Raw genomic sequence first — 72,089 nt, 5'->3', positions numbered from 1 at the left:
GAGGAGGGGCCCGGAAACCATGTGTGCCTCCCAGAAGTAAGTTTTAGTACAGAAATCCATCCGCACAACCAGCAGAACTTTTCTCATGGTGATCCAGACAGAACCAGTGTGAAGATCAGGCCTGCTTCCTTAAGAGACAGCATGACCATCTGAAAATGGATCAGCCATATGATGCGGTATGCCACTGCTGGGTGTACCTGAAGGAAGCAAAGTTAGCACAACAGATACTTGCTGTTTATTGTGGCAGTGTCCACAATAGCCACCTTAGACAAGTACCTAAGTGAATAGATGAATAGTTGCTCAGTGCCAGTAGATAGACGAATAAAGACCTCCTGGGAACAGTATTCAGTCAAAAAGGTAGCATCATGTTATTTGCAGGAGAATTAGTAGAACTAGAAATCCTCAGGCTAAGCAAAATAAGCCAGGAGCAGAAAGAGGAGTATTATACATTCTCTCTCATATGTAGAACCTAGAATTTAAAAAGACAGTTTGATAGTAGGAGAGGAACTTCTGAGAAGGTAAATAGATGGAGAGAGGGACAAAGATGAGGGGTGGTAAGAAGGGGAATCAGCAGCACAATCAAAAGCAAAATAGCTGCATATATAGGCATGTCATGGTGAAACGCACTGATACATTAATATGTATCAATAATTTTAAGTTTTTAAAAATATTTTAATATATTTTCTTTTATTATTTTTTATTTTATGTGTATGCGTGTATTGCCTGCATTTAGGTAAGTGTACTCGTGTTGTGCAAACCCGCGGAGGACAGAAGAGGCCGTCAGATCCCCAGGAACTGGAGTTAAGGACAGTTGTTAGCTGCCATGTGGGTGCTGGGATTTGAACCCGGGTCTTCTGTAAGAACAGCCGGTGTTCTTAACTGCTGAGGCATCTCTCTGGCCCAATAATTTTAATTGTTAAGGAAAAGAATCATTACAAAGAAACTATCACTCAATGAAGCATTCTGAACTGTTCATGTGATACCCAGAATGCAGTCTTAATAGCAATGTTACAAAGGGGGATACTCTATTTGTTTTGCTTTTTTGGAGACCATGTCTCACTCTGGAGCCCAGGCTGGCCTGAGACTCACTGTGTAGACCAGACTGCCCTTGAAGTAATCCTCCTGCCTCAGCCTTCTAGGTACTGGGGTTACAGGTATGACCAACTAAGTATGACTTTAGAGATTCTGTCTTTAAAACAGATTTTTAAACACTGTCCCAACAACAGATGAATATTCTTTCAAAGCTTTGTTGAAACTAAATGATACAGTGGAACACTTTGCTACTCTGCAAAGAACAGAAGCACCATTTAGAATGGAGACAAGGAATCTTAGGAATTCAGAGATGTGCCAGTTTGTACCAAACCAATAGCACTACTGACTGCAATGTACCCTCTCCAGTCTTCCCTCCTGCTTGCCTACAGAGACCCACAGCATCTGGGTACCAAGGCAGCAACTGGCCTTCTCTTTGGCTGTCCTTGCACAGTGAGGTGGGCCTCCCTCACTTCTGCCAAATCAGTTATCATTTGGCCATCTGGCACCAGGTTGTGATTTGCTGACTTCTTTCTTGCACTTTCTTGTGAGTGCATTTTTCCCCTTTTGGGTCCTTGAGGAGGGCATATGTCTTCTGAAGCAATGAGCTGACTTCCTTAAAGTTTTAATATGCATTTCCACCTTTAATGTTAGTTTCATGTTTAAGAATCATCACCGTTTCATCATGAATTCTTGTCTTCTACATCTCTGTTTTCTTGTGAGGAATTACTAACTTTTATATAAAGCCTAATAGGTCCTTTTTGCATTATAGATAGGAACTTGAAGTATGTAAATTTTATTATAAATATTTTTCCAGATTGTCACTTTTAAAAACATTATTGCATTTATTTACTTTGTGTACGTGTGTGTATTCACATTTGCATCAAGGTGCAGTCATGGAAGTCAGATGACAGCTTCCGAGAGTTGTTCTCTCCATCCACCATTAGAGCCCTGGGGATAGAACAAGTGTATTCAAGCGTAGCAGCAAACTCCTTTAACTGCTGTGCCATCTCACTGGCTCTACTTAAGACTTCTGAAATTTTTTTTGCACATGAAAATGGCTAGTTTGGGTATATTTTACATTATTAAAATATTATTAATTTTTTTCAAAAATAAAGCACATTTCTCACATGTGAACAATTCCATAGCAAGAGCATTGATGTCTCCAATAAAACAGAAAATGCCTTTTCAAAACACAAAGGAAATTGTGTTGGGTGACAAAGATAAAGAGAAGAAATTCTAAATATGCAAAGTGGAATGAAGGGTGGCTATAACCATTACAGCCACAAAATTGAGCAAAACAGCATGGTGATGCCTCCGATGTGGCTCCCCATCAGAAGAGAACAGATGCATCCTCGGGCTCTGCCAACCTGTGTTCATAACACCATCCTAAGACCACTTTCCTGACAGAGTTCTTCCAGGGCAATTGTTTTCACAGCTGTGGTATCAGGACCATGGTCTGAACTGCCTGTTGCTATAACCATTACAGCCACAAAATTGAGCAAAACAGCATGGTGATGCCTCCCATGTGGCTCCCCATCAGAAGAGAACAGATGCATCCTTGGGCTCTGCCAACCTGTGTTCATAACACCATCCTAAGACCTCTTTCCTGACAGAGTTCTTCCAGGGGAATTGTTTTCACAGCTGTGGTATCAGGACCATGGTCTGAACTGCCTGTCGCGTGGCACTAACTGGTCAAGCCTACATTCACTGTGCTTCCCTCGGCCTCAGATGACGTCAAGTCTGTGCTCTGGGTTCTAAGGAACTGTACAGTGACTCTAGGGATAAACTTGCCACTTGTCTGAAAGACTGAGATAGTTATAATAATATTTTATTTCAGATTCCTGCTTCCAGACAAGACTGAATAAACACTGGACTGTTGCTGGCACTGAAAATAATATGGAACAATAACTTTGGTAGTCAATAAAGTGACATTGTGCTGAGATGACAGGCATATTCTACCATACCATTGATGATGTGCTTTGTGCAAGTCAGCAAAGTACGCTGCCAACTGAGCCACATCCCGAGCTCCAAACAGTTTTCTTATATCAATGCAAATACTACACATTTCTTCATCCCTCCCAGTGTTTGTGTCTCTCATTTTCTATTCTATTATTTTAGCTCATCAATGTACGCTTGTGGTAGATACTGTGCAGTCTAGTCATGTTTGTGTTCCATCTGGAAAGTTCTGCTAGTTGGAACAAATGGGTCTCTGTACATATTTAAATATGTTCAGTATTTGGGTTTAAAACTACCATCTCAGATACTAGATCTATTCAAGTTATTCCATCTACATTTTATCTTCTTTTTTCTATATTTACTAAATTTGACTATTTTCTATGATTGTATTTCATATTTACTATTAGCTATACTTTATGGAGGCTATCCTAGGATTACAACATATGCCTTTGATTTATCTTGGCCTACCTTTGTTAAGCCCAATTATCTTTCAGAATGATTTTTAAAACAAGGAAATTTATAGCTTTGTGTTCATCTTCAGCTTTTTGAATTTGAAGTTCTTTATTCGTTGGTGTGGATAAAAGTCCTCTCTAGTTCATTCTCCTCTTCCCTGAGAAACTCCCTTCAACATTTTTATATCACAGGTCTTGACAATAATTTCTCTGCTTTTAATGAAAACCTATTTACCTTTTAGAAAGGTTTTTCACTGATATAAAATTCAAAACTCAAAACGGTTTTCCACCATTTTAAAGTCACCACTTCTTTGTTTTATCTCTTAAATAGTTTCTGTTGAGAAGTCTTCTATAACCTTCTTTTCCCTTTCCATGATGTTCATTTCTCTGGTCTCACCTTTACTGTTTCTGTAGGATGTGATTTATTTATTTTTACTTGTCTTTCTTGTATTTCACTGTGGCTCTTACATCAAGAGTTTTGTATCTTTCATTATTTTTGGCAGACTCTGGCCATTTCCTCTTCAGATATTTCTTGTCCTGTGTCTCTGCTTCTTGCTCTGGGATTCCAGTGACATATGTATTAAGCTGCCTGAGGTCCTTCTAGTGTCCTTGGTATCCGCTGCTGTCCCCACCCCTACGCCATTTCTTTCTATCTAGTTTTGGAGTTTTCAAATTTTACAATCATGTTCCTGAGTCTTATCTTAGGTGCATTGACTCTATTGAGCCTGGCCAAGTAGTTCTTATTTCACTCCATGTTTTTATTTCTATTTATTTTTATTTCTATTTTATTCTCTTATAATACTGCCAGCTCTTTTTCAGACTCTTGACCTATTCCAATACATCCTTTAACACATTAAGCATAGTTGTGTTAGGGTTGGCAAGATGGCTCAGCAGGTAAAGGCACTTGCTACTAAGCCTGATGACCTGAGCTGGATCCTTAGGACCCAGACTGTACCTTCCTGCCCTGAAGGTCCCAGAACCGCTTTGCTTCCCACTTTTGCCCTTCCCCCATGTCAGAATACTGTCCCTCAGTCCCTGGTACTTCCTGGCTGGAGGGAGGGAGAGTTGTGTGATTTAGTCTTTCTAAGCTGTGTGGGTAAGATCATGTGCCTGGGCTACATGTAGGGAGGGACTTTCCTCAGTACCTGCTTCTCTTCCATGTGCAGCAAAACTCCCCTGGCATGCAGGGGAGTGTTTGTTCCTTCTCTTGTGGTGGAGATCTCTAATAGCTTTGTAGCATTTTGTAGGACTCCTGCCCATTGTTTTGCCATGGGTGTGCTGGGCAGCATTAGTTGTCAACTTGGCATTCCTGGTTAGAGGGGACATCAGTTGAGGGATTTCATACATTGGACTGGCCTGTGGCCATGTCTGTGGGGCATTTTCTTGATTGTTGAGTGATATAGGAGGGTCTAGTCCACTGTGGGAAGTGCCACCCCTGGGCAGGTGGTACTGTATTGTGTAAGAAAGCAGGTTGAGCACGGGACAGGAGAGCAAACCAGAAAATAGTGCTCCTCCATAGTCTGTGCTTCAGGTCCTGCCTCCAAGTTCCAGCGCTGAGTTCCTACCTTGGCTTCCTCCAGTGATGAACTGTGACCTGGGAGTTGTAAGATAAAATAAATCCTTTCTTCCCCTAGTTGGTTTTGGTCAGTATTTTTATCATAGCAATAGAAAGAAGACTAGAGCAATGGATGTTGGGTATTTCTTTACATTTTCTTCTATACTAAGAGTCTTTCCTGGAGTCGTGGTGACAGAGCTCCTGTTCTGTCCCACTGATGGCTTTTGTCCACTGGGAGAGGAACCTGAGTAGTGGTAGGCTTCTTGGTCTCCTTCTGGGCTGTCAGATCCCTTTGTGATACCCTTACTACCTAAGGAAACTCTCTGGAGGATACAAACTTTCTTCACATGTAGGTTCCCCAGCTATCTGCATGGCAACCATGCTAGTCAGTGCTTGCTTGACTTTATCACTTCATTTTTCTGGTCTCCTCCTGCCTCCCTGTATGACTGACCTTCATTTGCTTGCTGTCTGTCCTGGAGGTCCAGGCCCAGTAGCTCATCTCTGGGTGACCTGCCTTTCTTCTTGGTTTGCTTGGTTGTTCTACAACTGCAGTGCCCTGGTGAGCTGTTGGAGTGTTGTGATTTTTATTATTTTTCTTCCTTTTTGCTTTTAATGCAGGATCAATACTCACCTAGATTTTCTTTCTCCTCTTCTCCTTCTCACTCTCCTTTTGTAGTGCCAGGACCTGAGCCCAGTGCCCTACCTGCCAGGCAGCACTCTACTACCAAACTGTATCTCCAACATTCTTTATGTCTTCAAAAATACTTTTTCCATTGATTCTTTGAGAATTTCATATAATGTATTTGCTATCATAGTCAGAACCCTGCCCCTATCTCCACCTACTACTCCCCACTGTGTGTCCTCTATTATTATTTTCTTACCTTTTTAAAGTTTTATTGGGTATACCCCCCCCAAATGCTCTTGGGTGTGTGTCCATCCCTTGGCATCTGGTCAACTTACCAGACCTCCCACACCCTTAAAAAATTTGACTCCCCCATTCCCGGCAGCTACCAGTCGCCAGCGGACCCTCAGCTAGGGCTGGAGCTTCTTGCCCACCTCCTCCGACCATACTGGGTGTTTGTCTGCCTTGGGCTTACACAACAGGCCTTGTGCATGCTGCCACAACCTCTGTGGGGTGTCTTTGAGACAATGTCTCACTAATTTGCCCAGCAGGCCTGTGCTTGCAGGTCCTCCTGCCTCAGCCTCCTGAATGACTAGGACTAAAGGCTTGCATCACCAGGCTGCATCTTTCTAAATTTCTACATTCAAGATTGAATTTTATTTTGGCTTTTTAAAAGCAACTTATCCTTGGTTAAAAAACCTGGTAATGATGGTATTGAACCATAACTCTGTTGCTTCATCTTAAATAATTTTGGAATGCACTGATAGAAGCTTTTAAACTGAGTATTTTTCATTTTATAAATACAGAAATTCACACAGAAACTTATATTGTTTAGTCCAATGAAATGAGCATTTCTGGAAAAGTACATGGTCTTTCTGTGAAAACCTGTTTTTTTATGATCCAGAGAATAATCTATGATCACCATAATTTCAGTTTTAAATGAGTGAGACTATTAATATAGTAAGCCAAAGTAAAAGTGAAAACAGTAAGTGATAGACATAGATAGATGGGTGGACAGATAGTGATAGATAGATAAGCATCATCTAATTGGGTGCTCAAAACATCCAGTAGAAATTGACAGGGGGAGCCTCTTTACAGCAGTCAGCTGGATTCCCAGTAGAGAGAGTCTCAGCAGAGGGCAGATCGGAGTGTCCTTCCAGATTAGGCCTCCAAGTAAAAGAACAAAAAATAGCAGAAAGCTCGCGTCTTCAAATCAGGGGCTCATAAACACCCAGCAGAAACTTCCTGAGAAAGCCCCTAAGGTAGCCAGCTGAAGTTCCCTACTGAGAGTCCTGAACAGAGCAGAGTGCCCTCTTCAGTGAGACTCCCAAGTAAAAGAACAATAGCAACAGATAGAGTGAAGTCATCTCAAACGGGGGTGGGGGTGTCACTGCATCCAGCAGAATACCCTGGGGAAGTTGAGGCAGTCAGCTGAAGTTCCAATTGAGTTTCCTCTCCATGGCTGAGCTTCGCAAGGCTCAACTTCCTGTAGCTGAACTTCCCATGTCCAAACTTCTGGCTTCTTTCCCACTGGAGACACTTTGTATCATGGGATAAACAATACTGACATCTGTTGGAAATGGTTGACCTTCTCTGTGTTCTCAAGGGCATTTTCTTGTTCTCTTCCCTCCTGTCACAGAGTTAGGGACACCAACCCACCCTAGACAAGAGGTCTTGGCAGATACTTGATGTAACGTGTTTGGGTCTGAAGTGGGGAAAGTGGGGAAATGTGGCAAACCCACTTCTGGAGCCAGCTTCTCAGTGAGTTTAAACAGCCCATGAGAATTTACCAATATAATGTGCACTATAAAGCCTTGAGAATAATACTTACTGAGTGCATTTCTTTATTCTCATTGCTTACTTGGGAAAAAGGAAAAACAATGATCTTTATGGCCGATATGAGAGGCTTTAGGACAGAGAGGTTTTAGAATAGAAAGAAAATGACTAAGGTCTCCCAGAATACCTGCAATTAATGAGCAAGTAATAAAGTGAGGCTTTGAACTCATGTGGGAAAGGAGAAGCTCACAGCAAGCCTAGGATAGCTGTGTGATATTTCCTTTCCAGGAACTCCTGGGAAAGAACGGAAGCTCAGCCCATGTCCTCTTCTAAGTTCACTAGTAGGAAGATAATATGCAGAGTACTCAGATTTGAAATATATTTAGCAAGTATATTTGATGCCTTAGGTAGCTCAGTGTATGGCCAGGAATTCATAGTCATACACATGCAAAATGCCATGTAAACTGTTTCATTCATGAAGTATAAGTAGATTTCAGTAATGAAGAATGACTCTGTAACTAGCTGTGTCTCTATGTGTTGCTTAGAACACCATATTTAATTCAAATAAAACAGTGACCTAGTGACCTGGGTGCCTCTACCTTTCCAGAGGACAGTGACATGTTGCCTATTTAGAGATCACTCACATCCTTTATAATTATCAGGAAGGCCAGTATTCCTGAGAGAGGTTTGATAATCTAAACTATTAATTTTTATCTTGACATACACACATACACACACATATATATATTCTACTCTGCTTGGTGTGTGGTTGCAGTCCAAATAAAGTATCATTGAATTAAAATTCAGAACTTATGTCATTTTATTCCATAGATTTTAAAAAATACACATTCCTCTGTGCTATTTTGAAAAATTACCGTGTACTCATGATTCCATCATATATGGTAGAAATCTCAGGAAAACAAAAATATCTGTGTATGTTTACACACACAAGAGGAGCTGAGTGTTAGCAGAATATGGAGGTCAGAGCACATCATATAAATAACAGTAAAATGTCTATATGCAAGGTGTTGATGTTGACTGCTATGGAGTCTCAAGAACAGATCAAACAGAGACCCATTGGTGCTGAGTCTGTCCCAAAGAGCTTGAACGTAGAAAAGGGGAGCTCACCTGTGGCAACCGGAGCCAAAGTAGACCGCCATGCTCTCCTTGGAATTGACTGCTGGTGCACTGCAAGCACAGTGATGCTTTCTACTTTCTTGCTAACTGAGCGGGCTTCAGAGCACTCAAAAACAATAACCAACCGATATTTTGATAGCTCTGGGAAACAGTTTTCCTCTAAGTCACGAACCTTTTCGGTTGTTAGAGGAATCATGTTTTGACCCTGTTGCCTTTGACTGGTGTCTTATCCGAAAAAAAGAAACAGGCTTGTGTGGGTTGGATGAGAATGTTCCCCATAGGCTCCGAGTACTTAGACACTTGGTCTCCAGTTTGTGATTTTGATGCCAGGAGGGTCATGGAGTATTTAGAAGAGGCGTGGCCACGCTGGAGGAAGCACACCCCACTGGGGGAGGCTTTGAACTTTGAGAGTTCAAAGCCAAGTTCTGCTTTCAGTTTGTCTCTCTCTGCTTCCTGTGCCCGCCCGAAGATGAGCACGCCCAGCTTTCTGTCCCACTTGTCTCCTACCACACCTCCCTGGCACGATGGACTCTTTTCCCTCTTGAACTGTAAGCCAATAAACTCTTCTATAGGTTGCCTTGGTCATGGTGTTTTATCATGACAACAGAGAAGTTACCAATACCAGGCCACTTTATATTTTTTAACCTTAGGGATTATTTTTTGCTCATAGACTTTATATCAATCAGCTTAATAGAGAAAACAATTACTGAAAAACACTGTGATTCTATAGAAAATGAAGATAATTTGTAACATGAAGATAAGTCACTGTGTGCTCATTAGTTTCTCTATCTCAACTAAGTTCCTTAACTTCTCTCAGTCTTCTTTAATCTACAAAATTGGAAGAAAATGCTGATTTGCTCATACTGTGGGGACCTGGTGTGTATCAGGTGAAAGGATTCAACAGCCTTGGTACCTGGATCAGGTGTGCACATGTCTGATCAGGTGTGCAATAGATGCTGTGGCTGCAATGTCCATTCACATTCATTAGTTTATATATTATTCCTAGATTATTTTTCCCAGTTAGATCATGCTTTCTCTTAGAATAAACATGGAAAAAGAATTTTTTGTCACATAGCAACATGGTAGTTGATACTATCTAAAACAGTTGGAAGAGACTGAAGAAGTTTTAGATTTGCTAGTAAAAAGTGTTAATTCCTAGTATTCTCTCCCATGTGGAATCATATAGGAATACTCCTAGTACTCTCTCCCTATATGTGGAATCATGTAGGAATACCCATTTACAAATTCCTTGGAGCTCAACACCTGTCATATAACATAGTACTTTTTAGGATCATTGATAATATAGCCTCTTTGTATGAGCTTACTAAGATATTGAAATAATTTTTGTTTTAATTTTGAAATAGAAAGAGAATATTAGATGCTAGAATGATTTAACTGTGGATTCACCAAACAGCAAGATAAAACTTGGGTCCTCTGACTTGAGAGGCTCTCATTCAAAGAGTGAAGGCTTCACTGTAAAGGACAGTCCTTCAGAGCAAGGGGCACAAATAGATGCGTACATTTCGCTGTGAGAAACCCCTTGCAGGTTGTCAGCAACTGTGAAGAACAAATTAAAATCACTGCTGTTTTCATGATTACAAATTACTGTTAATGTATTCCAGGACACTGTTCCTAATTTTTTCCCAAAAAATGAGGATCTGAATGAAAAATATGACAATGTAGTCTGAGCAATTAGCTCTTAAAATGAGCTAGTAAAGATTGGTTATTCTAGTTGCAGAAAAAGCCCCTGTGAATTCCAAACTACAGAAACTAAATGACCTCACACGTCTGTTCAATTCACTTTATTACCATGTATTCATTCATTCATCCATGTTTTCATTCAGCAAATGACATTCGTACTGTGCAGCAATTACTGTGGTAAGTGATGATGGTGCCCTGGTGATGACTTACATAGCCTGATTCCCTAGCTTGATGGGAGTCACAGGGAAACCATTATCTACCAGGTAATCACACTTGTGGGGTCAGTTTCAAAGGACATAGAGTTGTGTGTCAAGGAAAAATCACACTGAGAAGCTAGAGTTCTGTGAGATTAAGGAGAGTTAAAGGAGAAAGGGTTTGTATTGACTAAGTAGATGAAGATAAAGATGCAGAAATTGTTTTCCAGATGGAAATAAAAAAGCTTTGTAGATGAAAGCAAAGCACTGAAATGAACACCTGATGGAGCGCCAGGCTAGACTCAAGAAAGAAAAAAGGACGTAGGCCAGGCATCGTGGCACATCCTGTAATCCCAGGATTTGGAAGAATGAGTCAGGAGAATCCTGAGTTCAAAGTCAGATTCCATGTGTATAAGTAAATAAACAAGTGAGATTAGTGACAAAATGAATTACCCAAAGTGAGGTATGTTTTTGATGTTCATTTTCACCCAAGACTGGGAGATTTGTTGTCTTAATCCTGGACTGACTTCAGAAGCATCATCCTTTTGCTTGGATTCTCCCTGGTTCCCTACCTTTAAACCCTCCTTTAGGGCAAGGATCTAGAAAAGGCATTCCATGTTTCCACAGAACAATGGAAGCTGCATAGAAATGTATCCTCAAAGTATATGAGATGATCAAAGAGAGAATAAATATCTTAGTAGGGGCAGCCTTCCTCCAGTGCCTGGTTGACATGGTTAAAAAGACACCTCAAATTGTTAGAAGTCTGAAAGCCTTGCCCAGCTCTGGTGCTCTCTGTAGGGTTAAATGAGGTCTTCTTCAGTGAGATTGGTTTCCAGCCGACACCCCGTGTTCAGTCCTGCTTCCTCTTTTTATTCTTCGGGACATAAGTCTCTAACACAGGATCTGTAGAACCTTGCCAAATTCGATCTGCAGTCTCAACTTCCAGGTTCCAGAACTGTGAGGTATACATACTTATTGCTTATGCCACTTAGTCTATGGTTCTTAGCCACAGGACCCCACCCTGACTTACTCTAACTCAGTGCCTGCTTCCTAGGAAACCCAGCTTGCAACAAGATCTCTTCACAACACCACTGATTCTGCCATCCAGGTGTAGCCTTGAATTCAAAGGAAAAAAATAATGGAACTATTGGAACAAAGGAATTCCATGCATGAAGGTCCCAGTATGCTTAAGTGCTTTCTGAGTTGGAACCAGGGCTTTTTATTTAGAAAGCATCTTCTCAGCCCAAATTACTCTGAGGAGATAACTGCCTGGTGAGCACAGAGCTATTTATCATATTCATGACTTGGGGGGTAGTGTGCGCATCCCCAAGTTTCTGGCAGTTGGAAATGGAGAGGCTGTCACTTGCAGTGTTTGGTGTCCCTGGTGGTGCTGAGTCACTTGAAATTCCCAACACCTGCTTTGTCTCCCCTAAGGCCTCTCAGTATTAGACCGCAAGGTGTTGCAGAGCTGAGACAGGCGATAAGAAGAGTCTACTGAGCCAGGAAAACAACAAATAACTTTGCAGAAACTGCTAGAAATGTAACACTTCCCATCAAAGCCTTGTCTGCTCTGAGCAGAACCAAAGTCTTTCACTCTGAATTACTTGGGAATAGTAAACTGTTAATGGGAGTACAAAAGGATCTTAATCTGCCTTTTAAAAAGAACTTTACATTTATCTCTGTGTACAAGAGACACACAGAGAGAAACGCACAGAGAGAGAACTCATGTCAAGGTGTGTGTGTGTGTAGAGGTCAGAGGACAACTTGTGAGAGTTGGTCTCTCTTCCACCATGTGTATCTCAGGGACCAAACTCAGATCACCAATCTTGGTGGTATGTGGACCTACTGAGCCTGGAATCTTGCCTCCTAATCACCCGCCCCCTCCGGTGAGATTTCAGAGGCAGATTTACACAAGGACCAGCACCACCAAAAGATACTGTTTAATCATTAGAGCCAGGCTGGTCTCACACTGTGTGTAATAAAGCTGTCTGGTAGGTGCAGGTTAAGTCCACCCAGTTGAGGCTGCAAGCTGAACCAGGTTCTGTTTCCACCTTCAGCCCAATCCTGGGTTTTGGATCATCTGTGCTCTAATTAGAAACAAAGAGGAAAATAAGAGAAATTGGTGGAAATAATTGCTGCAAGACTTCTTTAAACAAGATTCATTCTATGCCCTTTGGAGCCTGCACTTGTCTTCAACGTTTTTGTGAGTTAGGATTTCCTGTTTTCCGCAGGCAGAGTGCACTGGTCCTTACATTGTGCCTTCCTAAGCTTTGACCTTACTATACATTTCAGGCTTTTAATAATTATTTACTAGGCTCCTAGCCACTGCAGAGTATGTTTTGTGGAGTCAGGGATCATACCTTGATAATCTGTCAAATGAATCTAATATTGTCAAATAGTAGATACATATCCAAATACCTGAAGCCACACCTGGAATGGCTCTGTGACTCCAGGCTCAGATTTCAGACCTGCTAGTTCTCCACTGCTCTGCTTCCTCCACAGTCCCAGCGCCTGCCTGGACCTGCCTGGACCTGCCACACTCTCAAGCTTTCAGCCCACTGCTCCCTGTGTGGGAAAAGCCTCCCACCACTGTGAGCTTGGCAGTCTTCATCTGAGTCACACAGTTTCCTGTGCTTTCCTGCCCTCTTTCATTGCTCTGTGTCTCACAGGCGTCACTCCTTGTCTGTTGGGGACCTCGTGTTTTCCTGACATCGGTTCTTTGAAGGAAGATTCAAGTTTTTCCCCCTCCCCTGCCCCAAGGGCACCTGAACCAGAACGTGGTTCCCTGCATCTGTCCCCACTGAATTCATTGTCTTCTGTACCCTGCGTGCAGCAAACTTAAGAACCATGTTAAGCCTTGTGCCAGTTACAGTCCCCTGGATTTCCTGAACTTTTGCCCATGCTCAACGCTGTTCCCTGGCTCAAGGCTCTCCAACTTTTCCGAGTAGAGGGCATCTTTTCTCCTCTCAGCCCCTGTCCTGTAGTTTCAGGCACTGAGGATCTCCCTTTAAATAGACACTCTCAATGAACCCTGACGGAAGAGGCTTGTTCTATGTACTTTTTCTTTCCTTAAGCAGACACACTGATGGGCCTATTTTGTGCCAACTTTGAAAACAAAAATACAAGATTTTGTCCTTGGCATAGTGACTGACATAGTATAAGATTTTCAGAAATACTATGAAAAGAGCCCATGGAAGAAGAATTAATGATTTTAAATTAGTGGGTTGTCATCATCCTCTTACTTCAGGGCTGCTTTGGGGCCCATGTTTACATGGTCAACTGATTTCAACAGTTATCACAGCAGTTCAGGGAAAAGAAAGCCTTTTTAATAAAACAAAAGTCATTTAACATCAACTCATACAATACAGACCAAAACAAAAAACACTCAAAGTAGACCATTGACCTAAATATGAAACACAAAGCTGTGAACTTCTAGAAGAAATCTATTTGGGAGTGACAAAGACTTCCTGGGTTTATAATGTCTTTTATATGAAAGTATAAGTCAGAGGGTCTAGGGAGATGGCTCCGTAGATAAAATGCTACACAAGCTATACCCATCTAAAACACAGGCATGATGTGCCACATCTCTAAGACTCCCCCACCCCTGCTTGTAGGAGCAGAGACAGGAGGACCTCGGAAACTCACTGTTTATCTAGTCTAGGTGGAATCACAAGCTCCAGGTTTAGTGAGAGATGCTGTCTCAGAAAATAATATGGGAAGTAACATTCCAGTATCAGCCTCTGACCGCACATTTCAAAGCATGGGCACACACATAAAAGTATAAAACACAAACGAAAACAAAATGATAACCTGGATATGTGCACTTTAAAACATCGTAAACAAAATAAAACCACAAACCACAGAGTAATGAAATCTTTTCAGCACAGATCTGATAAAAGACCAGTTGAGGGTGAATGAAAAGAAGAAAGCCTGCAGCCCGTCAACAAAAAGAACAGCTTCACCCAAAGCAGGCAAAATATTTGAAAAGAGGCTTTACAAAAGAATGTGCAAAAGTAGCCAATATGCATGTAAATGAGAATTAACATGACTGGTTTTAAGGAAAATGAAAACTCAATCAGAGACACTATTCACTGTGTGCCTATCAGATTTGGGCGAATTAGACAGAATGAACATACCAGTTACAGAGATGCTAGAACTTCACGTATTACTGAAAAATGGTGCATGTACTCCATAAAGATTTCTTTAGAGAAAAAGGTTTAAAGAAAGACCAAGACCAACAAGTTAAGACAATTACTTTATCTTTCTGGTATCTACCTTAGAAAGAAAAACATGTCAATACAGTCTAATACATGACCACTTAAAGCAGCTCTGATAAATTATCTACTTAATTGCCATAAGCTGCAAACAACCCAAAAGCTCATCAACAGAAGAGTAAAGAATAACCATGGTGGATTCACACAATACAATGCACTCATTCAGCACTAAAACTGAAGCCTATAGACACTTGGTAATATAGTTGGACATCAAAGCAGCCAAGGGGAAGAGGTCAAACACAAATGCACAAATGAAAGCATAGTTTATAAACTCACAGAGGAAATTCTAAAACGTGGAAACTAACTTACTGCAGTTGAAAGCAGACTTTGGTTGTCTAGAGCTGGTGGTGGGGACAGAGGGATAGCAAAAGGGAATTTGAAATGGTGGAAAATCAGCTCAGACCCTAGCAAGCAGTAGTTTTTGATTACTAGTAGTTATTAATAAGTTGATTAATATCTCATTGACTAATTCATGAATGGCTCGGACATCACCTGACTTTATGCAAATCTTCTGGTGTCGACCAGGCAATTCACTCATACCAACTCTATTCCTGCACCTGTGTCTACCCACTGTTGCTTTACATTGGGCCCAGGCCCGCTCCTTACTTATGAATGCTTTGAAGTCTACACTAGGCAGAATTCTAGGATGCCTTCAAGATCCTCATCCCACGTGCTCACCATCCCTCTAGTTCCTCTAAGGCTAATCAACTTGCTGCCAGGAGGTTCCTCTGATGTAACTACGTCCCAATTCAATTGGTCTTAGGATGGGTATACAGACAGATGGCTTGAGCCAAGCCACTCAAATTCTTCAAATGTAGATACTTCTCTAGCAGGTTGCAGAGATGGACATCATATATATACTCAATCCTGAGAATGATTCAATGCCCCATGGCTGGCTTGGGGGTAAGAGATACAAACAGCAGTGATTGGGTGGCCATCAGATGGTGATGGCTTCTCATGCCTGACAGCGTGTGAAAAAACTGAGGCTTCAGTGCTACCACCCTCCCAGTGATCTTGAAAGTGGATTTCCCCCAGATCATGTGGACAGGCACTTAGCTAGCCTGCCACAGTCTGTCACATCCTGAGCATAGAGCCCATTCATGCTGCCACAGACTTATAAGCACAGAAAATTTAGCTCACAATCGGTGTCATATCAGTCTCTAAGTTTGCATTAGTTTGTTACACAGCTTCACAAAAATATCACAGGGACAAAAACCACATCTTACTCATCCTCCTAACTTACAACTTTTCTTATACTAAGTCCTCAAGGTATTTTTTAATGAAAGACAGAAGACTGAGAAGCAGACAGAGGTGGAAACTGAGGTAGTAAATACAAAGAACAGCAAAGAGGAAAGCCCTTGACTTCAAGAATGGGGGCCTACTCCTTAGCTGTCTTGGTTGACTCCATCTTACCGGGAGCTTTAAAAAACCCAAGGGCCTGGGTCTCACCTCCAGTGATTTTTATTTCATTATTCCTGGTGTGACTGCTATCGGAATATGCAATGCCTCTCCAGATGACCTTTACAGTCACCTGAGATTGAGAAATTGCTGTGGTGACTCTCATGTCAGCCAGGACTTCAGTGGATTAAGGCTGCTGTGGAGGCTGGCTAGGTGCCCAAGGCCAACCTCTGGAAAGCTTTTAGCTCCCGACTTCCTTTTAGTCTGCAGTTGGCTCGTCCCAGGCGGTAAACACACCTCACTCCAGGAACACTCGTTCTTCTCTCTACTCACAGGTTCCTTGCTTTTAAGTTTAAATAATCCTTGGGCATTTTAGTAACACATTGTAGTCTTCTTAGACCCTGCTGAATATTGTCTTTTCCTCTGAAGGGTTCCTACCTGCAAAGTCAGAGATAGAGCTTCAGTGATTCTGTGGTCAGAGAAAGTGAGTTTCATCATCTGGGTATTGCCCGTCCCTGTAACTTACACCTAAAGGTCTATATTCAACTCTGCCTTTTAAACCTGCAGGATACTGGTGAAATACTAACATCTGGTGAAGTTGACTTGTTATCATTAATAGAAGAGTCCTTACTTACAGAATTGATATTAGATGTGTGGCACATCTACATGGATATTTGTTATGACAGCCCAGATGTGCAGTCATCCCTGAGTTTTGCACGATCCAAAGGTATGCCATGCTCAGGTTTGTAAGATATTCACATTTAACATACACATCTCCCACACGATTCAGATAATTTCTACATTTTTGGGGAATACTAAACATATGTAAATTCTGTATAAATAGATGGTATGTGGCACTTTTAAAAAATGACAAGAAAAAAATGCCTGACCATTTTCACCATAAGCCCAATTTTTTTCTGAGTTCTTTTGATCCATTTGACTCTTCAGGAGAAGAGCCCACAGATACAGGACGGCAATGACACGCACACCTGTCACACATACACATACTCGGTTTCAACATATCTGCTTGAGTACCAAGTATGCTTTTGGAATTCATGTGCAGCATTTAGGAAAAGTGCTAAACATTTCAACAAATATTTTTATTGTTGAAGGAAGGGTAGATAAGTCTCACTCTACCTAGCATGAATATATGACCTACCTATGTGCTGCTAATTCTTACGTCCAACTGGTCTCTCAAATGTTATATAACTTCAGACAGAAGTGGGCAAAGGGGTCATCCATGTGAACTTTAAACAAATTTTCTGTGTCTGTCTGAAGTCACGCAGTTTTCTCGGTTGATGATGTAATTCAATACACACAGCAAGTCTTTTAGGTTGTTACTGCTACTCTATTTTTGCAAATGAGAATGCTGAAGCCAGTATAAACTTAAACTTGGTGAAAGGCATGTGATTAGTATTGAATGGATCTGACATTTCAATTTGTTTCTTTGGTCTTCTAATAAAAGCAGAGTACTTGGCTTCAGATGATAGACATTGCCCTGAGATAGTATCAGATGCCATTCAGGCTGACAGGAGAAAATGCTAGCACCCTGCAACAAAATAAACCTCAATTTCTAACATAAAGCCCAACAGCAGACAGTGCTGGGAGCTGGAAGCCAGTGGCCAGGAGCAGATGGAGAGGAGAGGAATGGACCACAAAGGGAGCTAGAAGCAAGGTCTAGCAGAACAGGTGTGAAGGCATCCTCCCTCCTGGTCATTCCTTCCCCAAACTTCCATGGTTGTCAAACTAGAGGCAGCATCAGAAACCCAAGAGCTTTCAAAACCCCCATTATTGTGAGTCCCTGTAAGCACACTTATATTTCTAACTTGTTTCTGTTGACTGATGTTACTAAGCTAGAGACCAAGTTTTGAGAACCACTCTACTAGACTCACATCTGTATCAGATAACACGACTCAGAGCTTAAAGAGTGTTTTCAGTGCAGCTAGACTGTGTTGCTTGATAGGCCAGTCTGTCATTTTCCAGATGGTTAATCTTGGGCAACTGATTTAATTTATGGAGGCTGATGATAGATGGTAGGTGATTGATATGTAATAGATGATGTATGATGAATGATAATTGATAGATCATTAAGTGATAAATAATAGATTAATCATTACACAATAGATTATAGATACATCATTAGATAGATGACATTTAAATAGTTGACAGAAAGAAAGATGGTATATGACACATGATAGGTGGTTAAATATATGAAAAGACTACGGTATCCATATACGGTGTTAAGAACCCGGGGAAAGCGCCAGCTCTTGTTGAGCATTCTGTGGCAGGAGTATGGTGTAGTGGACACAGGCATGACCTATCAGGCTCTCGTCAAGAAGGACCTGTTGCTCTGCTATAGTGAATTGCCAGCAGACATTCCAGTTCCCAGTCCCTTAGGGATTCGCTCAGCTACAGCATGACCTCCCTCACAGTTGAGGTCCCATGCTCCGATGCTGGCCACCTGCTTCTAGGGCAGGCGCCTCCAGTGAGAACAGAGGCTTAGTTAAAAAGGCTTCATCAGTGGGATCTGGCGTGGAAGGACTCTGACAGTCTGGTCAATCTGGAGCTTGCAGGGTCAGTTGAGGTCATCAGCCCCCTTGGTGTTCAGTCCTTCTTCTTTCTGTTCTCTCTCTCATGAGATTTATCCCAAGAACCCTCAGGCCTAAAATACTATCCCCTAAATGGCAGTCAGCTTAAACTGCTTCCCTAACCTGTACTATTTTGAGCCTTGGAGGCCAAAGGTACAGGATACTGGGAGAAAACAGAATACAAAAACAAAATTCTGAGAACCAATTCTTGACTTTTGTGTCTCAGTTTGTAGAATTTTTATCAAGAATGGAATCCATTAATTGACTAAGCATAAATCAGGGATATTGTACGCAATTATCATGAAACACCACAGTGCTATCTGTTATTCCTGATATGGAGACAAGATAACACTACTTTGGAAGTAAATTTTCCCACACTCATGTTAAGCAATATGAATGAATCCTGGGTGTCTTCAACTCTGAAGATTGAGTGCTCATGAGACATACTTTTCTGTTCTGTTTTTCATTAAAAAGAAATAGAAGTATTGTTTTTCACAAGGTAAGAGGCTTGGGGATTGGAAAGCTTTCCTGACTCAAATAAGCTAAGCTGTGTCCTGCAGCCTGCTGTCTTCCTTGCAGAAGAAATTGTTAGCCACAGGGGATCTGGTCATTACTGATGCTAGGAACTCTAGAGATTAGGAGAGTCTTTCCTCATTGTGGGCTCTGGAAAGAGGGCCTGTGAGGCATGGAGAGAGGGGTTTGACAGTAACCGAAGTGGTATGAACTTTTGACAAACTGTATGTGGCTAATTCCGATTCTAAAATAAGATATGTCAAGATGCACATCTTATCACACCTGAGCTGAGTCTCAGGTGCCACTGGGAAACTCTAGAACCATAGAACCATGCTTGGTAGACAGGTGAGGACCACTGTGGTCTGCAGGGGGCAGATCTGAGTGGCCCTATCTCAAGCAAGTTTGTGGTATATTTTGGCATCCAATGCCAGGCCCACAACCCAATTTTGACTGCTTGAGTATCACCACTCTAGTGGTGAGTAAAGGCAAAGAACACTGTACCCAAAGAAACAAGACCCAGAGAAAAAGTCAAAGCATGAGCCAATAGGCCAAGTCCCTGGCTTCCCTCCAACCCACCATAACAGTCTTCATTCATAACAGACTTCATTCATGCTTCCCTGTTACACAGTAGAAAGGCAATATCCCATCTTTTCCTTGTGAGTCTCAGGGAAAGCAACAGAAATAAATTGTTCATGGAGACAAGATCACCTGAAAAATGATTCTCCACAGAAATTGAGCTATGTAACTCCTTCGTTAAGCACACCCAAAACTCTAACCCCAATCAAGATGAGCTTCGAGGGTCTTGAACTCAACTCTTCCACCATGACACACCCCCTCAGGGAGAGGAGTACTGGTGTTTCAGTGGGACTGGGGGGCAGCAACCCCACAGGAGACAAGGGTGTGATGCATCTCTGGCAAATGGACTTCTGCTTTGGGGAATAATGAGGTCTGAGTTGCTGCCAGGTTGCCTGGCATTTCTTCCATAGACTCAGGACCCTTCCTCCCCTCACCCGCTCTCTGTTTCCTTTCTCCCTTCTTTCCTTATTCATAGCTTTTCTAAAACATAACAACATTTCTGGGAAAGACTACTGTATAGAGAATCAGATTACAGTGAGAATAAAAAAAGGAAAAAAAAAACAAAACAAGCCTTGCATGCTTAATGTGAGTCTGGGAACAAGCAACTCAGCTTAACAGACCCCCAGTCTTCTTGTCTAAAAACATAGAGAATAATTTCATCACCTGCCTTCCCAGGTCATTTGGAGGATTAAATGAGGGAGCATGCATAACCTTGTACAGTTCCTGGCCTGAGAGATCAGCTCAGATTAGTGTTTGTCCTCCCTATATTGAGTGCTTGCAGTAGCAGAGGCATTGCTCACCTGCCACTGGGACAGCACTTCCATGAAAGGAACATAGAAGTGAGCTCATGAAGCTCCTTTCTTGTGCCTTCCCAACAGTTGTCAGACCACACAATCATCTCACTGTCAAAATAAGATACTTGATAATTCTATGAGGCATCTCAACTCCATAAGCATAATGGCCTATAGTGCTTTAAGGCCACCTTTACCCAATATTGTACCTCCTCACCCCAAACCCTTGGCCATCTGATTCAGAAGCTGTGGGGGCACATGCAAACACTGTTTGTTTCAGTAAGCTCCCAGGGTGATTATGAAGCAAATCAAATGTACCACCAGGGGGCGACCAAGCTCTTGTGGGCCACAAAGCTAAATGTGTCCACAGCAGGGCTGGAGAGATGGTTCAGCAGTTAAGAGCACTGGCTGTTCTTGCAGAGGACCCAGGTTTGAATCCCAGCACCCACATGGTGGCTAACAGTCTGTTACTACAGTTCCAGGGCATTTGACTCCCTCTTCTGTCCTCTGTGGGCACTGCATGACATGGGTGCACTTACACACATGCAGATACTCATATAAAAAAAAATCAATCAAATTTTTAAAATATGTGTCCATAGCAAATCTTTGGCAGGTTTAACTCCCTTTCTGTCACTTTGTAATCTGTAAGCTCTTTGGTCATCTATGGGGATTGTTTTCCAGCTTTTAATCTTCCTGTTTGCTATTAGTCTTTGAAATGGAATGTCATATAATTGTTATAAAGACAAGTAAACAGGTTTACAGGTGGTCTCATAGATGGAAGCAGGCTTCCATACAGGATATAGGGCCCTGCAGATATAGGATGCATTTGGATTTTATATTTTTGGTCATTTTTATAATTGTCATATCCAGAAGATAGAGTATGAGAAACTAAGAAAAATGGCCATATTTCACCAAAGATACATGATTGCATGACAGCCATTAAACAATTCCCTTCAACTGACAAAGAGGGGTGGAGAAGACAGCACTCCACAAAGCTGGCTACATCTTTTAAGTCTCTTCAGGTAGGAATAAATTAAATGTAAGAATGGGGCTTAGCTGTTCTCATCTAACCCATAATATCTTATCCTCTTCAGTACCCCTACACAAGTTGTCAACCACCTATGCTGGGCACATTTCCATGACAACTGCCCTGCTGTTTACCTTCTGGGTTGTGTTGCTAACATGGTGACTTAGCATTTTCCATATGAATTAAACTGGATTCAATAGTTAATAAAGTTATAGAATTTTCAATAGCTTTACTATATTATGATTCTTCTTAATTTTTGACAGAATTATCATTAAAACTAAGAGTTCAGCTCAGAATGGAACTGAAAGTATATTTTTCTCCATGGAGAATTTTTTTAATCGCTTCTTGGCGTGGCTCCAGGCAAATTCTTGCCACTTACAGAGGAATGATAGGACATAGCCAGAGGCCTTGTGAGAAGTGTCAGGATTACAGATAGAGAACCAAATCTGGTCTTAGTGAAATGTGGATGGGGAAGTCGTTGAAAGCATTTGTCAAATGATGGTAATGAAGTCAGTTATTTCAAAACCACCTGGGGAATTTCGTCATTCACCCCCTGCCCATTTTGAAGACTCTAACTCCATCAGCTTGGAGTGAGGCTTAGAAACCTGTATGATAGTTACTGTCCTATGGTTCCCCCAAACCATTTGATCAGGATGAAGCAGGGAATCTGCTAAAAGTGTAGTTTTTATGGCCCTGTTTCTATCCTAGTAAACCATACAAAGAACTGCACCATCCAAAACCTGAACTTTTAACATTTCCTGAATTAGTCTTATAAAATTCAGAAACTTTGCTATGGAGTTGGTTTAATTCTACACCTTGTTTTTAGAAGCTGTATAAACCCAGAAAAATTAAATGACTTTCCCAAACATGTCAGAGACAACATACAGCTTCTCGGATGTTCTGGGAAGGTGAATCATCTGTGTTCAAAAACATTTGATGAACATGTATGTGACTAGTTGTCTTCAGCTCTGGTAGTAAAGAAAAAAGGAGCATGGTGTATGTCTGCCTGACTAGATGTTCAGAAAAGCACAGCAGAAAGCCAAGGCACAAACCAGGGCACTAAGAGACACATTCAGCACAGTATGTGATTAACCACATTTGCAGTTCTGAAAAGTACTTGCTGTAGTCTGGATGTCCATGTGTCCCCAAAAGTCCCATGTTGAAATCCTAACACCTTGGCAATAGGATTAGAAGGTAGGGGTTTTGGGATGTGATTAGACCATGAAAACAGAACTTTGTGTCTGGAATTAGGAACTTCCTGAAAGAGGCTCAAGGGGACTTACTTTCTCTCACAACTTGCTGCAAAAATGACTTTTACATAATGGATAGAATCTGAGCTAATGATTTTTGATTAACCTTACAACCAAAAAACTATGGCAAACAAACTCACTAAGCCATGTATTTCCATGACCTGGGCACCTGACCTAGCTCCTTCTGAACCCCACTTTGCCCTAGATAATGAATGAATGTGGGTGAGCTTGAAAATTAGCAGATCAAAGTGCTGAAAGCCAATGTATTTATTGAAAACAATGAAGACTGAGAAGAAGGCTTGAATTGTGTATATGAGATGTTTTAGGCCTAGGGATGAAAGGGTATGATTGTCTGATAAGGGTAGACCCAAGCTTACAGTTCCTCAGTTAAAGCTGAGTAAAACAGCTTTGAATAAAATTATTGGTAAAGCCTGGCTCAAAGACACAGTTCCAGGAGACATCTGGAGGAATGGCTGCCTTCAGTGTTCAGGCCCACTCTTATAACTGGAACTAAGAGTCAGGCTGTTTATTCTTGTATAACTGTGATGTTGGCATGGTAATGCAGTACTGTGTGTTAACACAGGAAGTGTCCTTACTGCACACCAGGAAGAAGACCTTACCAGACACCATCCCACTGTTGTCTTGACCTGGAAATTCCCAGACTCCAGAACTATAAAAAAGAAATGTTTGTTGTTTACAAGCCAACCAGCTTATGGCATTTGTTGACAGAGGAAGTGAGCTAAGACGGCAGCCCTAGGGGCTACTGAAGAGAAAAGGAGATAAGTAAGAATTGGGCTCTTATTGGAAGTCTTCATTGAGACAGTAGAATGAGTTCAGTAAAGTATTGAACAATAGTAGCATATTGTCCATCTGGGAGTACCGGACAAGCAACACAGACCTCAGTTGAGACTATGAAGTCTTGAGCTATTACACTTTCAAAAATATGTCAATTATCCACCTGAATTATGTAAAATGTAGGTACTAAATAATGCCATGATCCACCATACACAACAAAACAATTTCCCCGTAATAAGAAATCAATCGACTAATGCTGGCCACAGTCTCCCCTCTTCCTAGCATGAAGTAGGAAGTGAAACATGACGAGATGGTGATTTTTTTCCTTTTTCTCTATTCCAAGGATAAGCTGATCTGTCTGAGTTATCAGAACTCTTACCAAATCTCCCTGAAAACAAAATCAGAGTATTTCTTTATTTTGAATATACAGGAGTCCCCAGAAGTCACATATTGAAACCTTACCTTCCTCTTCCAATGGTGTCTCTCATTTAATTAATTACTTTTTAGATATATTTATAGTGTGACTCTATGTTTGAACTTTCCAAACTAACATTTTCAAAACTTATATATACTTTATTTCTTGAGTTATTTAAGACTCAAATGCTGAGATATGACCAAAATATTACAGTATATTATAACATCTATTTGAAGAATAGGCCTAACACAAAGGTACACAGGTGCACACAGTCATGATCACTTAATGACAAAGATGCATTCTGAGAAATGTGTCCTTAGGCAAATTTATCCCACTGCAGACATCAAAGGGTGAATTTATACTAGGCTAATCACTAAACAGTATGTTTTTAAATTTTTTAAATTTATTTTTATTTTATGTGTATGAGTATTTTGTCTGCATGTACGTGCATCTGTGTTGTGCAGTGCTCTCAGCCAGAAGAAGGCATTGGACCCCCTAGAACTATAGTTATAGTTAGCCATCATGTGGGTGCTGGGAACCAAACCTGGATCCTCTGCAAAAGCAGCCAGTGCTCTTAACCATTGAGCCATATCTCCAGCCCCTCAACAGGGTCTTTATACAATGAAGTGATATGGTAAACATGATATGAATGGGTCTGTTGCCAGTGTAATGTGTCATGCTGTGGATAGGAAACAGTTTTTATATGAGTAGAACTTAGCTGTTTATTATCATATGATTGACAGATTTGTTTACATCAGCAAACACAAAAGTGCTCTGAGTTCACTGGCAGTAGGCAGCGCCCAGCTCCATTACAATCAGAGACTATCCCATGGCCCTTCATTAATGAAAATGTTCTTATGCAGTGCATGGCTGCATAAATTGCACTTGAGGCTTACGGAAGCTGAGTGCCACGATCAAGATCACACTGTCAAGAAATGTGTGACTACATATGTACATAAAATTAAATGCAGTTAAATGTTTTATATTAAATGAAATTATGTGGTTGTACCAAACACTTCTATGCAGATATCCAAAACCTCTGGGCTCTTGTCATTTTTGCGTTTCTATAGGGTCCTTCAGCCACTTTGAGACTTGTTTTCTTTAGGTTTTACCACCAATTTCCTCACACACACACAAAGAATTCTGGGATTGATGTATAAATCAATGATAAGTTAAATCCTGGCATATCCCTATGGCATCAAATGGAATCAAATCGCTGTAGGCTCCCAGAACAGCAGATGTAGTGAGGATTGCCAAGGCTCTGACATCAGAAAGAAGGTAACTGGAAAGTAGTGTGACTCTGTCTATGATATTCATGCCAGTCAGTTTTCTATCACTGAACAAAACAATTTCAGGCGTTTCAGTCCATGAATACTTGGCCTCTTGGCCTTTGACTGGTGTGAGGCAGCACGTCAGGGCAACTAGTTTGGGGGCGGGGAGCAAATGCTCTCCTCAAAGTGGTTAGAAGCAGAGAGACAGAAGCAGGAGTGTCAGGAGCCCCAGTGTCCTCTTCAGGGTATACTCCCATTGACTAGAAATTGCTCACTAGGCTTTAATTTCTAAAAGTTCCACATCCTCCCAATAGATCATGAGCTGGGGACCAAGTTTTTAATACATGTGCCTTGGGGAGATGCTCATCCAAACCAGAGCAGTGCCTTACATTACTAAGTTTCAGGGGCAAATATGCAAGAAAAAGAAAGAGTTGCCTGTATTACAGGGTGTGTTACTAGAGACTTCTTCCTAATGCCAGTTACTATATGTGACTGTAAATACAAGGAGAACAGGGAAGACAGAGAAGAAAGCAACAGAAATAAAACCGTAATAACCAAGGCACTTTGAGGACTTCTAGCAATGTGAAGGAGAGATCATTAAGAATTTAAATTTAGAGGTTGGAGAGATGGCTCACCAGTTAAGAGCACTGGCTGATCTTGCAGAGTACCTGGATTCAGTTCCTAGCACTCACATGGTGGCTTACAACTGTCCTTAATTCCATTACCAGGGGATCCGACATCCTCTTCCTGTCTCTGTGGGCAGTGCATGCACTGGTGCCCTTACATACATGCAGGCAAAATGCTCATACACATAGAAGTAAATAAATTTAAAAGTTTTTAAATATTTATTATTTTTATTTTATATATATGAATATATTGTCTGTTTATAAATGCACCTGTGTCATGCAGTGCCTATGGAGGTCAGAAGAGGGCATTGGATACCCTACAACTGTAGTTATGGATGGTTGCTAGCTAGCAGGTGGGTGCTGGGATTTGAATCCCGGTCCTCTGCAAAAGCAGTCAGTGCTCTTGACTACTGAGCCATCTCTCAAACTACCCCGCCTACAACCACCAATTTTTTAAAAATTTAAATTTAGGGGACTGAGGAGATGACTCAGTGGGTAAATTACCTGCTACACAAATATGAAAACCTGAGTTTGGATCCCCAGTACCCACAAAGAGTTGGGCATGGTAGCATGCATCTGTGATCTCAGTGCTCACATGCAAAGATGGGAGGTGGACACAGGATCCTGGAAACTTGTGGGTCCATTTGTCCAATTAGTCAGACATAGGCAGTGGTAGAAAGCAAGAGGCCTTCTCTCAATTAGGCAGAAAGGCAAGGACTGATGCCTGAGGTTGCCCTCTGACCTCCTCACATGGGCTATGCTATGCATTTGCCCACAACCCCACATGCAAACACACACATCACACACACACACACACACACACACACACACACACACACATACCACACAAGAAGTGCACCCATGTCATGCAATGCTCCCAGAGGTCAGAAGAGGGCATTAAGCATCCCTGGAACTGGAGTTATAGATGTTTGTTAGCTGCCATTTAGGTGCTGAGAATCGAATCAGGGTCCTCTACAAGAGCAGCCAGTGCTCTTAACCACTGAGCCATCTCTCTAAGCCCCAGAAAGAGAATTTTCGAAAAATTAAAATTTAGTTGATTGTTGGCATTGATATTGTCTTGTAAGATCATGGAGGTTCAAGAAGGACACTGACTAGTCTAAGAGACAATATGTCTGGCAAAGTTTTTCTAAGACCCTCACACTGCAATGTGTTATCTAGTCCATGACCTTCTGATGCCATGGAAGCAACACAGATCAGAGACGACTATGCCAGAGTGGTATTCCCTTAGCTGCTTCTCCATCTGTCACCCCAGTAAGAACATCCAGGCTGGAGATCTACAAAAACCAAGTCACCTTAATTTATGCATCAATAAGGAATGTACCTTTCTCCAGAATGCAGAGAGTTGTGTCTGGTTACAGATGAGAAATGTTTTAGATAATATATTCTGACTCATAAAAGGAAATGAGCAACAAAGTCAAACAGGTGGGATAGAGAGAATAAAAAATTCATCTGTGGCTACTCACAACTCTTCTGGAGATGGCATTAGCCATGGGGTAGGAATCAAGGCTCAAAGTCCAATATTTTCTGCCTCTGTGTAGTCTGGTTCAGGTGGAATAGTATGACTATGACTATGATTTCTTTAGTATTATTTGGCCTTTGAAATTTAGACGCATTAGTATTCCTGAAGATACGAATTAAGTCAACTCAAGCATGTCTGTCCCTGTGGTACTGGAAGCAGGCCCTCTGTATTGCTTCTTTCTTTTCTAGTGGCCCATATGGAAACTTAGGACCCACAGGGCTCAAGTCATTCCCAGCTTTCTGAGTCATGCCTAGGAAAATATAAAACATTTAAAGATTTCTAATAAAAACAATAAATTCCAATAAATTATAGACAATATCATTAGAGAATATAAGCAGCTTTTATCTTATAAAACTAAGCATATAAGTAGTTATAAAGCTATTTTCTTTCTTTTGAGATTCTTTGAAAACAACCTGGATGATACAAAGAAAATCTTCTGTTGGTCTACTTGTTTGAGATAGTCTTATTCCCAGGCTGTCCTGGGACTCACTGTGTAGCCCAGTCTGGCCTTGAACCCATGGTAATACTTGTAGCTCAGCCTCCCGTGATTATCATGAGTTATCATGCTCGACTATAGGAGAGATAAGCAAGTATTTCCCCCACAGAGGCTGCAAGAGGGCCAGTTCTCAGAATCTAAAGTTAATCTTCAGGGCATGTTTGACCTGCTACTACAAGAAAAGATGGATTTTTCTTATCACTGTCTCTGTCTAAGGAAAGATGGGGCAGTTTTATGGGTAGATAGATATACAGTGTAGACAGCCTGACGTCTTGGTCCAGCAGGAGTCTCCACAGTATACTGCAAGATGCTCCATCCTCCACAGCCCCAAAGTCCTGAATCCCACAAGGCATCTCAAGAAGTCTAAGTACGATGTGGAAGAGAAGAAACTTTTGCTCTGAACAGCCTCATTTGATGGTGATTTTGAACAACGAATCCTCTGTCCTCTGTTGCTCAGAGCGTGAGTTGTGCAAAGGAGTTGGGCAGCTGAAGAAGTGTCAGCTGCTGTGGGTGGCATTGCAGACAAATTTGCTCAAATCCTGACTATTGAGAATGGAAATTTGTGTATTGCTTCTTAGCATGCTGACCTCTATATTCCCAAGAGAATTTCCCTTTGAAAGCACATAAATAGATTTAATAGAGTCAGGGACAGAAAATGTTCTTCAAGGATGGCACTCTCTCTTATACTAATGATATAAAGTGTCCTCTTCTGTCCAAAACCACATTAAGTCTTAGAGTTTCAGGTAGCTCCTTAGACTGAAGCTTCTGCCCTATCTCTTCTGAATACTGGACTATAATAAACATCGAAATATACCCTCAAGTTATGAGAGAGAAAAATCCCTGTTTTCCAAGACCTGTGCCTGCTGCTACTGACTTGGCGTGAGACATTCATCCTTCTGGGATTCTGAGTCCCACGACACAGAATGAGGCCGTTGGAAGGGTTGTAGGTAAGGTCTTCCTCTACTTTAAGGGTCCCCATGTCTCAGCTCTTCTTCACATACACTCGTCCCACTATTCCTCTGTCAGCCCTCAGTAGTGGCAACAGCACTTCACTGTGCCTCTGTCTTTGCAGCCTTTTCTTACTTACTTCTGAGAGGATATTTATGAACTACTTGGGATTAGGGTGAATATATAACCTGCCAAGCAACAGAGGTCTAGAATAAGCTATCTTTGTGTAATGCCTACTGTGACTAGGTCTACTGTGTGAAAATGGATGGTGCCAAGCACAGGAACATCTTCACCTGTTGGGATTAAGCCTACGAACTGTCAGGAGGATGATGGCTTCCCAGACTGAAAATGCATCAAGAATTATACAAATATATATTATCTATCTATCTATATCATCTATCATCTATCTCTCATCTGTCTATCTCATCTATCTATCTATCTCTCATCTACCTATCATCTATCTATCATCTATCTATCATCTATCTATCTATCATCTATCTATCTATCTATCTATCTATCTATCTACCTCAATCTATCATCTATTGTCTATCATCTATCTATTGCTCTATTTCTATCTATTATCTATCTATCTATTATCTGTTACCTATCATCTACTTATCTATATCAATCACCTATCTATATCTATGTATTTCTATCACTTATCATCTAACATCCATCTATATGTACCTGTCATTTATCTAGTGTGTGTCTCTACCTGTCATTTCTTCATCTACATGATCTCCCTATCATTTGTCATCTATTATTGCTACTATTTCTTTCTTTCAATCAATTTATCTTTATCTCTCAATCTGCCATTTATCTATCTACATCCATCTATCATCCATCTATCTATCTACCTATCATCTATCTTTCTCTATTTCTCATCTATCTACTTAGTTATCATTTATTTATCTATCATTTTTCACTTTATCTACATCTCTATAATTTATGTCTCTATTATCTTTATATCATCCATTAATTTATTATCTGTTGTCTATATTAATCTATATCTATGACCTATCAAAGTATCATCCATTTATATCTGTGTATCTACCTATTAATCAATTATTTATCATTTATCAGGTTATCTATAATCTATCTCTCTACTATCTGTGTATCTGTCTATCATCATCCGTATCACCATTTGTCTATCATTTCTTCTTCTCCCTTATTATAGAGGTGTTTGCAGTATCCTAGAGGGGTAAGAGTTAATAATGAAATTGATTTAGCAAATATTCTTTTGTGAGTATATTGGTTAAACATATGTAGAATATTTAAAAATATATTAATGTTTGAGTTTCCATAATAGATTCAAACCCAAGCATTTGAAAAGAAACAATTTGACTTTTGTACAAAGTTGCCGGCACTGTATTTTTTTCAAAATATTTTATTTATTATTTTTATTTTATATGTATGTGTGTATTGCCTGAGTGTAGGTAAGTGCACCCGTGTTGTGCAATGCCCGTGGAGGACAGAAGAGGCTGTCGGATCCCCTGGAACTGGAGTTAGGACAGTTGTTAGCTGCCATGTGGGTGCTGGGATTCAAACCCAGGTCTTCTGCAAGAATAACCAGTGTTCTTAACTGCTGAGCCATCTCTCCAGCCCCAATATTTAAAGTTCTTAATTAAGACATGCTTTAAAGAATTAAGCAGGTTTTCCCCATGATTCAGAAAAGTACATCTTGAGATCAGTTCTAACCATGATGATTTCCAGAGAAGAAACAAAACCTGCCTAAGACCAAAGAACACAAACTCAAGCTCAACCATTCAGGCTGTGGAGCAGCAAGAGAGTCTCAGATACTTGTATTCTACGCAGCACCTCCTGACCATACCAGTTCTACCCTAGGGCATGGTAGAACTGGTCTTTCTGAAGCCAGAAGTATGGACTCAATCCTGCAGGAAACTAAGTGAATGATTTCACAGAACTATCATTCCAACACTATGATTTCCTTGTGACTTTTCCTTTTCTACCACACTGGCACATTTTGCAGTGATTAAAGACCAGATATCTTATTAGCCATTGGATTTCTCAATAAGAGAAAAAATACTGATTTCTAAGCAGATGACAGAGTTCAGATGGCCTCTGTGCCCTCACCTTCAGCTAGCTGAGGCATTGTGCTAGTTTGTGAGCTGTGTGAGAGCACACTCTGTTAGTATCATTCATTGACATTTTGTAGGTGCCTGAAAGGGTACCTAGCATACCACTGACACTCAAAAAAAAAAAAAAAAAGAAAGAAAAAGAAAAAAGAAGACCTCTAGAAAGATAAACAATCATCACCAGAAGACAGGCTTATTTTCTCCTGAATCATCGTATGCTTAGTACATAACTTGGAACTTTCCTATAGTTGGAAAGTTCTTGCAATATAAAATATAAAAAATGTCCTTCTTGCCATTCTGCAGTCCAACTGTCACCAAGTCCAAATGACCATGTCACCCAGTACTAATGCTTAAAAGGCTGGGGATGCGAGACAATCTATTCCAATGCTTCATTCTCTCTGCCAACACAGAAAGCAACTGGCAGCTTCTCTCCATAGAATGCTATATCTGGGCTCATTTAGATGCAAGTAAGAGAAACTATCTCCACCAGCTTAAGAAAAAAAATCAGAGCTTTTATTGTACAGTCCCAGAGGCAACTTAGAGCAAATACAGGCTGCATGCATAAGCAGGCACTGACAGTTCCTGCAGTAGAACTGCCTCTGGAAAGCATATTTGAATCCCTAACCCTGTGTGCAGGATGTAGTTGTTGTCTCTCAGGAGTGACCTGTGCTTATCACCATACCAAGCATAAGACTAAGGGGAGACGGGGTGCTGTAAATACTTTGAATGGTCAGATGAATGGTGTGCCTCTGTTTTCCATGTGTGTGGAAATGGCTATACATGCTGTTGAGTTCCTAAATTTAAAATTCTTAATTGTTGGTTGACTCAGCTGGTTGATTCAATTTGAGCAGTGAGTTGACTCCTTCTGGGGTCTCCATTCTGTCTCTTATTTAATCATCTCCTGGGGTTCCGTAGCCCAATCCCAATGACAGAAAGGTAGATGACAGGAAGGGGCATTACCTGAGTAGGGGCCCTAGGCACTGCCTGATGAACCTGTGATTAAGTGCTTACCAGGCTTTCTTTAAACTTTACCCACAGATTCCTTGTGGTATACCTCTGCTAGTCTTTCCATCAGGAAAGTCCATTTCCTGTTTCTTGAATCTGGACTGGATCTGTGACTTGCTTAAAGTAGCAAAAAAGCTTCTAAGTCAAGGCTTAAGAGGCCTTGAGTATGTTGTCCTAATGCTGGAAGAATATCAAGTTTACTGTTGACTGTAGGATGTCCTAAAGTCAGTCAGAGAGCTGTGCCAAGTCTCAGCCCTAGTGGAACTTTAGGGGACTCCCACCATGTGAGTGACTCAAAGTCACATTACCGACCCACTGTGAACACACAAAATGGCTTAGGTTTTGAGCCTTCAATGTTTGGGGTGACTTATGGTGAAATAGTTAATTGTTACAATTTTTTACATGTTTTAGAAGTTGCTTGTCTTCAACTGGCCAAGAAGATACTAATAGTTAAATCTTGAATTGCTACCAAAGATTGCATTCATAAGTTCACTACTTACCAGTTAGTTTGACTTAAAAGAGAAAGCAGTGTCCTGAAAGGACTTGAAATTGTCCTCTAACCTTGAGTAGAAAGAGACTTAGATTTGTCTGCTGTGTTTACTAAACTTCCTCTGTCTGAGTTTAATGAGAACTGCAATACATGCATTTTAGACCAAGCTATGGACAACACTTACTACACAGAATGCATGATCGTTTGTGTGTGTGTGTGTGTGTGTGTGTGAGTCCTCTGAAAATAAAAGGAGGTAATTTGTTACATAATTTATACAAAATGTGTGGGGTAAACTCTGTTTTCCAAAGATCAGTGCAAAGCTCAGTTTGTGTCAGGTCTTTAGGTACCATTGAGTAGGTAGGGAAGTTTGGGGACATAGGTGTGCAAAGAGCTTCTATATCAAGACAGTACAGTCACATATGTCTCCCTGCTCCCACATGCCACCCCAGAAGATAGCTTCATTCCGCAACCCTGTCCCAGGTCCTCCCTAGTAAGAGGCAGTCCAGCTCTCCTCAGACAAAGGATCCCAGACACCAACTAGTGTGGCACTCCTGAGCTGTCCTGGGAAACTAGATCCCTCCATAGGTTTTTCAACAGTGTGGTTTGGTGAAGTTTGGGGAATGCCGTCAAGCATCTCATCTCGGGGACCTGGGTGCATGATTACCTGGGTGATGGTAATCTTACGTGTAAACTTACCTGGATTGATAAATGCCTAGATTAACAAACAGCATCTCTGAGTATGTCTGTAGTATGTGGTAGGTTAGGTATCATCAGAGACACTTAGATTAGGAAGCCTCTGACTTAATGAATATACCCATCCCTGCATAGATTTATAATACAATACCATTGTTAGGATGTGAGGAAAAGTAATGGGTGGGGCCTGGTCTTAGGAAGTAACTAGGGGCAGGCCCATGGGGTACATCTTGCCCTGACCCTTCCTATATTGACCACCTCTCTGCTTCCAGGATGTCATGAAATGACTGACACTTCTGAAACCTTGAGCCCAAATGAGCCTTCCTCTGTTAGGTTGTTTCTGTCAGATGTTTGGTCATGACAACAATAACATTAATGCAGCACTTTATATGACCGTATAATGAATGGCCTTGCGAATCATGTAATAAAATATGTGAATAAAGAAAATAATAGCGTGGTCTGTCTAAACACACATGTCCATTTCCTTTCAAACATACAGAACATAAAATGATTTTTGCCATATAATTCTCTTTTGTTTTGTTTTGTTTTGTTTTGACATAGAGGCTCATATAGCCCTGACTTTTCTTCAACTCCCTGTACAACCAAGGATGACCTTGGACTTCTGATCTTCCTGCTTAGATCATCCTAGTGCTTAGATTACAGGTATGCACACTACACAGTTTATGTGGTACTAGTGATTAAACTCGGGGTTTCATAAATGCTATGCAAGCATTCTCTCAATGGACATCTCCAGTCTGAGTATTTCCTTGTAACATGTCATAGAACTAGTACACATCAGGACACACGGTGGAAAGTGTAGAGGCGTTTAATAGAAGAGGACACTGAGGTCCCCAGCTTCACTCTGCCATACACTGCTGGTTCTTCATTCATCCTTTCTTTTGTCGTCCCTGGTTGGATCTTTCCCAGAAACTATACTGCCCTCTGTTTCAGATGTGGAACCCTCCTTTTGAGGCACACAGAGGCTGCAGAATTCCTTCTCCAGTTTTATTCACATGGAGAGGCACCACAGAGCAGGAATGCTATTGCCTAGTGCAGAGCAATGGCCTGGCTGGCTCCATCTATCTGCTAACAGTCTAAGCCTGCTGTTGTGGCTTATTCATGACAATCATGGCAGAGGAAAAACCATAGCTTTCCTCACAGCCGGAATGTTTGATAAACCTGGAATCTCTCAGCAGTAGTGTTTTCTTTTGGCCCGGTAGGCTTTTCCTCAGCAGTCAGACAAGACTCTTTCCAGGAGGGAAAGAGTAAGGACTGTGGTTTACAGAAAGAGAGGGTTTTAGGGGATATTTGAAAGGCAGGATTCCCAAGTGACTAAGAAAGTTCTATAATGAGATAGACTTGGGTTTGACTGCTAGCTCCATCTGGAACTTGGGCAACCTATCTACAATTCTGACCTCTGTTTCTTTGCCATATCTACCCCATGCAAACAAAATGCTTAGCACAGTGTCTAGCTCAGTAAACAAGGACCATTGCTATTATTAATAAATTTAATGTTACAAGGGGTTTCTAATTTCCTTAAAATTCATTCATTTATTCAACAAATATCTGAGTCTTTTCTACTCACCAGTCATGATCTTAGATACTGAAGATATGGCAAAAGTAATACACTGCCTTTCTAGTCAAAGAGCTGACTTTGTAATAGAGAGAGAGGGAAACAAGTTGGCAGTGCCCCAAGATGTGAGAAACTGCTATGATAGCAGGGATTTAATAAGGGAACCCACAGCCACAGGGCTGCAGCTGGAGAAAGGTGCTTCAGGAAGGTGTGGCTATACAAACAAGTACTGGAGAAATCAGCTTAATATGGAATGAAGGTCTGGTCACACAGACATCTCAAGCCCCCAAAGTATAGAAGAAACAGTAGGAGATGGGCAAGGGAGATGTACCACGGTACATCTGCGGCAAGACGGCAGAGAGCTCAGAATGTTCTCTACAGCCAGCAGAGACTCAATGAGACAGCAACCTTTTTCCCATGATGAAGGGCTTGGCAGTTATTTTAAAAGGTTATGGAGATTATGAAAGGATTCTGAACAAGGGCAATGATATCTACAGGTGCACGTTTTACAACATTGTTTTGGCAGAAGTACAGAACTTAAACTGTGAACTTGGATTAGGGAAATGAGACTGGATCACATAGCTAGATTGCAAGTTTCTCGAGAAGCCTTCTGGGAATCTAGACTGTGTAACTTCAGCTTGCCCCCACCCTTCCACCGAACTCTAAGCACCCAGATATTTGGCACCCAGATATTTCTCTCTGCTTCCCAGTGCTTTTGATACAATAGTTGCCCCCAAGATATTGGTTAAGTGACTAGAAAGATCCAGTCTCACAACTTCATTCCATTCAGTGGTTTCTTCAACCATAAAATCTCTTTTTATCAGTGTTAGTTGATTGATGTCTCTAGGTATTATCCCAAAGAATGAACCAGAGAAAATACAGAATGTCCAATTTTTAAGAGATACTAAAAATTTTATGTTGTTCATTCGAAATTGTATTTTACCTGATAGATTTTATTTTTATTTGCAAAATTTCCCAATACTAAACCGTGTGCTCTGGTATGAAAATGTCTCCAAAGCTCATGTGGTAGAAAATGAATCTGCACTGCAGTGTTGAAAGGCAGCAGCTTTCAGAGGTGATCACTGGCTCTGCTCCCATGAATGGATCCACACCCTTATCAGGGGACGTGGATTCCTTATCCCAGTGTGTTGGTTATACAGCAAAGTTGACTCACTCTAGCTGTCTCAGCAGTGTGATGCCTTCTGCCCACCACCACAGAGTATGCTGCTACAGCAAGACTCACCAGATGCCAGGGTTCTGACATCCGATCCTGCAGAACTGTGAGAAAATAGTTCTGTCTTTTATAAATGACCCCATCTGGGGTGTTTTGTTATATTTGTGTTGTGGCACAAACAGACTAAGGCACTGAGCAAGTGAGCTTGTGCTACTAACATCAGTCTGAAAACAGAAAGTTTTCAATCCTGTCCTGCTGGACATTTTATTCTCTCCATTTGACCCCAAATTCTGAGTGTCTCCTCCTACTTCTGAGTAATCCCACATCTCGGCATACGAGCTGGAATCTAATCTGTCTAAACTCTCCAATTTACAAATGTTGTATAAGTTTTCTCTGAATGTCACTTTTAGCATTTATAAAATTATACTTCATATGGTTATGATAAAAATCTACAAATAATATAGCAAAGCAACTCATACAAGGCCTGAAATATAGACAACTCATTCAATTAATACTTTCCAAATACTTATTATGTGCTAGAAAAACAATGGGAATTACCCTCCCATCATGTGGTTTAAAATTTGAGGTAGTCATGCTAAAGAAACTCTCACAGAAAGAAAGCCCAACACCAGGGGTCACTCAGACTACCCAGGCTCCTTGATTTCCGAACCCCTCAATTTTCCTGCACAGACTCTTGTTACGTTTTTACGTAAACCTATATGCATGCTCATACACACAGATACAGAAGCTGGACGGCCAGGCCTAGAAAATCTTCAGATACCACCAAGAACCAGAGAAAGGCCCACCTTGCTTGTCAGTGGCCATATTTTCTTGCCCAGATCCAGTCTGCCTTGCACCCTGAGGAACACTGCTCTGTCCACATTGTTTCGGGTATCCAGCCAGCTCCAAGCACCATTGCTGCTGCCTCCCATGTTCCTGCTTCCGGGATGGGGTCATGGTGGCTGGCAGCTCCTGACACAGGTGGAGGCAGGCGGGCAGCTGGCAGCAGCCTTCTCTTCTCCTCTGTCTCAGACACTGAAAGTCTGGGCTCTTCAGTGTCCTCGACTGATCATCCATATGCTCCTGGGGATCCCTGCCCAGTTCCTGGGCCACACCTGATGAAGATCAAGGCTGTTGGCAGCTACTGACATACTAGCTCAGGAGGTCTGAAATCTGTCTTGTTGATTCAAGTGTCCCTGGAGTCCTGGCACTGTCTTGCTCTGGCTCTACTTGCTTGCAACCCTTCCATGCCTGGTCTTGCTTTCTGACCGACACTTCATTTCCATCATTGGGTCTGGAGTGCAGACTACTGCTATGTTCCACCTGCAACATGTGGCCCTGTCTGACTCATTTCTACGATGGAACATGCATCCTCTCTTTACTATTTCTCCTGTATGAAGTGTGTGAAAAATATCATCAACTTTAATTCCCAGCACAGCCAGCTGAAGTCAATATACTATTCCTGTTTCTGTATGAGGGCGCATAGAGATTAATTGCTCCAAATCTCAGAACTAAGAATTAGAACCCAAACATTCAGACTCTTTTTCTTTATGTTGAATTCACATTTGACTACTCTTCAAACTGTGCCAACTTGCACCAGCAAAGATGCTACCTGTGTGACCCTGACCTTGCGGGCTGGTACTAATTGCTAGGTGCTCCCCACTACAAGGAACCATCATGGGCTTGCATGTGGCCCCCTTCCCCAGGATCCTGCAAAAGTAGAATTTGACTTGAAGTCCTCCCTCCTCACTGATCACGCCCTGTCCCTCGGCCCATTCCCTGCTCAGTCCCTCACTCAAGTCCCTCTCCTTTTCACTTTTCTCTTGACCTGATGCTAAACTTCCAACTAGAAAGGTTCATTCAGAACTCTAAGTGAGGCTACAGTCCAGGAACTGCAGCTGGTCCCCAGCCATAGGACTTAACGCCAAGACAAAGAACAGAAGTCAGACTCCCAAACGACAGGGCTGAAAGAAGGCGCTGACCAGAGGGTTGGACCAGAGGTGACGAGTTGGCTTAAAGGTCAAGGAACCGCTATGGGGATAGGAAAGCCGAGACTTCAGTGTAGCAAGATAGACAGGACACAAAGAAATTCCTTGTGGCACAGGAATGTTTATGTGGGACACTTAGTTATGAAGGACACTGGGGGTTGGACCCATTGGTAAAGAACATTCTACCTATAAAGCATAACACCATTTGAAATTAACACCAGAAATTCAGAGGTAAAGGCCACAAAGGAAGGTTTCCCTTAAGTACAAGATGGACTAATTTCCAGAGGGCAGAGTTGCAGGAAGGCCTCATGCAGTCCAACTTGAGGCTCTTGTAGTGGTATAGTCACCCACACCCTTAGCACAACACAGTGCTGTCTGAGGCTCCTGCCTGCTGCCAACTCCCCACAGAACAGGGTTCTGTGAAGGAACAGACATAATGTTCTATTAGCACAGTTCCAGTGAAACATAGAAATTATGCCATGAAAAGTTAATTGCTACTTTATTCACTAATCAGCATTAGCATAGAGAGTATTTAAAGCTGTAGCAAATTGTGCAGCAGCCAGGCTTAGGCAACAGGGACTTCTAGAAAGTTCCAAATTAAGACATATGTAGACTATGGCTGGCTAAGCTACTTCAGGCCCTGTGACACTGAGTGTGGGGAAAAAGGGCCTTCTAGTCAGATTGTTCCATGGACAGACATGTGAGGATTCCCAGGTTTTTGACTCCCCTTCTCTGTGGTCACCTGAATTAAACTCAGTCAACTCAGTTCCACTCATTGTTAACTGATATTGGCCAATGTGGCTACAAAAAAGACATAGCCCCTGTCTTTGAGGAGGTTTTAGTATGTTATTGTGCATCAAAAGAACAATGATAGTTACAATCAATGCATCTTCTATTCAGGAAAGAGAATTGACTTGGTTCAATTCCTGATCCTAGAATCCATAGTTGTTTGGCCTTTGGCTAGTTACCCAGTTTCTTTAAGCTAACACTTCCTATTCTTTGCAATAAGATAGCTATAGACACAAGAATATTAGAGTATTAGATATATTCATATTTGATTTCTTACAGTGCTTGGTATAGACTAGGTCTTTGATAACTGGTTTTTGCCAATATTTAAGGCAAAACCAGCAAACAACAGTGTCATAAGAAAATCAAAACTAAAACTCTGAGGAATTTGATGAGAACAGCATTGCAAAGACAAGTCGGGCTTCATGACACAGCATTACTGGTGTGGAGAGACACTTTGCAGGTGACAGACTTTGGAAATCACAGTACTTGCTCAAAAGTCACTGCTGAACTAGTGAATTAAAGTGAGGCAATGTGGAGCTTGTCACAGGAGTAGGAGAATTCATCTGTGGAGTCATTAATTTAAAGGAGAACCACATGAAGTCAGAAAAGCCGGATCGTGCATATGTACTCATACAAATGAGTGTTGGCTTGCATCATTGGTACACTCATGGCAGACACAGGAAGAGAGCTGTGAGAAATTTCCAAACAAAGAAGAAGCTTACTTGGAAGTAAATGGTATGGGGAAGAGACTTGTGTGAGGGGAGGCCAGAGGCAGGGACATTAGTAGAGTCTGTTAAACCAGTTTAGACAGGAAATAACGAGGGTGACAACAATGAAGACAGAGTCAACAAATGTGAAGAATGGAGGAATAGACCCTCAGCAATTGGTGTGGGGCTGGATGTGGGATTAAGGTATTCTCTGTTTGGAAGTTCTGTATATGTTTTGAATGATGAACAGAAAAGAAACTGCAGGTAACCAACTGGGTAGAAAGCTGTGAGAGAATTATAGTATCAGAGACACGTGCAGACTCTTCGGAAGGCATTAGAAACCAAGCCAGAAAGAGAACCCCACTGACCCTGATGATTTAGTACCTTTGTAAGCCAGATCAGGCTCCATCTTGGGTTGTTCGCAGTGGGGTTGGCCAGCTATTCCTGGCAGTTTTGTGTCACCTACAAATGTGAATTTGAAGAGCTTGCTTTGCACAGGATCAGTACAAATGCATCTGAATAGGCTTCTGATCACTGAACACCCACCTCTGCTTCCTATCTCTAAGGCCCACCACCAATATAGTCACAAAGTAAACCCAGGACTAGTGCCTGTCTGACAAATCCATCACAACCTTCAAAGAGGGACACTCAAGCCACAGGAGAATGGAAAATTAATATAATATAAAGAATTTTAAGATTAAAAGTATTAATATTTAGGCCAGGCATGGTGGCACACACCTTTAATCCCAGCACTTGGGAAACAAAGGCAGGTGGATCTCTGTGAGATGGAGGCCAACCTGGTCTACACATCAAGTTCTAGGGTAGCTAGGGCCACAGAGAGACCCTGTCTCAAAAAAATAGTATTAATATATAATATCTAGACTGAGACCAGCCTCTGGACTGGAATCTATGTCAGTGAAAGAACCCAGTACAGGAAGAGCAAGACCTCTCAGCTGGAAAGGTGGCAGGGGCCACACTCATGGCTTGCTTTTGGGATGTTACCATTTGTAGTCATTTACACAGAGTAGCGTTTTCGGATAGTGAATGAACTGACCCTTACATATGAACTGCTGGATTGTGACAATCCCCTCTGAGGAGCTACATAGCAAAGACTACACATAATTGATAAGGTATCTAAGTGCGAGAAATGGTGTAATTGATGCTTCTCTTACTGCTGACATAGTGGTCATGAACCACATCAACAACAAAAGTCAACAATCAAATCAGACTCTATGAGCTGCTTAAAGTTATTAAATCATCAGTGACTAGAGAGATGACTCATCGGTTAGGAGCGTTGTCTGCTCTTGCAAAGGACCTGGGTTTGGCTCCTGGTACCCTCATGGTGGCTAACAAATGTGCGTAACTCCAGTTTCAGGGGTTCTGATGCCCTCTTCTGGCTCCTATGGGCATTGCATGACACAGGTGCACTTGCATACATGCAGGCAAGAGACATACACGCATAAAATAAAAATAAATACATTTTTAAAAATTAAATTTCCAGGGAAAGTATTTGAACTCTTGCTTCTACTCTAGTTATTAATATTTAATAGCTGCTTATTGTATGTGCATTTCATAATTATATTGTACCTGCCTGTTACTGTGATATAGACATGAAAGATATAAGATACTTTGTGTCAATTTAATCTTTTGGAATCCATGTAATCAAAAAGGTTTGGAGATCACAGTTACCAGTGATTTTTCCAGCATTCAGGTCTTGCAGTTATTTCAAATTAATGAGGTTGAATATTTTCTGAGACATAACTTTGTTGGAGAGAAAAATGGAGATACAGAGAAGACATCGCATGCTGTGGGCAAGTGGGAAAACAATATTATTATTAATAAGGGATGGAAAATGCAAAAAGAATTGGAAAAATGAAACCAATTAAATCTCTCCTTTCTTAATTTTACCGAGAACACCTAAGATGCAGGAAGTGGTGACCTTTTTTACAGGATCAGAGACGCTTTAACAAGCTGCCCTTTGCTGGGGACCGCCAGGCTTCCCCATGCTCCAAAGGTACAGAGCTGGGGCGAATGTCCATCAGTGGATGCCACTTCAAACAGCTTTTCCCTTTCCCTCACACAGCCCAGAGGCTGTTGCGATAGGCACATTTTTGGAATATTTAAAAATAAATTACAGTTAGTGGAGAAACACATGAGCCAATGAAATGCTGGGCAAGTGTGTGCTGCAAGCTACAGCTCAAGGCTGCTGTGTATAAAAATACCCATGTCTTCCATTGCTCCAAATGGGGCTTTAGCAACTGGTAATTTTTGCATGTCATAGTCACTGCTGATTGTTGAATTAGAACATCTGTCAAAAATGGGAATATTTTTCTCAGAACACAAAACAGGGGAAATGAGCTTTTCTGTAGGGTTGTGTGGCACATCGCGTGACTGCTTCACTGTCAATGTTAAGCTTTCTTATTCTGTCCACTGTTTACACACAGTGTGGGAGCTTTCTGACCACCTTCCCTGAGAAGCAGGGCATTTACGGGCTCTTTGGTTGGCTCTGTGGAAATGTCAATTTGAAGTGTCTGATGAAATATATGATTTAACAGATTCTTCTCTCCAAACAAGGATGTACAGACTGTTTCAGCTGGATCCTGTCCCAGGAAGCAGGAGTATAGTCCACAGCCTGGTTCCAATGAGGCAGGAAGTGTTAGTGTATGTAGTTTTGTGCAAACCTTACAACCTTTCTGGGTCTCAATTTTTATTTCTGTACAATGATAGGATTGGATAAGACCAGTGTTTTCCAAACTGTGTTTTCTTTAGAACACTGAGGATTTCCACAGATGTCTGAGATAAGGGGCCTTGTCTCTGAAGGCAATGAGCAGAATCAGCCTTTATCTGCCACAACAGGTTTAATTCTTTTGTCTATGTATTGTGTTTAATATTCAATTCAGAGAGGGAATGATTTCACATATAAAATATTTAGGTTACAAAAGTCCTGTAGAAACCTGCTGTAATGAATCAAAATGACCCATACAAAAGTTAAACCAACCAGCACATCACACTGTGAGTAGACAGATGGACCTGTGTCCCCACACCAGCCTTATCTTATATCTAGATCTGCCCATCCTGTTAGCCCCTAAGTTCCATCCATTCTACTGCTCCTGACCCTTCTCTACATCTGACTGTATTGCTCTTTTCTTTCAAGGCCTAAATACATTTTCAAAAGCTTTTTGAAAAAAGCTATTGGAAGCCTTTAAGGCCACTTTTCCTATATTTTTTACACCTGAGTTTCTGAGTCATTAAATGTCTGCATCTACCATCTGCTCCAAGGCTAAATTAGATTATTAGCTACAAACTATGTTTCTCTATCAAAAGTAATAGCTTCTCAAACGTAGTGACCAATATTTTTCATTTTTTATATCCCAACATAGCTTAGTATATTATCTATTACAATGTGTTACAGTTACTGAATGATTTGATTGAATAATTATAACATATAAGATCAAAAGTCAAATTGAATCTGTGATACTTCATGAAATCCAGAACCCAAACCTGTTACCACTAATGTCCTGAATAATCTATCATTCTCTCACCAAGAAAGTATGTGCTGATCTTGCATGCACTGTGGGTTGTATTTCTCCCTCTTTAATGTCATTGTAAATCAGTCTCCAGGTGCTGCACTGTGAAGCCCTGCACTCTGTGTTGTGTATGCCTTCTTCCTCAAATACAGTCCAGCTCTTCCACTCACAGCACTGCCACAAAGCCTTGCACCATCTTACCAACTAACTTTTCTTCTTCGGTGTGCTTCCCCTCAAATTTGCCATCCAATCTGTCTCCAGATTGAATCTTCTAGACAGAAAATACATACATGCTGTCCTTCTATTTTACACCATTCATTTTCCTCCATCACCTATAAACATAGTAAGACAAATATCTTAGTCCTTGGAGTTGCTATAACAAACCACCATCAACCAGGTGTCTTATAAAGAATGAAAACTTATTTCTCACTGTTTTTAGAGGCTACCTGTTATAAGAACAGATTTGGTGTCTGACCATAGCCTACGTCCTGGTTCATAGGGAATTCTGTGCCTGCCTGTTGTTGAAGGGCCAAGAGGTCTCCCTTAGGTCTCATTGGTAGGGATTCTAATCCCATTCATGAGTTGTTGACCCTCGTAGGCCAATAACCTCTGTGGCTCTGCTCTCTCTGTCACTGTGAGTTTGAATTTGAACATGTGGGGTACACAAGCATTCATACCACAGCAGCATAGAATGTCCTACACAACCTGCCTTCGGTGAAACTTGAGCCTTATAGTGTCCCCATCCTGGCTCATACCCTACACTTAGTAACATCTAACTGCTTGACTTCCTGACACATGCCTCACTGCTGGATGACCTTCCAGTTTTGCTCATTCTGTTTCCTCCATCTGGCCTGGTGACTCCCTTTAACCACTGTACTCAGTCTACTATTCCTTGCTCAGGAGTATTTTTAGACATTTATTCTTAAAGTAGTTTTGTTTTTTTTTTAACAAAATGGCTTAGTGAAATGGTTGTTTCTCAGCTACCATTATATTCTGAGTATAGATCTGACTCATTGTTTGCTGAAACAAAATTGATTCAAACATAAATGGAAAAAATATATATATAAGTAATTACATCTAACACATAAAATCACGTATTAAAGATGTCAGTAAACATATATGTAAAGGTAATGAAGTATTTCTATAAGGATTTATAGGTAACAGTGGACATTCTATTTACAATCTCCTTTGAGACTTAATACTGTTTTGTGACAGAAAAGGGCAATGACCATTTTCTGAAATGGTCTTGAATCGTAAGAGATAAAAATGACTTTCCCAAAATTAGGAAGTGAGTGGCTTAAAGGGGAGCAAAGTTCTAGTGATGATACTCATGCAGTGAATAACATGGGGTGACTCACATTGACTGCTCAGAGACTAACAGCAGCCACTCTCAGCAAAACCTCAGGTCTGTGCATCCCATAACCATCACACAGATGCATAATGATGCTAACGTGATTGGCTATCAGCCTGACTAGTTTGTTTCACAGATGGAACTTATTCTAGACCTCTGAGAAGCAGCATTGTGGCTCAGGATTATTTAGGGCCCTATCCACATACTCTAATATCCCCAAGACACCTGATCTTTCATCTCAATACTCTTTCTGTCATTCTTTGGCTGGTTATTCTGGACTGGCTTGCTTTTGTTCTTCTTTCCTATTTTCTCTTCTTATTTTTATATTTGGCTTTCTACTCCCTTCTATATTTGTGTCAGTATATTTGGGTTTTCACATAAATTTCTTAATTGGTATGTTCTAAATATATAAGCTCAAAAATATTTATAGATCATCTACCATGTATCAAGCATTTGTTGGTGTTAAGTATATAAAGCCTGATCGAGTTAACATTCTACTGGGGAAGATAAATTAAATCATAATTATATAAGTAGTTAACCAATTAGTTACCAGTGGTTTTGTGATACACATAAAAGTATCTGTGCTCAAGCAATTAGTAACAGAGAGGGTTAGCTTTGTTACAGATCTCAGGAAAGACAAGTTCTCTGTGCAGAGAGAGAGGATGGGGTGGGAATGGGGCAGTAGTGAGTCTAAGACGGGACATGTCAGTGAGCATCACATCCTTGCTTGGGACAGAGCTCTAACAAAATGGTATCTACACTTTTTACATCAAACCTTCCCACACAGATGATGCAGCCCATGCATGACACTTAGCTATGTGTTTGGCTCATCCCTCCTCTGTTCACAGTGCTGATTAAAGCAATTCTGGGAAAAGGTCCAATGCAATCTTACCCTGCTGGATAGTTCTACTACCAAATATTTAGCCAAAGACTAACTCTCTTTGAAATCAGCCCATCAATTGCTACTAATGTTCTCCAACATTTAGATTCATTTCCATTCTATAAATGCTGGATAAAAAACTGATCTAAGTTAGTAAGCTAATTTCTTAAATGTCTGCCTCTTTTTTTACAGCAACTTCCTATATCCTGGAATATTTTGAATTGTTTATCATTTCATAACTAAATATCAAGGTAAAAATTGGGATGAATATTTTTATTCATAATTTGTTAAATTTTAGTGCACATGGGGAGAGTAAAAGTAGCCTTTGTTGTCTATGGCAGATACTGATCATGGTCTACCCAACACACCCTCGACCCACCCCATTCCTGCTTCCTGACCAGTAGAACCCTAGTTGTTTCTGAGCTTTATTGATGATCCCTTTACTTCACTTGGGTCAGACCTCTACTAACTCCAGCCCAGACAACACAGCAACTTTATTATCCATGACCATTGATTGTTCTACACTGGGAGGCTTATGACTCAGCTCTGGCCAATAATATATAAAAGGGTATTCTGCTAGGAGAAACTTCTGTTTATGACTACAAAGCCAAGCTCTGAAGAGAATTCTTAATTCTCTCCGTTATTTGCTTTTGGAACTGAAGTCTGATGTTGAAATCATCTGGTGATAACAAGTAAACAAGACTAGGATAGGTTATAATGTCCTCAGACTTATAGAAGTTGTGGGGTGGGGGGTGTTGGAGCATCTTAATTACTGAGCTGATTCAATGCACACCAGTCATCCTGGGAGCTTTTGTTATTAGGAAAATTAGGATCCCATTCCTTGTGGTCTCAATGTTTGCATTTCCACCAAAGTCATGTATTAAAATTCATCCCTGTGAGGAGGAGGGACCTTTGGGAAGGCGAATTGCCATGAGGGTTGCACCTTCGTGAATGGGGATAACACCTGCAGCTCCTTTCATGTGAAGATGGAGTGGGAAGCAGGAAATGACTGTCCCAGACCTATGAGGGCATAGACCTTAGACCTCAGTGTTCAGAACTGTGAGAAATGGATTTCAATTGTCTGAAGCTACCAGGTCTGGAGTGTTTGGTTGTAACAGCCCAAAGATACTAAGGCATTATTCATTTAAGCCATTTATTTTTCTGTTGCTTCCTGCTGAGAGGGCGAGTCAGTTTTCTTTAAGGAGCTTGGACCCACAATCAAGTACTTTAGAGGAAAACAAATTAGACTCAATAGACCTTAACAAATGACAGGACATGAAGTGAGGTGGGTATGGAGGTAAGGAGGGGTCTAAGAGTAGATGGGGGAGGGGGTCTGAGTACTACCAAAATACAACGTATGAAATCCTCAAAGAATCAAAATATATTTAATGGCATTTTTAAATGATATTTCCACTAACTGCTACTGTTTCACATGCTACTGGACCTTTTCAATGTTTAACCCTCAAATTAACTACTCATATATTTATTAACTTGGAATAAAGACAGGAACTGTGTCGTGAGAAATTATCCAAGTTCACACAGCTAGAGAATGTTGGTGGAGACGCTTAAACTGATCTTGTATGAATTAAGAACCAATCTCCTGATGGGCATGGTTCGTGGCGAATGCCTTTAATTCCAGCTCTCTGGAGGTCAACTTGGTCTAAACAGCAAGTTCCAGGCCAGCTGGGGCGAGGGAGACCCTGTCTCAAAAAACAAATACACAAAACAAAATAAAACCAAAAAGAAGAGACAAACAAAACCCAAGTCCTTTCCATTGCAGAGCTCTGCATCTTTGCCATTACAGAGTCAAACTACTTTTAATTCTATAGTCAAAAGTCACACTTCACAAGAATGATTAAATTATATAGAAAACTTCAGATGCCGTTGGTATGATGAGAGGATGTTGCTTCATCAGAATATAAAGTAACATCATAGTCATAAGAAGACCCAGATTCTGATGCTTCACAATGTGTGAGACTTGGAGGTGACAGTGGCCCCAGTTTGCTTGATGAATTCAGCACATTTCACTCTCGCTGCCATGGACAGTTATTTACATGTATTAAAGCAAGCTTCTCTTTTACTCTTTTAACAACTCCTGAGTAAAAATTACAATTATGTACCTCTTTATCGATGAGAAAATAAGACTTGGCGATCCTGAAATAACTTTGCTAAGGTCACACAAACTGTTCTGGGGACACTGAGACCAGCTTGAACATAGGATGCTCATGTTCTGTAGGCCCCATTCACACAACTTCCTTCTTCTCCCCAGCTGTCCTAGTTTGCTTTTTGTTCTTGTGATTAACACGATGACCAAAAGTGACTTCGGGAGGAGAGGATTTACCTGGCTTACAGGTTTCAGTCCACCATCCAGGAAGCCAAGGCAGGAACCTGGAGGCAGGAACTAAAGCAGAGGCCGTGGAGGAATGCTGCTTTACTGGCTTGCTTCCCTGGCATTTCTCAATTAACTTTCATTTTTCTTCTTTGGTCTTTTTGAGACAGGGTCTCCCTGTAGCCCCAGCTGGCCTGGAACTCACTATGTAGACCAGGGGCTGGCCTTGAACTCCCAGAGATCTGCCTCCCAAGTGCTTCAACTAACTTTCTTACACAGCCCATGCGGGCTGCCCAGGGATGGCACTGCCCCCATTATGTTGGACACTCCCACCTCAATTAGCAATCAAGAAACTGCCTCACAGACATGGCCGCAGGCCAATCTGATGGAAGTAATCCCTCAGTGGAGATACTGTCTTCCTAGGTCTAGGTTTGTGTCAACTTGACACAAAGTAACCAGCACACCAGCCTCAGCCCAGCATGTTTGCCACAGGGCTGCTGTTTCCTCAGAGCACATCACACAGCTATCAGTGTTCATGGTGGCAGGAAACAAGTTTGAATAAGTATTATGTGATAAGCTTGGGACCAGAAAGATCTGTGTCTGAGCCTTCCTTGATGCTGTCACATCATGACAGCAGGCAGATATTTGCATTGAGCATCAATTCCCACATCTAGACACAGGGTGACCCTGCCACCAGTGCATGGTGTTTTGAAAGTCTGAAAAGTTACTGCAATGGAATCAACCCTCTTTTCACATTCTCTGCACGTGCTGTAGCAACCGTGTTATCTCTGCAGAACCAAAACGACGAATGCCATCTGTCTTTGTGTGTTGAGCTGTTATCACAACAACACAAATTCACATCCTCCTTATAAACAGCAGGAATTATTTTTTCGCAGCTCTGGAGGATGAGCAGTTCAGTATGGTCATGTTAGAGAGACAGTTTTATAGGCTTAAGACAGCCAACTTTTTGTTGTCTCTACATGGAGGATGAGGCAAACTGAGTTCCTTGGGATTATTTGACAGGGACACTATTTCCCTTCCAAGGGGTCTGCTTCCCTAATGTAACCATCCCAGCAGCCTTGACCTCCTTACACCATCGTATTGATAATTAGGAACCAACATAGGAACTTGAGGGGGACATTCCAATCAATCATGTACTCCACACCATCGAATTCCATGTATCCTTACAGTCTTAGTTTGATATAGCATGAACTCAAAAGTCGTGTCCACAGACTTACTTAAATATTACCTAAAATATATGTAGACATGACTCAAGGTAAAGTTCACTATGAAAGAAACTCCCCTTCATCCGTGAATTTTCTCTGGTCTGGACAAGTTTCCCCCCGAAGCTCATCTTCAGCTTGGTGCTGCTGGAAAGTGGTGGGAACTGTAAGAATCTCGGTGGAGGACTTCATGTCATGCTCTCACAAGGCAATTTCTTCCCTTCTCTTCTTACCCTGCCCAAGAGGTGAGTGTTCTGCTCCACCACACGCTCCGGATACTATGTACTGCCTGAGAGCAGACCACAGCAATGAGGCCAATTATGGTGGAAAGAAACCTCCAAAATTGTGAACGAAAATACAACATTAGTTTTTTAAAATTTATTATCGCTTCTATTTTCTTACAGTAATGGAAAACTGACTAATACAGACCCCATGAAGTCAGAAAACTCATGTGCTTCTGAAATACAGTGGTATTTCAGCATCACTGTCCAAAAGAAAGAATCAGGAAAACAGAAAGGTCACAAGCAAATCCACAACCCAAACCCCACTCTCATGGCTTCACACTCTTGCAGGGCACCTCTGAATGCGGTTACACTGACAATAGTTTCCAATATGGGAAATGAAAATACCCAGACCGTAGCACCCTTCTTCAGTATGAAGGACCAAGGAAGGTTAGAGCTGGTGTTCATGTTGCCTGAGGGTGGATTTTTGTAGGTTTTGCTGTCCATCTCATGGAGCGTTGGTGATTCTTATTTTGCACATATTTCACATGGCGAAGTGAGATTCATGAAGCAAATAAAAATGTCAGTGCCAATTGGCTGCCCCTTACATTGTCCATAGCTTTGAATGTCATAGGGTAGCCCTGGCTGAGAGAAACAGAGCTTCACACAGTTACTGTGGTAACCTAAGCTGTGGTTGACTTAGGAGCTCTAAGTCTAGACATTTCATTTTATTTCATTTTATTTATTTATTTATTTATTTGGTCTTTTTTGAGACAGGGTCTCCTTGTAGCCACAACTGTCCTGGAACTCACTATGTAGACCAGGCTGGCCTTGAACTCACAAAGATCCATCTGTCTCCGCCTCCCAAGTGCTGGGATTAAAAGCGTGTGCCACCACGCCCAGCTGACATTTTATTTTTAATAAGCATTGTATATGATTTATTATCCAAGCATATTTTAAAATTAGGACATGGCTTTTATCTTGCCTCTGCAACTCTTACCTGGTTAGTGCATTATTGTGTAAATATGTCTGTATACACTTTGTCTCATGTTTCCCCCAATACCTTCCCTAGAAGCACACCAGAAAGACACCAATAAGGGAATAGCAGGGCATGAATGAAAAACACTTACGAAGTATCAGGGGATCAATAAGACAAATAGCAGGCAGGCTAGCAAATTTACTAATTATCGAGTGCTCCCAATAAACAAATGACCCCTGGACACAGTATCCAGACAGAAAGGCTAACTGTTTCTTACCTTCCCCAAACCCTGGGGAATAATTATGTGTAAGCTTTTCACTAGGAGACAGCTGCGTTTATCTCTCACTTGGGGTTTCTCCATGAAAACATTATTACAGAATTGCGGCCTCACAAAGGAAATTTCTCTCTGGCAGCCAGAAGATGCATGAGCAGAAGCTACAATTGCAAAGATCTCCATTTCAGCAAAGCCTTCCAAACCCACCAAATCTTCAGTTTCTCCTCCTATGCTCATTTCATTGTAGCCAAATTCCATGCGGCTCTGGAATCTTCTTGGGAAATTATCACACAAAAAACTCCAACGTATATAATATAAAACAAAAGTGCAGGAACACCTAGTTAACACAAAGGCCAGGCAGCCCAAGGCCTCCCTCTTCCCCTCCAAACTCCTGCAGAGATACCAACTGTGAGACCCACCATCACATCTCAGTGAGGAATAGCTAAGGTGGGCCTAGCAGCTCTTTTCTTTTCTTTTCTATGAAAATGGAGCCACATATCTAACCACACTGTCACAGCATCTATCCTTATACTTGTGAGACAATCATTTCCAAGAATCCATCATGAGGCCTTTAAAACATTGACATTCCCTTATCACTGTGCTCTTGAGATAACCTGATAACATCCATCTCCCCTCCTCATTAACATGTCTTCCTTTAATGATGAATCTGACTTTGGCTTCACTTCCAGGATTCTTCTGTAACCAGTCCCTAAAACAGAAGCTTCTAGAGTGTGGTCCCTAGACCAGTAGCCTCGGCATAATGTGCTCAAAAGAGAATTCTAGGGCCCAGCTCTTGCCTATTAAGTCAGAAGCCCAGAATACTGCTGGTTCTAGTGCACAGTGATCTTCTAGCACGTATTTGTCACACCTGAGAGACAAATAGACATGCCTTAGCAGTGTGGACCAGCCAAGTCCTGTGCTCCCCCCATACAGACTTGTTTGACACTCATACTTTGACCTTCCTTTCCTGACTGTTGAATTTTAACGGTAGGGATAACGTCTGATTCATCTTTATCTTCCAACTCCCAGATTATAGCACCATGATTAGGTCAGGTTATTGCTCACCAGATATGTTGTATAAACTGAAATATTTTGTGATAATCAATAGTTACTATTCCTGGGTCTTAATTTCCAGTTCTACAGGAAAGAGGTCAACCACTGACTCATCTTTCCATCTTTTAAGACCATAGTAGCAGTCACAGTTACCTATAAAATGCATGTGTAAATCCTAATAGTTTACCACACAAAGAGAGCTACCTCTATTCTTTCTGACCGTACTGTTTGAGGGCAGGGGGTTGTGCACAAATAAACAGCAACAACAACAAACCATACCATTTCTTTAGAACTGCAAAGGCTAAGCTTAAAGTTATGTGGATCATGGGGGCTAGAAATATGGCTCAGCAGTTGAGAGAACTTGCTGCTCTTCCAGAGGACAGAGTTCAGTTCCTAGTACCCATATGGCAGTTCACAACCATCTGTAACTCCAGGTCCAGAGATGCCCTCTTGTGGCTTCTGTGGACACTGCCCTCATATACATGCAGGCAGAATACTCATACATACAAAATAAATATGTTATAGTGATCAGATTCTTTCCTTTTTTACCCTTAACATGTTTTCTATCACTTGATAATTTGAGAAATTGTGTGGGCTCAAAATTCATTTTCCACAAAAATACTGTGGATTTGCAGCTTAAATAAGGGCTGCAATGTTGTAATTATCTCTGGGTGAGCATGAAGTATAATGTTTTATCTTCAAGTCATAACATAAATGATTGATGAAATTGAGCAGTAAACTAGGTTTCCTCTGAAACACTAAAAACCTATAACATAAAGCTTTAGGTCACAAATGGAGGCCAGAGACAGAGAGAGAGAGAGGACCTCACACTGCCCCACTCTGTCACCTGTAGAGCAACCATCAAAGTGTAGCCAGCATAGCTCTCCACAAAGCTTGTCTGTAAATGGTTCTTGCAGTTGGTGGCACAGCCTTTGAGTCGAGAGGATACTCTGTATCCTCTGTTCCAATTCCATCCTGTGAGTATTGATTGAGCGCCTGAGATGTGCTCAGCTGAGGCTGACCTGCCTTGAAGCTAGAGCAGCGATGGCCTACATGCTCTGCTTTAGGTACAGCAAGGATGGCTTCTGGGTCCTACAGAGCCACCTCCGTGCTTTACTCTTCCTGGGAGTGGTTCTTGGAGGAACGACATCCAATAGATGATTGTTGAATGACTGCAGGCTTCCTAGAATTCTCTTCACCAGCTCGTTTCCCTCCATTTGATTGACCATGATCTTCTTTATGGACAAATGGAGCCCCTTGTTGTGCAGAGAGGAAGCCTGGAAGAGATGAGCCATCCAGGATCCCACAAGGTTCAAGATTGCCAGGAAAAGACTATCTGGAGAAGTAGAAGGCTTAGAGAATCAGTGTTGGGAGGTTGAGAGAGAATGTAGAATTCTTCTTATTGTGTGCTGCACACACATGCGATACATATAGCTGACTGGAAGGTTGCCCAGACAGGATTCCCATATCGGGACTCTGAGGTGCCACTGGACACAGGCAGCCTCCCTTGGCCCTCGAGGGGCTTATGACTTGTTTGGAGGCACATTTTCACAGAACTGATAAGTGCAGTGAACTGTTTCAGACATGACATATGTTTTGATACCATCCACCTTCCACAGGGCTTCCAGCCCACATTCCGACACAATAACTGTCCGAAGGTAAGTAGGACCTTTAAGGTCACTGAGACTCAGTTTCCTTATATATTATAAATTTGTGGTGTTTAATTACAGTGTCTTATTCTATTTCTGCTATTATTACAGAATACTTATATGACAATACTTAGATGCTAACTTATATATGGTAGAAATATATTTCTCAAAGTTCTGGAATCTGGGGGCTGGAGAGATGGCTCAGTGGTTAAGAGCATTGGCTGCTTTTGCAGAGGACCCTGGTTCAATTCCCAACACCTGAATGGTGGCAAATAACCATCCATAACTCCAGTTCCAGGGGATCCAACACCCTCTTCTGACCTTTGCGGGTACTGCATGACACAGGTGCACTTACACACATGCAAGCAATACACTCATACATATAAAATAAAAATAATAAATAAAATATAAAAAAATAGTTCTGGAAGCTAGAAAGTCCAAGATCAAGGTGGCAGTAATTGCTGTGTCTGGTCAGAGCTTGCTTTATCCTTCAAAGACGGTCTCTCTGTCTCATCATCAGGCAGAAAAACAAGACAGGCTGAGCACTCTCCTCTATTCCCTTTCCAAGGGTACTTGTCCCATCAAAGAAGGTAGAACTCTTACAACGCAATTACCTTCAAAACTTCCCACCTCTTGATACTATCACTTTGAGGTCCCAAATCCAACATATATTTTGGAAGGCCACATGCATTCAGGCCATAGTACATGCCTACTTCATATCATTTTATGAGCAGACATGCACAGTGCTTAGACAAGTGCCTTCCATATAAAGCTCATTGCACAGGCATTAGGTGGCGTTGCACTTGCATCTTGTTGCAATGGTTTTCTAGTACACCATTTATCCACGTCTCACTTGCCAGTGGGTACAACTGTATGACAATACAGAAATGCTCCAAATCTCAGTAGCTAGAGACCTCAGTCTCTTGACCAAATAGAATTGCTTTTCCATACTCTCTCATCATGACCCATTGGGTATAGTGAAGACAAATGTCTGTGTCTCTTCTGCTCTGATGGCTGGATACTTCAATGGTGATGGGTGATATCTGTAGTTCCCTTACAGACTTCCTCTGACTGCTGACCTCTAGTGCTTTACTCTTCTAGCAAACAGCCTGTTTCTCTTGCTTCTGGAGAAGGGCAGCTGCAAGGTCTCAGTGACAAGAGCTGTGAACCACCCAGTGGTTACATTTATCTCATACCACTGTTTTCTTCTTCACAGAGCATCTGGGCCATCAACATTATGCAGTGGTCACTCATCCTTGACATGCAGGAACTGTAGAAGGGAAAGATTGTGGGCAGCCAGGGAAAACGCCATCCACCCCCCCCCCACCATTTTCTCTCTCCCTTTATATGCCTGAGCCCCATTGAGTAAGAAATGAGTTAATCTATGCTCTGTGTTTAGAAATTGTGGGTAATTATATCCGTTCTCGGTCTCTCATGTGTTTGGATCCTATGTGAGCCAAAAGATGGGCATCTTCCTCAGTGTCTGCACATTGTTGGGAGGCTATTGACTCAGCACAGCAGTTACTGCAGGAGAAAAATGGTCCTCTACATGTGAGGCTGTCAAGTCCAGCCTGCCTATATGCAGATTCATGGCAAGCTTCTCAAAGGTCAGAGATCATATCTATTGACTTTATGATATAGCATCTATAAACTTGATAATGCCTGACAAGCTATAAATAAATGCACAATAAATATAGATGAAAAGAAGTAATAAATAGGGAATGCAAACAGGAAAGGGAACATGTTTGAATAAGATTTACCATGAAAGTCTTTTGGGGAGAGGTAGGGATTTAGTTGGGGCTGAAAGAATGATTTTTCTTTAATATACAGAGCTATTTTGATGCTTCATCTACATCTTCATGTATTCAAAGAATGAAAAGAAATTATGTCCTTGAGTTGAACAAATTTTTCATTGATATTTGTGCTTGTAGGCAATTCTGCTCCAGAGTTTTCTCCCTTGTGGCTCATAGCATATTAAGCTGTTAAAATCTATTTATATCAATGGTGCCTCTACAGCCTCAGATGAGTCTGTGAATGCAGGGTTAGGGAAAAAATGGCTACAAACAAATGCAAATTTTATGCTAGAATTCATTCATGTATTTATTCAAAAAGTATGTGCTGAGCATTAGTGTGATATAGACTCTGTATTATGTACAAATTTGATGAATGAAAATATGTAAGGTCCTTCCTTAAGGAGCTTTATATATGAAACCAGAATACAAGACAATTACCTGTTGGGGCCCTGGGCTAGTAAGAGATACCCGGAAATATGATAAAAGCAGGAACAGGGGTTTTGTAAAATACTTCTGTAGCTCACTCTGAAGAAAGGGTTGTACTATGCTTACCACCAATTGTAGGTACATTTATGATTCATTGATCTTGCACTACATTAAGAGTTTGGCATTACTGAAATGCTTTCAAATACTATCCAGCTAAGATGGTATCATGCCCATTTTTAGATGGGGAAGTACAGCATTTTGGTGATTAAAGAGCTTCCTCAAGTTATCACAGTTAATAGGTATCAAAACCAAATTGCATTGACTCCAAACTCTATGCTCAGAACCAGCAGGGATTTTTGTCTCCAGTGGCCTAGAAGAAGAGTTGCTGTGACTGAACGATGTTAAATATGAGAAAGCACATGAGGTCATAACCTTGGACTCTTAGAGTACAGAGAAGTATCTGTCAAATGCAGCCTCTTAATTTGCAAACCCCATCCCCAAGCCTTTTTGATATTTTCAACAGAAGACACAAAATATAGTCTAGTGCATCAGACATGACATAGGCCAACAGAACAGATAAGAAGAAAAAATACTTTGTAAATAAAACGGATATTTCTTTTTCTTATATTTATTTTATTATTTTTATTTTCTGCGTATGATTATATTGCCTGCATGTGTGTAAGTGCACCTGTGTTGTGCAATGTGCATGGAGGTCAGAAGAGGATGTTGGATCACCTGGAACTGGAGTTAGACAGTTGTTAGTCACTAGATGCCACAGTTTGAATCCAGGTCCCCTGCAAGAGCAGCCAGTGCTCTTAACCACTGAGCCATCTCTCCAGCCCCATCAAACAGTTAGAAGTTAAAGTTGAGAAAATGTCCAAGAAAGAAGATTAAAACTAAGGAAAAAATAAGAGATGATTGATTTTGGAGAATGAAGAACGTAAGTTCCTGAAAAATAAAACTGAAAAATAAAAGTTAAAATTGACATTTCCTAGAACCTGTATGGTTTAATGGAGAAACGGCCCTCATAGACTCACATATTTGAACACTCGGCTCTCAGTTGGTGATGCTCTTTGCAGTGGTTTAGGAGGTATGGCCTTGCTGGAGTAAGTTGCTTTGGGCAGGCTTTAAGAGTTCGTAGCCTTAGTCCACTTTTCTTTGCCCTCTCTCCTTCCTATTTGTCTTTGAAGATGTGAGCTCTTAGCTCTGGGTTTTTGCCACCACAACTGCTGCTTGCTACCATGCCTTTCCATCATGGTGAACTCTTATTGCTCTGGAACCATAAGCCCAAATGAACTCTTTCTTTTATAAGCTGCCTTGGTCATGGTGTTTTATCAAAGCAACAAAAAAAGTAGTTAATACAACCTGTTTCAAATTTTCAGTGGTCACCAAATGACATGGATCAATGTACATCAATTGCATCTTTTAGAACAAATGATATAAAACCAACAAGATGCTAGAAGTTTATAACAGGGGTCAAGTATATGCATCCAAAAATTGCTAGTGCAAATATCTAGACAGCAATATTAAAGATTGGAAGACAAAATAGCTTTCAAAATTCTGAGAGAAAAGTATTAATTTTAACCCACAATTTTAAACAGAACTAATGAATCAGTCAAGGATAAGATGCTGAGATATATATATTAGTTTTATTTTTGTTGCACACTATTATTGTACATCTGGTGACAGAAAATAATACACAGTTGGTTTGATGGCTCCAACACGTCGCACATGGCCACAATGAGGACTGAGCTCCCAATCCGTGAACACTTGCTGCATATACTCAAGCCATTATTCAAACTACAAGAGACTGATGCCAAGACGATTTTGTATATCCCCACCCAACTTAGCTCAGAAATCTTGAAATCTGACAGGCGATGATATTCAATGCAATTCTACAGTACAAAAAATTTACAGAAATAAGTGAAAAAGGTGGCAATTGAATTTATTGTGCTCAGCTACAATAAAGTAGGTGATAAAACCTTTGTGAGCCAAGACACATGTAAATAACAGGAGAGTAAATTTTAGCAGTGTGACCTTAGGCTTCTGGATTTGGAAAAAAGGGAGGATTTTTGATAACAGGACATAGGGAAAAATAACATTTCTATTCAGGTGAAGAGGTTTTGTTGTGGTCATCAGTTTGAAAGTAAATTGTTTTCAACAGAAATAATATGAAGATTTATAAATAATTCAGGAATAAAGGTAGACACCTGAAGGAGTCATGACAATAGCAGTTAAACTGCCAAAACATTAGAGTGGGAGACCATCAAGGTTGAATTCACAAGAGCGGGCAGCTTAAAATGCCAAGTTTTATTTTACCATGCTGAGAGATATGTACTGTTTTTTGTTTGTTTGTTTGTTGTTGTTTTTTAACACAGTTACTCTGTGTAAAAACCCAGGATGTCAGTCAAGTTGAGGTGCTCACGAGTCTCATGATAATGCCCTGAGACCTGCTTTTCACCGTATCTAGCCTTCCCACCTTGAATCATCACTGCCTATTAGAGAAGTCACACAAGATCCTAATCTCTGACACATCAACTGAGCATGAAGCAGGAGAGATTATAATGGCCTCGGACAAAGTCAGATCGAACCTATCCAACCAAGCAACTGTGGCAGCTGTTCGAATTAAAGGCCGTTGCAGAGAAGAGTTGCAACTGTCTGAGAAGCGTGGGAGTTGTGAGTCTGCAGGACAGGTTCCCAGGCTGCAAGGATCAGCAGAGTTCAGATCTTCACAGAACTTCATGAGATCCTGCATTTGACCGAATCCCCACTGGCAGACTGTGCCCAGCAGCAACCCACTGCCTTTCATAATGCTATTTCTTCTGCTGCTTTGAACTCACCAGGTACAGTGTCATCACACAGAGAAAGAACGGGAATCTGAAAATAATCCCTTCAGAGCATCCGCACTGATCAGGACAGATATTTTTAGCAAGCTATTGTCTGTCAAATCTGAGTCACGTGGCATGCCACTTTAATGATTTGAGAGTTTGCAAGTCCCTGAAAAGTGACAGCTGCAAATGAGAATTTAGGAGGTTCCACCAGGCAAGCAGAACATTGATCAAATGTATTGGCAGGAGCCATAATCAAAGCAAAGTGTCTATGGAGACACTCAGAATCCTCTTCCAGGTGATGAAGAGCTTTCTGGCCAGGCATCAGGCATTTCAGAGCTGATATGGAAGAGCTGTTGCTATGAGTCTGGTTAATGCCATCAAAACCTGCCTGCACTTCTGTTTACTACATTTAAAATATGTTTCCTCCTTATAAATATGTGATGGCATAACATTTCAAAAATAGATAAAATGTGAATTGCTGCACACTACGTTCTCTGTGGAATTTTAAATGGAAGTTCTTGGTTTGTGTGTGCACATCTGCTGTTGACAGCTTACATCATACACCAAAGGTAGTACCTATTCCCTGATTCTGTTCTGTGTGGCATGCCACACTGCCCTTGGGGCTGGTTATCCATACCCTTATGACAAGAATGTCTTGACTTCTTATTCCTGGAAACATCTGGAGGAGTTTCCCTGGAGAATTTACATGAGGCTAATTCTGTTTGTGGAGGAGACAATACAGTTGAAAGTTTGCCTCAAGAAAATTGAGTTAATGAGTAACCTTAGGTACAAAGTTCTATGCTACATTTCAGTTGTCCCTCCAAAAGGACTAAGACTATGATAGAATCACAACAGCATATTTGTAGGAATGTTTGTGAGCTCTTTAATGGACTCTTCAATGTAACGATGCTAGATATTTCCTGAAGGATTTGTTTGGGTCTTAAATCTGCCCACAGTTATGTCCATTTCCTTCAGATTTCTGACTAGCTTTCTCTCTAACTTCGGATCTCTCTTATCTTGTAGGGTTAATAAGTGGTTCTTTACAGAGTTCTGACTTTCAAGTCGCCCTTTTCTTGCCCACGGTGCTAATTCCTCTGTGGAATTCCCATTTTGGGCCCAATTCCTTGAAACTCTGGTGGATCTCTTAGTACTAAATCATAAATTCTGAGACTTCTAATGATGGTTTCCTGCTTAAACAACGTGCTTGTCTCCCCATGAATATCAATAGGTGGACTTGCTCATTCACAATGGCACTAAAGTTACATAGCATTTCCAACAAGGAAATTATTCAGATTGAAAATATGCAATTATTTTCATAAAATGTAAGGATGCCAGTGCATCTTAAGATTTGCCGGAACTCCTGAGACTATCTAAAATACTAAGTAAGCTCTCTGAATATAGATTTATAAAAAGCATGATTAGCAGAATTGCTACAGAGCACATGTATCAACACTCAGTATGTGCACAGCATAGACGTATTAAGAATTCCTGATGATCTGGAGGTCTTCTGGGTTAGAAATTCAAGATCTAGATCCTTCTGCTGCCTAGGACTCCAGGACAAACACTCGATTCTGTCTTCTGTCAGAGTTTTTGGATGAGAAGACCTTTGTTTTTATTATCCATCTTTTCCCACAAAGAATGCATCAGGAATTTCAATTCTAGGAGGTCCTCTCTGACCATAACGCCTTGCCTCTGCCTCAACACTGACATTGCTTAGTTCAAAGAAGAATACTCAGATGCAGGGTTTGAAGACACAATTTTATGGCAGAATTATATAACCAAGGTGGCATAATCAATCAGTGCTCACTGTGCCTCACTGCATCGCTAAGCTTTAAACAAACTCTGAGTCCCAACACTTACTTTGTCCTGAGCTTCAGCTTCTCTTTAGACCTTGTCTAGCACTCTGTCCCCACACTTGATTCCCTGTACTTCATCTCCCTGTACATTTCTCTCTGTGTACTTGCACGTGACTTCTGCTTTCTTCCATGAGCTCACGGAGTTGTATTTCTTACAATGCCCTATTCCTTTCTGCACTTCAAGCAACAGGAGGGAGAAGAGGAGACTCTTTCTCTCCCTTTGGCTCCTGTACTTGCAGCAGCTACATGACCACTGTTGCATCAACCAAAGTTGTTTCTGGCTGACTATTGGATGCTCTTTCTCAATATGCCCAGGCACATCCCAGGCCTTTCTCCCCGTGACCTGTTACAATGACACAGCTGACATCTCTACATATGTCTGGTAAATGTTTTAAATATAGCCTTGATTATGGTAGGCATGAAGAGCTCTAAGAAACTAAAGATTGTGCCAGTTATTGACAAGAGTAAATTGAAGAAAGAAGGAAAACTTTCCATTAGAAAAGAGCCAGTATAGCTACAGAAGGAAGGGAAATGCTCCTGTTCTATGTGTGTGTGTGTGTGTGTGTGTGTGTGTGTGTGTGTGTGTGTGTGATCCCATAACCCACCAGACAGGTCTTCAGTGGTTTTCCAACTGTACCCAGAATGCCTTTCTCTAAATTTTGCCAGTGCCATTCCCCTGGTAAGAATTCCCCATCTCTGCATTTACTGCGTATTTCTTCTGTTATGCTTTTGACCTCTTCAGTTTCCACATCTCCTTTGCATATTCAACAGTTAAGTTGCTTATTATTGACTCCGCAAATCAACTTGGTTCTTCATTCTCAAACAGGTGCATGTCCTTCTGCAATGCAGCACTGGCCACTAGAGCAAGAGTTCCCCAAAGTTACAGAGATTTTCATCAAATCCCAACTTCACTGGGAGCATATACTCCATATGTAAACATCTCTGGGGATGCTTCCAGTCTGCCTGCTTCATTCATAGGCTTCATATTTTCTTTAAGTTAGTATTTAAGTCACTTGGGGAGCTGTAACAAAATACTGTGGAAGTGGGTTAACTCTTGTGTCTCTTTTCGTAGAAGGACACTAATTTCACTCATGAGGGTCCCATCCTTATGACCTAATTAGTTCCTGAATGTCTCATCTCCAAATTCCATCACGTTGGGGGTTAGGATTTCAATCTATCAACTTTGGGATACAGGCACACAGTCCACAGCAGGTAGGGAACTGCTGAGCCAAGTAAGAATCCTGATAGAAAAGGCAGAAGGAAATGATGGATGTGTGGGCTCTGCCTCCTCCACATAATGCCACAGGAAGCCTCAGTCACCACAGCTTTTTTGAGTTCTGCCTCCTCTCCTCACTCCTCTTTCCCCTTCCACTCCACCACAGCCCCCTCAATCCTCCTTGGTCCATGTATGAATTCTTCAGTGTCTTCCTCACGTCCACAATGTGATACAAAACAGGAAAGTAAGATACCCAGCTAGTTTCTTTGAAGGAAAATAAGAATGTTGATCAGTAGTTGAGTTCAGCTCTCTCTGGAGTCTTGATGTTTTTCTTAGTGAATTTATGACTCAGATTCTGACTCTGTTATGTCTGGAAAGACTGAAGTCTTTCTAGAAACATGGCAGTCGATAAATTTCTCCAGTGGGAAAATTAGGATAGAATATGTTTACACATAAGCAGACTATCTTTGCATTGGGGAGAAATGGAGTAACTCTGTAGCTGGAAGAGAAGACGCCCTAATTCAGAATGTTCCATTTTTGTTATGGAACAGGACAGCCAGCACTCTAGTCCTCATGACAGGACCAGGGTTGATGCTGCCAACAAAGTTAAAGAAGTCTTTGTTCCTCTATTTCAAACAGCCGCTGTGAAAACCTAGCACCCGTCTCAAGCAATAGCAATAGGTAAGAAGCAAAAATTGTAAAATGTTATTGGTTATAAGATTGTATGTCAAATAAGAATCCTCAGACTTCAGAGTACTTTTGTCCCGTCACAGTACAGGAGGCATCGGAGGACATTGAATAGATGGAGTCCGATGTGGGTCAAAAAGGCTTGGAATGAAGATGTTGCCCTCAGCTGCCCCATGGTATTTGCAAACTGTCAATGATAGGTTTTAATGAACTGTGCTGTGGATGCAGGATGTCTGTACAGTCTGCTCATTGTGAAAGGTCACACAAGGCCATTTTCAGGGATGTTTCCATGACTGCAAAGATTGTTCCTGGAAAATAGGTACATTGCACTGATTGGTTTTTACCTCAGGGATGAAAGGAAATCTGTGTGGTGAGATGCAGAGGAGAAAACGCAATCCCACAAAGGCTGGTTTCTGTAAAGTGGGATGAGTGGAACAGTTCAAAGTTTCGTAGCAATTTTAGTCTTTAGAACAATTGGAAGAATGTTAGTATGGTTTTATATATATATATATATATATCAACTTGAGTAAGTTGATATATAATTAAGTTATAATTATAATTACAATTAAATTATAAAATAACAGTGGGATTTTAGATAAGAAAGTACTTGGTAAGTTTTGTAAATCGGTAAATCCCACATTTTCATATGAGGAAGCTAAGGTACCAAGAGGTTATAAATTTTCCAAGGAAATAATTAAGCCCCATGTTCCCTCATGTTGAGTGTCATGTTTTTGCACTGTGAGATATTCAGTTGCAGATAATTACATTAATCCTTAAAACCAGAAAAAGCAATTAGATATATTACCTTAACAACAGTAGTAGTTAAACAGATTGATAAAAGGATAAAAGTTCTGATTAAAATGGAAAAGACTTCACATGATTCACAAAAACAGCAGTATACACTCTGGTACACTGGCAGATGAATTGTGAATGAAATATTTTGAATGTCAATTCACTTTTTGTAAACTTTTTCCATTTCTCCACAAATAGATCAGAGAAAAAAAGGTATTGTCTATTGGAAGTGCTCATCCAAAAAACGTATATGGTAGCCAAAACAGAACTTGACCCTGTGATCTTGTCTCTTTGGGTGAAAGTCATTGGTTATCTCTGGAGACCTCCATGCTGGGACCCCTTCAGTTCCAGTCCCTGGCTGATTTATCAATGTTTCTTTCTGAAAGGGAATTTGGGTTGTTTCCTGGATGCTGGTTCTTGCTCTCTGCACCCATTCTCCCTGAATTTTATACATGGCATCCAGGTCAATGGGGAATCCTGGTTGTCCTACAAACAGAGCTGTGGACACAACTGGGTTTCTGTCAGAAAGAAGCCTTGTTTCAAGTTTTGGGAGGAAGAAAGGGTGAGAACTGTTTTCCCAAAGTGCCGATAGATGTCAGTGCCTGTGGAGGCAGAACTGGGCTTTGCTGCTGGGTCAGGTGTGAGGAAGTTATGAGTATTGGTGTTGAATCAAGTCCTGAGGCTTGGTTTGCAGCTTCAGGTATTGGACCTTGGGATCAACAGTTCAAGAGCAGAACTGGCTTCTTTTTAGCCCTCCTTTTTGTTTGGTATGCACATAGTTTGTGTTTTAAATATTTTTTTCTAGAAAACTACAGAATCATTTCTATTTTCTGCACTAACTCTCAATGCAATTGCCATTTTAGAGAGAAATCTTACATTTGAAAATCTTTAAGTTTCTTTTTCAAATGTAGCAGGAGTTTGGGAAGAAGGAGAGAGATTGCTGTGGCCCAGGAGCCCTGGAGGAATGTGTAGAGCTGGGGCAGAAAGCAGGGACCCTTCTCCTGAGGCTGGGAGGGGTTCACAGGTGTCATCACCTACTGACTCTTTCTATGCATGACTTTCCTGTCACATCCTCCTCTGATTGGTCATAGTCTCTCTCATTTCCATGTGTTCCCCGAATACAAGAGTTACCTATGACTCCCACTCCCCAAAAGTCCCCAACCCAACTCTGGGTTCTTCACCTGCCTTGTCCTCCTTTACCCTCTGATGTCATGCAAAATTTCACTCCCTTCCAAAATCTTCCTCCTAATTACCAAGATGAGATATGAATCTTCTGTTACACGTTTCACATACAAGCACTGAACAGTGCTTGCAGCCTGTGACCCTCATCAAACATATGCCCCATAAAGATAAAGATGGATCTGCTAGGAAGGAAATTCAGGTTTGATATAAACTATGGCTTGCATTCTTCACACGAAACAAACGTTATTATCAATGGCAGTGCATAAAATACCTCGTGGAAGCTGAAGAAATGAAGTCAGTCTAATTCATCAGACCCTCAGTGGATGACAAAGGATTCTATTTGTTGAATGTCACAACGTTCTGTATTAGCTAACCTTATTTTAAGACCTTGTACTGTAAGTGAAATGTCATTTTCAAAAGAGAAAAAATTTATAAGGCACAACTGGAAGTCTTAACCACTAAGAGATTTTATTTTTCCTTCTGTGAAGCTGGCCAAATGGAAAGCTTTGTATGGAATAGTAGTAAGTAGACAGAAGAGATGACAGAGGCAGAGAGAGGATGCCTAGATGCGTGTAGCCTAGACCCCAGCCATATTCCAAGATATCACTGAAGATAGGCACACTGGTATACCGATCCCATCGTGTTCTGGGTAATTCCTAAGCTATAGCATCATGAGAAAATAATACAGTGGTAAAAAGCTTTATGCTTTTAGGTTTTGAAGTTTAAGCAATTGGAAAAGTGGACAGCTCTTGTTCACACTGACTACTGTTATTAAAATATATTTGATGAAGATGAATTGGTGAAGGAGTTTATAGTTGAGCACATTTACACTATATCAAGGAGTCTGTCTGTCAGATTAGAAAACCAGAATGTTTGTTAAGGCCATGTTAGCAAGACTCTCTTGAAACAAGGCTCTCAGATGCTATTGATGAGAATAAAACTTGATACATTCTTCAGGAGGAACATATCAGAAATATTTGTTAGAAAGCTAAGAACAAGTCATGTGGATGCACTTTCGGGAAGGTATCCACAGACTCACTTGTGTGCAGAATACAAACTCAAGGGTATTCACTGAGGAACTGTCTGTGATGGCAAAATCTTGGAAAAATGTAAATGTCAATCAATAGATCAGTTAAATGGATTATGATCCATCAATTCATTGGAATATTTTTCTTCTCTTGATCCATATGAGGTAAATACTGTGCATGCTGATGACAAATCATCTCTGAAACACATCATTAATAAAAGTGAAGACTTCTACCTGATACCTAGAAGGAATGTGCTGGTGGTTTGTGCACAGAACATGTTTTCTAGGAGGCTGAATGAGGAGCTGGTCCCACTGATGTCATAGAGGGGTGGGCTGGGGTCTAGAATGGCAGAAGGTTAACAGTTGTACTATAGCTCTTTCTTCCTCTATGCCTGCTCTGTATGTCAATAAAAAATTGAGCGCCCAGAGTTTTTAATTGCTAAGGACTAGCACCAAAGGCCATTGTTACAAATCATCATCCTGGCATTTTCTTAAACTCAGAAAAGCGCTTCTTCAGTGAGGAGTGATTCAAGATGAAATTGTTTCCTTTTGGAAATATGGAAAACACATAAATCCTAAGAGTTTAGTTGGCCTCATGCCAGGCCTTGTAGCTTTTAGCCTTTAGGAGTCAATTTTTTCCTGAGATGTTCAAAATAATGTTGCCATAATTGTAGATCTTTACATAATTTTGCAAACATAAACCCCAAACAAACTACTACAGGCATACATATGTATACATGAAAATTAAAATGCTGTCCTGCCTTCAACCATTTACCTTGAATTCTTTACAAAAAATGATCATATATAAGTTATATATTTGGGTGCAAGTTTAAGTAAGTCAGCCGGCTGTTCTTTTCTCTCTCTTCCTTCTTTCTGTCTTTTCCTGAAGTAAAGCAAAGGTAGTAGTAGTTGAAGAATGGGTACATATTCCTCACCTGCATGAGCCTGCCTACGTTGGAGTATTTTCTCTGCCTTCCTTTTTGTCTTTAGTGGCCCATCACTCAGATATCAGAGTCATCATAGGCCTGACCTTATCCACACTCTTCAGCAGCATACTATCTTCTTTGAAGACAAGGACAACAGCCTCTGGATGGACTTTCCAAGCTTGCACTGGGAGCTGGCTGCAGGCACCAAGGATCTCACCCAGGTAGCAGTGTGGTACAGCATGCATCTGCCTCTTCCTGCTTTAACCAAGGTCACCACCAGCCTGATGTCCCTTCAAGAGTCTGCATTAATCAGCTACGGATTTATGGCTCAGTAGTTTTTGAACCTAGCACATTTTTCTTCACTATTTTTAAAATTTAAATTACCAGCGAAGCCCTCCTTCACCATTGCCTGTCATTCACTGTTTCTGTAAAAATAATTGGCCTTATAAATAATTCAAATCTATTATTTTCATGAATGAATGCAAGATCTCTCAGAGCCTGTTTGTATTATTTGTTTTTCAAAAAAGCTGAAATGATTTCTTGGATAAGGCATGGGGGGATAAAAACTTCCCCATTGGATTAATTTAATTCAAAGTTCTAGAACTGAAAGGAATGAGATAAAAATGCTTCCTACTTGATTATTTTTGTTTTCATGCTGATTTCTCCTTAATAATTAAGAAAGGCATCTGAAGCTGCTCTTTCGTTTTTAAAGGCAAACAGTCGGGAGGGTTTTCCTTTTTGCCTTTCTTCTCTCTTTACTCTCTCCCTTTGGTCACGAATAAATTCCCAGTCATATACAATCACGTTCTATTTTAATAGGTCTTGATTTAAATTCACATGTAATTTCTTACTTCTATTTGAAGCCTAACCAACATTAACAATGAATGTATCTTTTGCTAAACTCTGATTTTCTAAAGTCTTTCTACTAGAATGATAAAATATAGCTCTTACAATCTTCCTTGCATATAATTTTAAATTACTTTGTACCTAGAGAGGGGGTACACTAGTTCTCTACCACTACCATGATAGACTACTTCCAACCTAGTGTTAAATCATGTGGAACTGATGTTACCTATATGCCAGAAGTCTGACATGGGAGACCTACTACAAATTGACAGGGATATTAATATCTAGATATTAATATCTAGGTTACATGAAGAAGTATAAAAAATAAATACTAAATCATTAAATTACTGAATGGACTAATAAATTCAACAGATAGTTCTCAAAAGAAATAATAGACATGACCAATAAATACTTGAAAAAAGTGCTCAACATTCTTACTCATTAGGAAAATGTGAATTAAAAGTCCTTTGAAATTTAATCTAGTCCAATCAGAATGGCTCTTATCAAGAAAACACATGACAACAAATGCAAGGGTGTGGGGAAGAGGAATTCCCATTCACTGTTGGTGAGAATAAAAACTTGTGTGGACGCTAAGGAAATCAGTATGGAGCTTCCTCACAAGAACTAAAAATAGAGCTACCGTACCACCAACAGTACCAGTCCCCTGTAGCTCTTCCAGTTAAGGTGGGACCCCAAGAAATTTCCTCATCCACCTTGGCATGTCAACTTGTTTTTGTCATTGTGCAGGTCTTGTCCGACTACCACACTGTGGTGGTTTCCTTGGTCCAGATTCCCTCTCACATCTAGAAGGCATTAACTAGCAGCAGGTGTCTTGTTCTTTTGGCTCTTACATTCTTTCTGCCTGATCTTCCTGACGTTTTTGAACCTTAAGTATAGAGGTCAGGGGCTGGAGAGATGGCTCAGTGGCTAAGAGCACTGATTGCTCTTGCAGAGGACCGGGGTTCAATTCCCAGCACCCACATGGCAGCTACGAACCGTCCTTAACTCCAGTTCCAGGGGAATCTGAAGCCCTCTTCTGACCTCCGCGGCATTGCACAACACGGGTGCACTCATACCCATGCAGGTGATACACTCATACACATAAAAAAAAAAAAAAGTATAGAGGTCATACTGTAGATGTATCTCTTAGGGCTGGGAACTTCACAGTTACTTTCTCTTTGCATTTAACCAGTTTTGGAATGTTGTAATAGTCTCCATCTGTGGCAAAATGAAGTATTCTGTGATGAGTGGAAGGAGGTACACTTATCTATAAATAAAAAATATGTATTTAGAATAGAGTAAGAAATTACATTCATCCAGGGAAGTTACAAAAGTAGTTTCATTTCTAGGGTCTATGACTTCTTTAGTCATGTGTACTCGGCTATCTTTATAGTACCACATGTGAATTACCTCTCACTGAGTAGGTAGGTCTTAAGTACAATTAGAAGCTATTGATCAACCCCAAATAAAAGTGCTGTTACTACAGCAATAGAGAAAATTTATTGGGCCAGTCATTGTTGTGGTTCATGGGCTTTACAGCTGGGTAGAAGCATTGATTTTCTCCCTTGGCAGTTTGGATAGTATCCTCTTCACGGAGGAAACTTCCAGGTCATTTCCAGTTCAATTGCTCCAAGTCTTGTGTGCAAAGCATGTCCTGCAACAGGGTCTTAACTTCAAGTTCTGGAGGTAATCAAGGGCTGCAGCAAGAAGGCTATTATTATTTGGGGAGTTTCTTGTTCTACCTTGACAAATAACAGTTTGTTTCCCTTGCCTGGCATTGTGAATTTTGTTATGTAGCCTTCAGTTCTATGCACGCCCTCACAGTTATATGTGTATTTTTTGGTAGGTTTAATAATATTATATTTCCCTTTAGTTTTTCACACATTCATCCTTTATCATGAAATCAAGGGTATCAGAGAAAATAAACTTGGCTTGTGAAAGCATTATTTATTTTAATTCTTTGACAAGTTCACATAGGTACATAATGTATTTTGTTCATTTTCACCAGTATTTTTCTCATCCTCCTCCCATTCCTGTGAAACTCATCCCAACAAGTCTCTCTTTTATTTTAATATTGTTTTTGTGTATATATGTATGTTACCTAGTGAGCTTACTTGGTGTTACTTGTATGAATATGGGTGGGTGGAGGGCTATAAAGAGAGCATGGGAAATTTACCAGTAGCACCAAAGTACATACTACCCCTCAGCAACCTTGAACTGCCAGTAATTCCTCACAGAGTGGAAGAGCTTCGTGAGCCTCCTCCCCCCATCCATGATGAAATGTTGACAGTCCTAATCTTATGCAGGTCTTGTGCAGATAACTACAGCTACTGTGAGTTCATGAGTGCAATAGCCCTGTCATGTCCTGAGACAACATTTCACAGCCTTCCACTCCATCCTCTGGCTCTTACATTCTTTCTGCCCCTTTTCCCACAATGCTTCCTGAGCTTTGAGAGGAAATAAACTTACTTAAAGGTCAGGAATGGCAACGTGAAATTAGCATCCAAGGAAGAAGTGTGTTTCGGACTGAAAACAGAATCCAGTATCTGAGGAGAGCGAGCAGACCACATACATAGAGTTGGCTCCCGAACACAGTCTCACACAGGTTGGCATTGATGCTCACACAGTCCTTTCATATGGCTGCTTCCTTCTTCTGTTGCTTCAGATGATTCGTACTTCCCTTCAGTTTTTAGCAAGAAGAGCAGAGGATGAACTGTTCAGGCAGTGATAAGTCTCCTAGTGCAGTTCACAATTCAATTCACTAAGAAAATTTCAAGGAAGTACCTTTAAAGTCTTCTGGGGTGCTTAGTACTTAGAGAAAAAAAAAAACTTCTTTTGAATTTTCAACTAACTTACACATGAAGGAGGAATGTCATGTCTACATGTGGTATCTGATCCCTGGCTGACACAGTAGAACAAGGCAATCTGTGGATTAAAAAGTATGCCCAAGATGAGTTCCTCCTGCTGAACTAGGGTTGTTTCAGAAAGAAAAGGAAACGTGGTCTTAGATGACCATTCACAGCTTTGAATATAGGAACTACCCTTTTCCATTACATAAGCTTCTTCAGAAGTGTTCTTATCAAAAGCCTCATTTAGCAACAGAAATTTGGGCAGCAGGTGGACTTTCAGGATAATATTAATGAGCAGTACATGCGACAAACTATTTTCAAGCTAATAACCTGGATCAACATCTAGGTTTCAGAGGCAACACATTTCCTTCTTTGAATCTTTTAAAAGGTATTTGAGCAAATGAAGCAATTTGAGGAGCTTGATCAAACAACTTCCCTTTTTGTGCGGTACAGTGACAGTCTCTAAGCATGGAATGTTGCTTGTTAAAGTGGAGGAAGAACCTTTGCCAATATATGCATTAGATTCATAAACTGGCTTGGGAAGAAAGGACTAGAACCTCAGGATCTAATTTCTTGTCATCAGTTTTCTAGCTTTGCAAAAACATGAGTCATTCCATCACATAGCTTAGGTGAATGCTGAGCTGTAAGAAATTCTGGAACTTTAAAGATGCCGGTAGATAAGGAGAGAAAGCCAGGGCTGCAGGACCACACTGGGATGTAGCTCTGTGTTCTCAGATAGTCATCTAACTAACACAGCTCAAAGGCAGAGCAAGTAAGCACTGGGTTTGGGGAGAACTCAGCACAGAGAAGAGACTACACCTGGCCCTCAGAGACAAGATATGTTCAGAGACAAGTTATGATCAGGTGTCCACTGTGGCACTGGAAAGAACATGTGTGGAGCTACTGGAAGCTTGGAGACCTAATCAAACAGAGTCACAAAAGGGGGCTAGGAAGGCTGTATTCTAGTGTATTAGTGGGTTCACAGGACCCACCAAAGACACTCCAGCTTCAGATGCCATTATAGTGAGACAAAGCCACAGCACTGAACATCTGTCTTCACACTGGAGTTAGAGATGATGCCATTCGAGTGTTGTCTCAGCTCTGGGCTCTGAATAAACTGGAGGAATGCATCATTAATTATTACACTAATCTCATAACCACCTGAACAAATGGACAGACTCTTAAATTTTTTTAACATGTGTACATATTTATTTTAAATTAAAATTTTAAGAGTGGGCCTGAACTTGGAGGGCATCAATTCCCCCTAGATATCTATTAGAACTGGCTGTCTCCCTGAACTGTGCTAATGGATCTTTCGTGTCCCCTCGCCCTGTGCGGATGGAACTATCTCTGGACCCCTATTTCTCCCACTGTGTCCCCTGGTCAGGCCACACCCATGATTTATTCAAAATGGCTTCTCCAACTTCACTGGAGAAGTTCAAGTTCAGCTTCACACTTAATCCTCATAATTTTTCTTTTTTCCGTCTTAGTTCACATTCATCCAAGATCATGTATCCTTATGCTGAGTCTCAAGCACAGCCATATTCATTTATTTTCTTTTTTGGTGGAGTACCACACTGAGGTTGTCAAGGATATTCCCAGGTCATCAGGGAATATCCTTAATTATTAATGATAACTAAAATTAGTTTTTAAAAATAATTAAAATTCATTATTTAAAATTATGCCCATTCATAAAAGTCATTCCCAAAGAGGAAGTGAAGGTGAACATTGTCTTCTCTCTGTCACCAATCTGAAGAAACTGTCCAGTGTTTCTAAAAATTAAAACTATAGTATTGACTAGCAAATGTTGGTTCTACTTTATGCTGCATTTTGGCCCTTTTATATCAAGAAACTGTTATACTATATGAAGCAACACAGACTCAGAAAAATAAGCGACATATGTTCTTCCTCATTTGTGGATCTTAGCACCAAATCCATATAGACAAGTATACTGTACACCATTCATCAAAGAAGCTTATTTTTGCAACAAATGGAGGTTGTTACAGAGTTACACAACTGGTCACACACAGAGAACATACATCTGAGAAATGCCCAGTTCTAAGTGACACATCTACAGTTGAACATCTGCACCAAAGGCCCATGGAACATAGCAGAACAGGAGGTAGAGAAAATACTAACGCTTCCCTCAACTGTTACCAATGAAGCCTTTGCATGCAACAAAGTGCAATGTACACAGTAGGACACAATTGGCCAAGGTGTAGAGAATTAGAAACTGTAGAATGTGTGTCCCTGGATAGGACTCCTACATTAACCCTCACCCACCTATGGCTCAGGGATCACTGCAGAAGAGGGGCCAGAGATTGTAAGAGCCAGGGTTGATGCACGAACATAAAGAAACAGAGGCTTTCAGGCCTCTGGGAATTTCCCCATATGAAATTGCATGCACAATACCCATACTGACTCAATCAGACAAAAACCCAGCACAGAACTGGGGAAATTTGCAGAGGCACCAACCGTAGCTGAGGAACTATTGGCAATTGATTACTGCTGGGTGAGGGAGAATTGATCTTCTTTAAGGGACTGACTCTAGATAGGCTGACTAGACTCCAGTGGATGAACTTGCACTGAGGGACATTTAGGTACAAAAGCTTGACCAAATAGGCCTTAATACATATGACAGAATGCATGAAATATGGTGGGGTCTACGGGGGGGTGTGGATAGGGGAGGAGGTCTAAATGTAATTAAGATTTAGTGTATGAAAT

Source organism: Nannospalax galili, unplaced genomic scaffold (assembly GCF_000622305.1).
Source record: "Nannospalax galili isolate Female #2095 unplaced genomic scaffold, S.galili_v1.0 scaffold764, whole genome shotgun sequence".
Taxonomy (NCBI): domain Eukaryota; kingdom Metazoa; phylum Chordata; class Mammalia; order Rodentia; family Spalacidae; genus Nannospalax; species Nannospalax galili.
Note: the sequence above shows the minus strand (reverse complement) of the source record.